This window comes from Sprattus sprattus, assembly GCF_963457725.1.
Source record: "Sprattus sprattus genome assembly, chromosome: 7".
Taxonomy (NCBI): Eukaryota; Metazoa; Chordata; class Actinopteri; order Clupeiformes; family Clupeidae; genus Sprattus; species Sprattus sprattus.
This window is the reverse complement of record NC_137926.1, coordinates 28867406-28939270: the sequence shown is the minus strand read 5'-3', so window position 1 is coordinate 28939270 and position 71865 is coordinate 28867406. Positions and strand designations below refer to the sequence as shown.

At 44.3% G+C, this 71865-nt stretch overlaps 4 protein-coding genes across 4 annotated transcripts; 2 read left to right on the top strand and 2 right to left on the bottom strand.

Moving 5' to 3' along the window:
- Positions 1-4881: 4881 nt before the first annotated feature.
- Positions 4882-6359, top strand: LOC308367797 (prolactin-like; the record flags this gene model as incomplete). The annotated part of the gene is made up of 5 exons (XM_080841786.1): positions 4882-4891; positions 5042-5220; positions 5486-5587; positions 5757-5936; positions 6168-6359. 5 exons carry the CDS (start codon positions 4882-4884, stop codon positions 6357-6359), a joined length of 663 nt encoding a protein of 220 aa, XP_080697912.1.
- A 12004-nt stretch (positions 6360-18363) lies between these two features.
- szl (sizzled) lies at positions 18364-19641 on the bottom strand (the record flags this gene model as incomplete). The annotated part of the gene is made up of 4 exons (XM_080842307.1): positions 18364-18674; positions 18806-18898; positions 19065-19237; positions 19352-19641. The coding sequence occupies 4 exons, from the start codon at positions 19639-19641 to the stop codon at positions 18364-18366; spliced, it is 867 nt and encodes a 288-aa protein (XP_080698433.1).
- A 1547-nt stretch (positions 19642-21188) lies between these two features.
- mov10l1 (Mov10 like RNA helicase 1) lies at positions 21189-35293 on the bottom strand (the record flags this gene model as incomplete). Its single annotated transcript, XM_080841785.1, has 25 exons — positions 21189-21275; positions 24809-24949; positions 25216-25323; positions 25663-25812; positions 26109-26282; positions 26380-26526; positions 26875-26974; positions 27262-27383; positions 27602-27748; positions 28494-28672; positions 28801-28885; positions 28980-29071; positions 29195-29253; positions 29488-29579; positions 29690-29760; positions 30087-30264; positions 30546-30660; positions 30750-30944; positions 32190-32645; positions 32784-32921; positions 33204-33374; positions 33775-34012; positions 34283-34379; positions 34639-34826; positions 35203-35293. The coding sequence occupies 25 exons, from the start codon at positions 35291-35293 to the stop codon at positions 21189-21191; spliced, it is 3621 nt and encodes a 1206-aa protein (XP_080697911.1).
- A 5146-nt stretch (positions 35294-40439) lies between these two features.
- On the top strand, positions 40440-61840 carry nuak1b (NUAK family, SNF1-like kinase, 1b). The gene is made up of 7 exons (XM_080842296.1): positions 40440-41638; positions 48036-48156; positions 52592-52743; positions 54651-54716; positions 55183-55302; positions 56499-56631; positions 56825-61840. Exons 1-7 carry the CDS (start codon positions 41357-41359, stop codon positions 57868-57870), a joined length of 1920 nt encoding a protein of 639 aa, XP_080698422.1. The 5' UTR covers positions 40440-41356; the 3' UTR covers positions 57871-61840.
- Positions 61841-71865: the final 10025 nt, after the last annotated feature.

Sequence of the window (71865 nt, the reverse complement as noted above, 5' to 3'; positions counted from 1 at the left end):
GGATGAACACCAGGAGACCACAGAACAGCAACTACCCCAGGACAGTGTGGCTCCCTTAAAGGCACAGAGTTATGACCCAGATATGAGACGTGAGGGGGGGGGGGGATGAGGAGGAGATGAATGAAGAGCAAGTTGAGAATACATCAACCTGTCTGGATGACACAGACTCACAGAAAGAGCTTCCAGATGCCACTGAGCATAATGAGACGGGGATGGAAGGTAAAGGTGAGAAGAAGGACAAGAGTATGAGGCGGAGGCTTTTTCGATGGGTTAATGATAAAGCAAAAAACTACTTTAATGACAAAATCGACAGGACAATTATGAGAGAAGAGGAGGAGGGGAAAATCGCTTACCATCCATGTAAGATATCTAACTTTTATACCACATTTCACACATGCCTGTTTAATGAATTGGTTTGGAAAGAAAAATCTAATGATTTCATTAATGACACTAATAACTTTATTTTGTTTGGTTAGGGTATAGTGCATTCCCAATGCCCCGAGCACAGAGAGAGCAGGAAAAGAGGAGGGCATTATTGAAGGCAGAGGACAAACGGCAAAGAATGGAAGAGTCCTGGAAGAAGCGGGAGGCCAAAAGGGCTGTGAAAAAGGAGAAGAGAAAGATTGAAAGGCAAGAATGGCTGATAGACTACCAGGCAGGGATGGCCTATTAATATGGTTTTCCTGGAGCAACAAAGTAATTTTATCTGTGAGCAGTTCAGAAAGATCTAGACTCAGCTCCCAAAAGATGGAAGGTCTTTGAATGAGACACCAGCCTTACCTTATCTGTTATTTCATTTAAACATTTATATCACGATTGTTGTTATTCATTATTATTCATTTTTACATAAATTATATATCAACATCACTGTGGTGTAATGTTTTTCTGTAACAATGCTATACACATATGTTTAACTTGGTTTATTGAAAGTGGTTGAGTTGTTTTTCTAATCTACGCACTCCTAACTAATTCCTAATGTACTAAAGTTATTTACTTTTCAGCTAAATCAATCTGTTAAAGTACAACCATAAATCAGCATTATTCAGCATCCAATTGATATGAGTTCCATAAAAAGAGTTAAGCTAATATGTGCATTACACTTCAGCCAAGCAGTACTGAAATGCTTATAAGGCTTAAAGTAAAAAGTATAGATGGAATGAGAAAAGCTGGTCATACTCTGAATGCTGGTCATACTGTTTGTATTGACGAGAATTTTAAAAGGGTGTCTAATGTCTTTGCTATGTTTGTTTAGCAATCAGAGTCTCAGAGCTTATTCACATATTTTTTGTGAGCTGTAAGCTCTCCTGTACTGCTTTAGGCGCTTGTGTGGTCACAACACCTGCTGTCACATTCCTATTAAATACTTTAAACACAAGTTTAACCAACCCATTCCTAACAACAGAAAACCTGCTCACATGTGAGTGTTCATTTGAACTATACAAACTGCATTTATTAATCATGAACTGGATACCAGGAGGCAATTATATTTGTTTTTAACATACGTTTCTTTCAATTTCAAAGTCAATTTAGTACTATGAGTCCCCCCTTTTTATTGTTGAACATCCAAAACATTATTCCCTCCAGGAATATGCAGCAGTAGAAGCTTTAGTAACCTACTCCTCTTCTACGCAGCATTTACAAGCCTCTATCAATTTACACAAAAAAGCTGCATATTATAAACTCAAATATATTTGAGAAAGAATTATTTTGCAAGCCTAAATTCTGGATCTATACTTGAATCTTTCAGTCTATGTTTAAATGTATGTTGTGTGTTTTAATTCAGATCGAGGACGCTTTTCGACTCATGGCACACATTTTGTTGGGTCAGTGTCAAGTTTTGAGCATGATACAAAAAGCGCTGACACAATGCACTCCACACTCACACGCTGACAAATAAAGCTGAGTTTCTGTTGCAGTCAAGTGAGTTATGAAGAGATGTGACTCCGCCACGCTCTGATAAGCACAGCCCTCAGATCAGGCTGTTTTTCTGACTTAGGAGTATCAGACATGCAAGCCTTTAGTGAGACACAATGTGTGGAGCTAAAACTGAGACTCACTGACATCAGAGACCCCCAGAAGCACTTTTATTGCCTGGAAGTAGGCCAGGATTTCCAGGAACTGCTTATGTATGCCTGACAAATGTCCCCAGATAAAAAATGTCCCCCTGTTGTCAGCTCAGATTAAGTCAAACATCTTGATAAAGGACTCGATGATGATTTATAGTTCATCGCGTGCTGATCTTTGAGATTTGTCATGCATTGCCAAAATGGGGACATCTGCGGATCTGGTTTCTTTGGCACTGATTAGGGTTCTTTGTTTATCAATGGTATGTTGTGTAAGGATTACTCAACTGGAACAACTCACTTGAACTACAAAAATATATATTTATCAAAATGGTATAATCTTGTTTTACACATTGACAGTCTACTTCCATCAATCCATGGTCTATATTTGGATGACAACCGATTCAGCTCAGTAGAAACAACCATTTTAGGTTATCTGTCATCATGCAGCAGCACTTCTACAATAGTTTACTCAGTGAACCACCTGATCATGTCTAAGCATGATTAAAACTGCAACATTTTGATGCAGTCCATGTTATCACATACCATTTGGCGTGGAAGAGGTATCCCCAAGGTCTGGACTACAAATATGCATCTGTAATGGCACTTACCATATAGTGTTTTATTGGTAGCAGCCATTAGCTTGTGTAATATCTTTACCATTACCATGGCCTTTACTGTGCCCTCCAGAATGATTGCCTCTCCTGCTAAACATGATTTTACTTCACTATCCGTTGGTAACCCTAATATTATAGCTAAAATAGAAAGAAATCTTTGAGCTAAGTTTAGCCTGAAAGTAAAGAAACCATTATAGTTGTTGTTTTTTCTTTTCAACAAAATCACATAAGTCACAATTCTGAATTCAGGAAATGTTAATGAATTATGATTTAATGCATTTATAACTCATTTTAAGTTTTATACCAGTTAAGAAATTTTAATCAGTCAACAAAGAGGTGACACCGGCAGTGGTCCACATTTTTTTAGTCATCCATTAACATGGGAGAGATCCAAGAGCATGCCATTGCAAGATGGCAAAAGTGTATTGACTTGCACAAGTCAAGAAATAGATACAAGAAAAAAGCTGTTCAACCTAAATGTCATTATTAAAAAAAATCATAACTATCATGCACCAGCCTGGAAGAGGACACAAGGTCATAAATCTCCAAAGGCCACAGTGTCAGAATTACAGTTTGATAGCCTCTTGTGGTCACCATGTCACGAATCCACCATAAGATGACACCTATATGCCAACCAATTGTTTGAAAGGTATGCCAGTAAGAAGCCTTTCCTGTCTTTTCATCACAAGCAAAAGCACTTGTGCTCTGTCAAGATGAAAGAAAAATTGAGCTCTTCGACTCCAAACGCTCACGTTGGCCTAGAAGACTTCAGGTGTTGGTGGTATAGCCAGACACAGCCCTCTAAGCAGACAACCTGGGTTTGATGGATGATGATAGATGCCTATGTAAGTCACTTTGGACAAAAGCGTCTGCTAAACACCAGACATTACTACTACCTTCCTGTATTAAATAGAAATTAGTACAGAGAAAAGCAGCAAAAGACAGGAGCTCTTGCAAAAGCGTTTCATACAAAGGGTAAATAGACATGTTCAGTATGAGAAATCTGTGAAAAAATTGGCTCATTGAATAATGGAAATCTATTCAAGTAGACACCAAAAATAAAAGACAGGAGCTCTAACAAAGTGTTTCAGACAGTGGGTAAATAGGGATGCTCATCTGGGCTGAAAAAGAGCATAAGAGGTCATATAAATATGACATATTCATATCAAATCTGGCTGCCTCTTCCAAGAAGCTTAAACACGGTAGTGGTTGGATCTTCCAACAGGATACCGATCCAAAGCACACATCAAAATCCACTCAAAAATGGTTAAATGAACACAAAATGAAGCTTTTACCATGGCCACCCCAGCCCCTTGACCTAAATCCAATGGAAAACCTGTGGGTCTAGAAGAGAGGGCACAAGAGGAGACCCAGGACTATAGGTCTGGAGAGATTCTGCATTGAGGAATCCCTTCTTCTTTCAAGACATTGCAAGAAAAGACTCAGTGCTGTTCTGTTGGCAAAATGGGGTGGGTGGGTGCCAATAAATATGACACAATTGTTTTTCTTTTTTAAGAAAAGTTTATTTTGTGATCACCTGTGACTTTTTTCTTTTGGGAATGGGCATTTCTTTGTTTAATTGATTTATTTTCCTTATTTGCAGGGTAAAGACTCCATTTGATAAACAATAAGGGATACTTTGATCTGCCTTTATAACGATCATGAACTAAGGGTGCTGATAAATCTGGAGGGCACTGTCTGGTGTAAGGGTAACCCTTAATTTCTACTGACATTTCTCTTGCATGTGTTCCTGTTGCATTTGACAAATAATCTGTCATTTTATCTTGGCAGGAAATTAATATATTTCCATGCGTCTCCTTGTTAGGGACAAAGTGCCATCATAAAATAAGTTCAAATCCATAGACAGTCTATCAGTCAGAATCTTTACGACTTGGATCTTGTTAGTTGCTTCCAAGCAAATCCTTAATCAGAGATGTGCTGTTTTTCGGTTTTCTAAAATGCCCCCGTCTATTATGTTTGCCCCCTGGCACAACATAATGGTCTTCTGCCTGAGCTCCTAATGCCCGCTCTAGGTCGTGATAGGGCAGTGGCTGAGGGACGAAGAAAATGACGAATGCAGACGCACATGTATTCTGCACATTTATTTAATGATGCCAATCGTCACAGTGTCATTGAGAGAAGTTGTTGCCTGCAAATTGATCTCAGTAGCCAGAACTGAAGGGATCCACCAGACAGTGAAGATGATGCAAGGTATGCCTTCTTGGGACCTGCCACAGGAAGATTAATTTGGAATTAACCTGAAATTCTTCTGAATTCTTCTGGAAGGAGCTGAAGGGAAAATAATGGTATTCTAGAATGAAAACTGTCTTCCAGTCTGTTTTAAATGTGTTTCCCCTCCAGGACCAGTGCTGTGCTTTGTCTTCCTCTCCCTGGGACTGGAGGAGCAGGTGGGAGCTGCACCTATCTGTGCCCATGGACAAGCTGGCTGTCACAGCCTCTCCCTGCCAGAACTGTTTGACAGGGTGATCCAGCATTCAGCCAGGTTCCATGGACTTTCCAGTGACCTACACACAGAGTTTGTGAGTTCTCCATCTCTCTCTCTCTCTCTCTCTCTCTTTCTCTCTCTGTTTTCCTTTTCCTTTTGTTTGTGTCCAAAGACAATGGTAATGAGGTCATAAACCAATATTTTCCCCTTAGAATTTTTTTTTTTGAGAGCTGGTTTGATTTGGATGCTGTTGCTGTTGCTGTTGCTGTTGATGTTGATGTTGATGTAAATATAGTTACTAGACCTCACAAACATGTGCAAACATTTGAATTTTAACAGGACTTTTGACTTTTTAACAGGAACAATACTTATCTTCTAGTAGAAATCAGATTGGAGAAAGAAAATGCCACACTTCGAGCATACAGACCCCAAATGGCAAGGATATTGCACAGAGCCTTACAGTGAGTATGCATGTGTCTTTATGTTCATTCATGTTTGCAGGTATTCTTGTTTGCAAAGCGTGTGGGTGTGTTTTAAGACTGTGTTATACTAGTTTGACTCACCTGATTACATTGCATACTTTGCACACTATTTGTTATTATTTGTGAGGGTTTTGGACTGTTCTTGCAGAGAGAGGAGCTGACTGAGGTGATCCTGAAGCTCCTGGCAGCCTGGGGAGATCCTCTGTCTAACCTCCACAACATCATGGCCCACCAGCAGGACTTCAACACATACAGTGGGAGGAAAGCCCTGGAGATGAGTGACATGGTCCACCAGCTCAAGAACGGGGTTCAGAGAGTGGCTGAGAGGGTAAGAGCTCCATTCACATAGTTGTGTTACATCATGTGTGTTTGAGTAGATTATGTGAATGACCTTTTTTAGACCAAGTGAGACCACAAAATGTGGAATACTGCACCTAGTTATGAGTCTATGTATGCATGGTGAATGTGTATATATAAAGAAATGAAATAGTGAAAGTAATCTTTTCCATCTCTCTCTCTCTCCCTCTCTCTCTCTCGCCTCTCTTTTTCTCTCTCTCAGATGCAGCTCTTGGGCATGATCAGTAACTCTCTGAGCAGACTGTCCTCCACAGAGGTTCTGGAGCCGCCCTTCCCTGAGAGATTTAGTACCAGTGACCACGACCTGCTGTACTGCCTCCGCAGAGACACAGACAAGGTCCAGAGCTACCTGAAGATCCTCAAGTGCACCATCCTTCCTGAACAAACCTGCTAGGTCTCAAATGTAGCATTCAGATATTCTCACAGATATCAATCTATTTATTCAATATGATAATGATGATGATGTTAATGAGGAGGAGGATGATGATGATGTTTTATGTAGACCAGAAACAACGAAACAACATATTAAGATGGCATGCATGTATTTTTTATTATTCACACTTGAACTTTAATATATGAAACTTCTATTTATTATTTGCAAAACATATTGAGAAAGTTTTATGGGCAGCCATCTCACAAAAGGAACTTGATTCAGCAAACAATCCAAGGCTGTGTCATATTATATGTACAATGTTCTTTTAGAATAAAACCCCATATTGTTCATTAGTCATTCCATGATTTCCTTTATTCCTTGTGTTTGTATTGTTTGTTTCATTGTATTCATTTAAATGTATGTACTAGCTTACTTATTTATAATATCAGTTGATGCTTACCTTACTTCCATTAGTGTAATGATTGAAATTAAAAAATGTGTTAGGATTACATTTCTTCCCGCTCCAGTTATTGATACTAGTATGAGGGTATTACTGGAACTAAATAATGCAACTCCAACAATACACAAACTTACTCTACAGGATGTAACTCTGCAGTCAAGAACTCACATGTGAAGCACTCACATGTCAGCACCAATAGTACAGCACATACAGCACAAGTGGTACGCAGATTCTTTCAAAGCTATTTCTGATTGACTAGACACAGCAGGGACTGGTATGGAGATGAGCGATTCAGACGATGAGTCAGACGATGAGTCAGACAGGGAAAATTTGCCTCCATTCAATTCCTGGTATTTCTTCATTGATGCATATAGGCCCTTAGTCAGCTGACTCAATGTCGTGTGTGTGTGTGTGTGTGTGTGTGTGTGTGTGTGTGCGTGCGTGCGTGCGTGCGTGCGTGCGTGCGTGCATGCGTGCGTGCGTGCGTGCGTGCGTGCGTGCGTGCGTGCGTGCGTGCGTGCGTGCGTGCGTGCGTGCGTGCGTGCGTGGATGGGTTTGTGTGTGTGTATGTGTGTGTGTGTGTGTGTGTGTGTGTGTGGTGAGGTGTGCTAGTGGATGGGAAAATGTGGCTGCGACCTCAGGTCCCCGTGGCCCTCTCATCTATTCTCTCTGTGAGCACTCTGTGTGGAGGTAAGCTGGTCAGGTTCTCTGGACTGTGTGGAGGGGGTGTCTGCTGCTGCTTGTCTGTGGTATTGGTGCGGGTAGACAGGAGCTTTGGGAGGGCTGCAGAAGTCCTCCCCCTGCCGAGACTCCTTCTCTGGCTCCTGCAGTCCCTCCTCTGGCTCCTCAGTGCCCCTGAACAAAAGTTCCTCCATGGAAGACCGCACATAAAGACTCTCCTTCTCTTTGGAATTCCTCCATTTCATCCGACGGTTCTGGAACCAGATCTTCACCTAAGTACATAGTAAAGTTTAATATCATATCAATATGCCTCATCTTTACGAGTAGTTTCATGCAAGATTCAGCCTTATTAAGATGATCGATTTAGGCATGAATGTGTGTGGGGGTTTTTCTGTTAGTTACAAAAACATTTTATAACAAGAGGCCGATCACTCAACACAATGTTTTTTAATCAAAAACATATTGATTGCTAATGTTGCTTGTTTACAAATTATTTGTATACAATTATGCAATCCCAAATGCCGCTGTGGAGAAGGCTACAGCACTGTTTTCAGAGTGTGCATTTTAGTATGTTTGTGCATGTGTGTGTTTTCATCCACATTGCTGCTTAAAAGTATGTGGACCCCTTGAGCAGTTTAGAGTTTTCTGTTTTATGTTGATATGATGATTTTTCTATTTTATCATCACCAATTTTCCATCTATGAAATGTGAGGTTTATGTTTATAAATTGCATGTACTTGTTTAGAGGGAATTGTGTGAGTAGCCAAAAAACTACATGGAATAAGTGTATGTGCAAAAGTAAGTGAACCCCCAACTGCATTGGTATGTGTGTGTGTTTTTGTCTGTTTGTCTGTGTGTCTGTGTCTGTGTGTGTGCGTCTGCATCTGTGAGTCTGTGTTCCTGTGTGTGTGTGTGTGTGTGTGTGTGTGTGTGTGTGTGTGTGTGTGTGTGTGTGTGTGTGTCTGATCATGCATATCTGTCTACCTGAGTCTCCTTGAGGCAGAGGTCAGCTGCCAGTCGATGTCTGTCAGTTTTACTGATGTACTTCTGTCTCCGGAAGGTTCTCTCCAGCTCCTTCCTCTGCTCCTCAGAGAACACGGCCCTCCGTAAGATCCCTCTCCGGGACTTGGGGTGGCTTTCCAGGCCCCAGAGTGGAACTCTTGCGCCCTCTGCACAGAAAAAGGCCAAGTGAGGGTCAAACAAAGTCCGCTGTGCATGACATAAAACCAATTTAATAACATGGCAAAATAATTTTGTTCATTTCATAACATGAACAAGATCCTAAGCACAAACATGGGTGGGTTAGCACAATGCTGGAGTGTGTCCGCACGCAGAAGTGGGAGTTCCATGTATAAATGAGTTCCTTCAAACTAATACCATTTCTGTGCAACTTCTGGAAAGCACAGGCAACCAACACTCATTTAAAGTCAACCTCTGTTATGGTCTAGATATTAAAAAGCACGACAAGTGCATACAGTGTATACACATGCAGTTGTATATTTTATAATGGGTCAGTAAATTCCTAATTATTTATTCCTATATTATTCCTTAATATTCCTAATAAGCATTGCTCTGACTTTCAAGTCCTATTGGAATAACCTCACCATAAATTACATTCAATCAATAGACAAATAGTCTCTCCTGCCTTAACAAATCATGGCCTCATGATATGTGAATAACTATTGGTTATCGGAACAGTGACTACGACTTGCGCAGCGACGTGCCTAAAGGCACCGGTATGTTTGGCGGACTGGTCATTGTGAGCGTCAGCGGTGACGCCAACACATGCCAAAACCTTTCATGCTTGCGCTTAGTAAACCAGTGACTCACTGCAGTCGTCTCCTAAACAATAGGTGGGGCTGCTGAGGAAAACACCATCTACACCACCGGAATGTGCCCCAAATGACAGCACTGTGAACTAAACATTATTCTGTATCACCAGTATGTGGAGTAACTGCTGGAAGCAGCAAAAAAAGTTAAATAATCTAGGCTATATGGCATGACATGTAAACTGGATCACCTAAATTAATTTCTTGATTAAACTGGATGGGTCCTTAAAGTTTCTGGTTATTGTTGTGTTTTTAGTGCTAGTCCACAGTAAAGCTATTACTTGAAATTAATTAAATTAAAAATGCGGTTCAGATTGGGCAGGTCAGGTGACACATTACAATACAGCCCCTCAGGAAGTCAGTGCTTTCTTGTGGCATGTTGTGTTTTACACAATATTGGCATGGATCGTGGATGGCAAAACATTTCACACACATTACACATTAGAGCACTGCGCAGGGAGGCCTAACTGCATGTACCAGCAGTGGGAGAGGACAACTGGGCAGACCATTAAACCACACATTAATGGAGGGTAACTATATTTTGATCAAGTGTTTATTCCTTTTACTAAGGTTAATAAAACACAAACCACACATTTAATATACAGATTCATATTTAAATTAATTTCCTCTGGCAATCCCAATAAATTATTTCATGCCTGGCATGGACCTTATATCATTGTGATAAGGTGATAAAGAATGACTTGCCGGATACACCCACCAATTACTCAACCCATCTATGCTTGATTGTGCCCTGGCCTGTGTCAATTAACTTATTATCCCGCCTTTTCTCACTGTGTGGTTACTGTTGCGCAAAGCCTGTTTGCAGTGCTCGTTATGCTATGAAATTAGGGCCCTAGGATTCAATCAACTTGGACCTCTAACATCTGAATCACAATGATACTGATGAAAGTAACTAATGAAAGTACGATGTCTGACGCAAGGACTCAGTCATTCTAAGTCATTCTCAGACACAACCCTTCAGGTCTACTTCCTCACAGAGAGAAGCCAAATTACACGCTCTGAGGACTGTGCTCTCATGACAGACAACAGATCACGCAAGAGCTACCCCTTCAGCATCTCACATCTCGGCTACATTTTTAATTTTCATCTGTTCTTACATATTGACCTCAGAGTTTCATGAAGGGAGAAAATTCTAAAAAAAGCTTTTAGAAAAAAAATAATTACTTTGACCATCAACACAGATAATTGAAAGCGTATTTTTTATAGAAAAAGCCTCAACTAGCTTCTGGGGGAAAGATAAATTGTTGTTCAGTTCTTTAAAGTGGCCTTATAATAGTCCATAATGCATTCATTTAAGACCATGAATGAATGTGTGTGTGTTTGTAAATCAATGGGATACTAATTATGTCTTTCAGACTCTTCTAAGGACATTTCTTTTTCCCTCTCTATGTCTTTTTATTTGAACCCTCTTACCCAACTCATTCACTCACTCACATAATATCCAATTGGTTAGTGACAATCTCTGTGCGATTGTTTAAACGCTGTGGGGGAATTGGAATGGCTGAATGAAAAGTGAGAATGGCAGCCCCATTCCGAGCAGAGAGAGAATGGGAGGCAGGAGCCTTTCAGCCACAATCCCACGGTGCTTCACTCACAGGTGCGAGCACAACAAAAGTCAAGTAGAACAATTTCCCCTGCTCCTTCCAGCGATGCCTTTTTAATCTGTCCGACAAATCTGCGCACAGACCACCTTGAAGGAGCGCGTAAGGTTGTTAGTCACGCTCCCCACTCCACCACCCAACCTCAATGGATTCCACTTAAATGGTCGATTAACAGGTCACTCATGGACTGGGCTTGTTTCTGCAACCCCCCCCCCCCCACACACACACACACACACACACACACACAAAACTGCCTCCACCCCAACCCCTTCACTAGTTTTCTAGCTCCACAGAACAGATGAGGTCTTCAAAGAATCTCTCACTATATATTCCTAACTCAGCTCTTCCCTGCATCACCATTGGAGAGTTCTTTTCCATTGGAAAGTATGGAGTGAACTGCACAGGAAGATGAGCTGTGATAAGTCTATAAAAGTCATCCTCATTGAATGCTCTTGCATCAATGGGCCATTTACAAGGACACCGGAGTGAGGGACGGAAGAATGGGAGCAAGGCAAGAGACCCCTCTGCTTTGGGGGTCGGCCACAAAAGGGGGTCCCGAGGGGGCCTATCTTGGCACGGCCCAGCTCCCCTTCCCCTCCTGCTGAGGAATGTGGGTTTTGTGGAGTTCATTGCTGTGGTGAAAAATTGCAGCGGGGTCGCGTGTGGACGGCCCCTCTGAAAGAGCCGATTGGTCACGGGGCAGCCAGCCATTGTCTCAGCCCGGAGCTCTGTGGGAAAGTGTCAGCCTACTAAAGAGTGCTCTGGGGGGTGCTAGTTGCCAGCCAGTTATCCACACTTGTCCGCCATACTGAGGAGCTGACAGATGGCACCCAAAGTTAAACTAGACACAAATCTCACTTTTCGTAGTAGCCATCTTGGATAAGCCAACTCTTTTTCCGGATCAGTTTAACAATGGACATCTGTTGAGCTGTAGACCACATCGCCACATATAAAATGTATAAATCATGTAGCACCGGCTTTCAAGAATAGATCAAAAGACACTATGATGGTCAAATAAATGTTGATCAGTAAATGGCACATGGACTATTCAAGATATTCAACATATGATTGTTTGCCACTGGCTAGTAGAACATCGGGTAATCAGGATAAAATATATACATGCATGTGTGTGTGTGTGTGTGTGTGTGTTTGTGTGTGTGTGTGTGTGTGTGTGTGTGTGTGTGTGTGTGCACGTGTGTGTGTGTGTGTGTGTGTGTGTGTGTGTGTGTGTGTGTGTGTGTGTGTGCACGTGTGTGTGTGTGTGTGTGTGTGTGTGTGTGTGTGTGTGTGTGTGTGTGTGCGTGTGTGTGTGCGTGTGTGTGTGTGTGTGTGTGTGTGTGTGTGTGTGTGTGTGTGTGTGTGTGTGTCTGTGTTAGGATGGTGCACTATAGCCTTAAAGGTTTCATCCCCCTCCCCCCTTTCCCACTCTAATTGAGCATGAAAACTCATGAATAGCTCCACAGTGGATTTAGCGGAGAATTAGCTCTTTGGTATTGCATCTGTAATTAGCCACTGGGAGCACATAGAAGCTTCCACCTTCAGAGGAACTGAAGCATTGCTGATGAAGCATAAAAAAACCTACTGGAGAAAACAGGCGTGGAGGCCAGTGGGGGGCTAGACCCACCGCAGCACGTCCGGAGAAGCTGCTGAGGACCCCTCAGGAAAACACTGTTTACAACAGCTGGGCAGAAAGAGAGAGGGGGGAGGGGGGATGGGGGGTGGAGGGAGAGAAATTATAACTTTTTACACAAAATTTTGATTATGTGTTGTTGGGTTTGTGTGGTAGGGGTAGGGGACTGTGATGGCATTTTAATTTAGGAGCCTGGCTATGTTTTCTTTTTTTTAACTGTTTTACAAAATTCAGTCATCAGCATTCTACAAAAAACTACTATACATATTTCAGCAACTATAATGTGATCAGTGAACTGGTAATTCAACAAATATAGTAATGTTACATGTATTTCAGCAAAGCCCATGAAGGAGAAACCAAACGATAAAATACTGTTTTTAGAAGAATTTGAAACACATAGAAAACATGGCAAATGGCAATGCTTGGACAGTTTCTCTCATGTGGGAAAATTATATTCTATTAACATCACTGCAGTAAATAGCAGTACATTTATAATAGCACAGGTCTGAAAGTTCGAATTAGGTAATACTATATGCTGTATATTCTTTTTAAGAATTGATTTTGATATAAGTATTTTAAATCAATACATTTTGAATTTAGCAATATTTAAATATTTATAACTTTTTCCAACCTCTATGGTTTCCAGTCACTTTGTGGATGTTAATTCTGCTTTTGGGATGGATAGATCACATATTGACACCAAACAGTATTCATGTTGCCATTCCTACATATCCACAATTTGTTGCAATTAATGACTTGGTTGTAAGAATAATAATGTTGCAATAGGCAAAGCAGAGCTGACTTTACATACACGCATAACACAGAGTTTTATAGGTTCATTTTAAGCATGACTGACCTGTGTGTGTTTGGGAGACTCCTACGTCTTCTGCCTGTGCAAAGCTGTGGGTCTCAAGGGCCAAATGCCTAACAGTCCAAGGCCCACTCCGGAACCCACTGGTGGGCCTCTGAGGCAGGTGCTGTGGGCATTCCTTCGGAGCCGGACGCTCAGCTGTACGTGAGGCTGACGGAGAGCAGCCGGGCCTCAGGAGATTGTCGATGAGAAAACTCTTCCCTGTCGTTCCGAACCCCGGGTGCCTGGGTGGAGATTCAGCCATTTGCCACTTCTTCGCACAGCGAGACAGGATCATTCCATCCATTCAGCACCAGCCTCTCAGGCCTCCACCTTTCCTGTCACAGCAATGGACATCAACAGTTAAGATGAAGCGGGTAGACTTCATTAAAAGCCAAGAGGGAGGAAAAAACAACAAAAAAGCACTCGCTCTCTCTTTTTCCTTGTGTGTCTGTGGCCAGCCTGTGATTGGTCCATGGGCTCCAATGTGATCCTCAATTCAGATAAGAACAGGGCCATTCTGATGGGCAGAAGGTGGGTCCAGGCCATTCATTATGTCAGTTTGCCCATTAAATGATAGACACCAGAGACAAAAGACTGCAGACCAAAGTTTATCCTGCACACTAAACAGACTTCTCCAGCAGTAAATTCAGAGCCGTTTCTTTTGAGGGGCTATAGAGAGGCAAGGCCATAAAAAAGTTCATCCAGTAACTATCACAGTCACCAACATAATCATACTGCCATTGCTACTTTCTGAAAGTAAACATTGCTCTATTTTTCTGACCAGAGCCCAAATCTTTCCAGCTAGATAATGCCAATGAAATAATTAGCTTACAATATGTAACACAATTACATAAACACAACTTATGTTATAACATATAATTTTTGAGTGCAAGTCTATCATGCTTCAGTTAATGTTTCATTAATAGATTGGGCTTTTGAAAACTTTCTGTGCTTTTTTGAAGGTATTATAGAAATAACACTAAACTTTTTCTGAATTTCAACAAGTAGTTGTAAAATACCTTAAAGTTCTGATTTCCAAAATCTAATGTTTAATGTGGTGTTGATATTAAGTGAAGCCATGGCTTACATGCAAAGAAAGCTGATAATAAGACCTGACAAGACAACCCCCTCTGTCACGGAACTCGATTTTGTATGGCTAATTCAACTGTTGTTCACCCTGCATATAACAGTTAATTAAAAATAATGGGCTTCCGTCATGCTCTTAAGTTGTAAAGAAAATGTATTGGCTAGGAAACATTGATTGACTAGCTTTCTTATGGCATAAAATCTAGCAGTTGATTGAAGTGATTAAATGACATTCCCTTGTTCCGGTCAAAGAAGAACAAACTATAATGAACTTCTGGAGTTTTCAAACATAATGAATGACTCATGTTTCCAGCCCTTGCACAATGCCAGCATAACATAAACATGGTTGCAACCGCCACTCTCGATTTCCTCTCTGAGGCTAACACTGTTTCCTCTCGTTACTCATATTCCCTTGATGGCCCGGACCCATCACAGGCTTAAATCTCATCCTTGCATCCTGTTAGAGATGTTGGGGTGGGTTTAATCTAACAGTTTTAAAGATTTGGTTGCACAGACAACGCCAATGTGTTGTCCACATACATATTTTGGAGGGATAAAATTCCATAAGAATAGGACTCAGGGACCTATACTAAAAAGTCAATGTGGCTTTAAATTATTGGATGTAGTAAGTCTATTTCTTTCCTTTTAATTAGTTGAATTATTATACAGATTTATATATTACTACTATATAATACTACTATATAAATTATAAATAGTAGTATTAGGAGTCTGCCATTTCAAATTACTTATGTAGTAAATGTGGAAAGAATTCATAGATATGCATGATATACGTCCAAAGGCTGCAGCAAAGTCAGTAGGTAAGTACAAACATTTACCACTCTCTCTCTCTCTCTCTCTCTCTCTCTCTCTCTCTCTCTCTCTCTCTCTCTCTCTCTCTCTCTCTCTCTCTTTCTCTCTGTTTCTCACAAACACTCACACACACACACACACGCTGTGAACAGAATATCTGAGCATTCTTGTGTGTAACCTTGCACGGTTCTGAGTATTCTGGCCAAAGACACTTGTGATTCAGCGCTGGGGGAGCTGGGGGCTCATCCAGGAGTCTGAGGAGAAACAGCTTACACGAAAAAAAAGTAAACAAGCATGTCCAGGCTAAGGGGGTGCAGGTTTGTGGAGGAATACCACATGCTGGGCATGGAAATCGCCCCGGACAGCTCAGCCCATTGTCTGGGCGCCAGGGAGGCAAAGGTTGCTTGTAATCAAATTTGTGTTTTTATGCCTGCTGCTGGTGGAAAGGTTGCCGTGCTCATCACGTGTCTGGGTGAACAGTTCCCGTCCTCTCACACGGCTCGTGTTGAACTTGAGCACATTTGACAGTTGGATTGAGGTTGGGTAACCGGGCTTTTTTGACAGTGAAAAACATTTTGTGTTTAAGGGACATGGGGCTTAGTGAATTTTCCCTGTTCCTGTGTGTCTGCACAAGCCTTTACTAAGACTTTATCATCCATAAGAATATGTATTAACAATGAGGTGTGAATAAGATCAAATAATAACTTTAAACACTTTTCAAAGGTATTCCATTAGAGAAGGTATTTGATATTGAAGGTATTATTAACATTTGTGCAAAAGGTCCACCCTTTGGAGCCTCTATGCATACGACAGCTGCACACTCAGCCACAGCTAGCTTTGCTGTCATAGATCAAACAGAGATTTACAGCTTTGACTGACACTTAATACACAAAGAGAGAATAATTTTGCCATGGCACAAAAGTGACTTATATGCCAGTGAATAGAAGCAGGTCCAGTTCATATACTGTTCCCATAGGACTTCTAAGCCTTTTGTTCAAAGCCCACAGTGTCACAAGAATGACCTAATGGCTCTTAATCACTGCCAATTTGAATGGACATTGCCTTTAAAGAGGGGCTGGGATAATTAGCCTATTATGATCTTAGCTTTGGAAGGACTCCTCAGCGCAAGTTCATGTGAACTGATTTGATGTTCCCCTCATGCTCTTCAGCTCCTCTAAAAACCAGGCTCTATTGACAGCTCACAATTGTAGCTCTGAAATCCACCACTCAGCAGACCCACTGAATGAGCTCTCCTCCTTTTCTCTCCCCTACAGAAAAAAAACACACACATATAGAGCACCACCGCAACTCAATTGATATTCCCCCACTCACACTTAATATTGTGAATGGTGGGCCAGACTCCATGAATTAGGGGACAAAGCGTCCCACTTCGGGGGGCGAGCGGGCATTTAGCGGGGCTGTATGTGCCGCAGCGCGGAAGTTTCTAATGTGCACCTCACAATTGTGCGTCTATTGAGTTCTCATGAGGTGTTGTGAGGAGAATGAATTGCCCCCTCTCTATTCATGCCCGGTGCCAGAGATTGAGCCCTTACTCCCACTCACACAAAGCCAGTGGGGAGAATAGGGGACTTGCTGAGGACCACTGCAATTACCATAACAGTCAACAATGAAGAGGAGCAATTTAATAAGTAGCCAGAAGTAGCTGAGACTAATGAGTGACCAGAGATGGGATTACATATTTCAACCATAACAACCTTTATCTCAGCTGCTCTTTTCCCTTTGGTGCTATATTTAGTATGTTCATGGAAAGGCTCTAGAGAATGTATTTTGAAGCAGCAGTAAGGAGTTTTGGTGCTGCTACGTACTGAAAAGGCATGTACAACCTTGCAAATACCAACAATACAGTTGCCACTGATATACTGAAGACTTTAGACCATAAACTACACACTCTGAGATGGTTTAGACTAGCCATGCCTTACATTAAAGCATTAGTTACCTATGACAAGATTCCCCCCAGTGTGATGTCAAATCCAAAAAAAATTCAATAGCTGATCTACAAAGCTGCATTTAAATGACCCTCAAGTGTGGGTGATGTGATTAGGATTCTAAACCCTAATGGATCCAACAGGCAGGGACCCACAGCAGTAAGTCACTGCTTTCATTTGAAGCCTAAAGGAAGTACTGCTGTTTAAAAAGAACAAAGCGCATTAAAAGCAAGCTGAATACATGTTCATGCCATTCTCTTTCTATGTCTCAGTTGACTGAGACACAGCATTGCAACTTCCATCACACGCACCCAGCCCTAATACTACACCATTAGTTATGAGAGAATGTATCAGCATTTACGTAATTGGGTATAATCTGTTCCAGATTCTTCTCTCTCCAGCACAATCACGTAAACCCAGTAACAGTTCACTGGACTGGATGGGGACTGGACATGATCCAAAATCAGCTGTTACTAAGGAGAGCCTTCATCACTTTTCACTCACTGCAAACATGGCCAGATTGATTTTTTTGCTTTACATGAGCATCACTAGTTTCTTTAAAAACCAGATTAAACATAACAAGGATTATTATTTAATGCCTCTCATCATCACACTTTTTTTAAAGTAAGAATTTGTTTGACAGGGATATGATCATTTGCAGTTTTACATATTTAGTCTTGATTCACGAAATTCCATGAAATCATTTATTTGTATATGTATACAAGTTTAGATATATAATATTAAATGACTGGAATGGAATGCAGTACATTCTGAATTAATTATATATTTTATTAATCCCACAAAGACGCAATAAAGATAAATATACACACACATCTGAATACAAATATTAGTCTTTACAAATCATTTACCTTTTGTGTGTTTCTATATACAATATACAGAGTGCATTGGTTTCTCTTTTCACAGAGCTGTATTAAGTGAGCAACTGAATTGACCAGAGGGGGGCAATAGCGAGTCAGTTGGAGAAGCCAGCTCCGATGCGACGCTATTCCAGTCTCAGTGTTCGAAGACTCATTCTCCCCAAATAATAAGGAGTTCCTCCAGCTGAGGCATAGGTGTGACCTTCGCTGAAAGTTTACTTTCAGTCTTTTCAACATTTGTGATGCTTCCATTTTCGTGTCGCCACGGCAATGTTGATGTCTTTCTTGTGCCAGGGGAAGAGATGTTTGAACGCTATGGTACCCTCAGGTTTGACCGTCCCGGAGAGGATGTAGAGCTGGGCACGGCCGGGTCGCACTAGCGTGTGGGCACAGCGCAGGTTGATGAGCATCCACTGTTGCAGCAGGCTGTTGGTGTCGTAAGGCAGAAGGGGGCCTTGTTGGATGAACTCTACCCGGCCCTCCACTTCAAACTCCGGTTCACCAGACGGCAGACGGTGGCGAGACAGCTTAGCTCTGACAACTTTAAATGATGAAAAGAAGGTCAGTCTGTGTGATAATCACAAACACATTTTGCTACGCAAACGTGTAACAAATGTATTGACGCCCAGACGAAATTGACTTTCACTGTACACTTCAAGAACAGATACTCACCAAAATCACTCAGGCAAAACGAGTCAAGCAGTGTTTTCAGAGAAGGGAGTTCATGAACAGCAGGGCAGTCTTGACAGGCTGGCTGAGGCAAATCTATAAAGGGAGAGTCACCAGTTAGTTTCAAGACCAAGCCCATCACATTGATCCACACAGGTTGTTAAAATGGCATTTAAAAACACTTAGAGGTTGTTTCTTAAATGGACAAAAGCATAAGGAAGAGTATGGTGAGTGTTTGTGTGAAGGAGGAGGGATGCCTTACCTTTAAGCATGTATCCACCCATTGGTTTAATAAGAGTGGTCAGACACATGTCCTCCTGAGCAGGGAAGCGGTCACAGTCCAGCGCCTCTGGCCAGGCGTGCCCCTGACAGGCCAGAACGGGGGCACAGCTATCCCGCACGGCGACACACAGGCTACGGCATGGCTGAATAAACCTGTACAACACAAAAAGCCTTGGTCAGACAGTGGTCAAAATGCTTATAAGCAAATGCAGAGACAGAATGCAGAAAAGAAGTGAAATTTTAGCATGGAAAGTCAAGTGTACTTACGTGTCCAAGCACACAGGAGCGATGAGGGAGCAGAGGAAGGCCTTAGCCTGGGGGTGGCATCCGGTCTGCAGCAGTGGACGCCAGTCCTCCGAGCGTGGCACCACCTCGCCCTCCAGGCTGCTGTGCCCGAGGAAGTTGGGCAGTCTCATCTCTGAGTAGCCCACATCCTGGCACATGCTCATCTGACGAGGTATGGACACACAGCGAGTAGACTGGCCCAAGTCGAAGGCCCAGCACTGGGCAAGCAGAGACAGGGAGGCCAGGGTGCTGAGCGTTGCAAAGAGAGCCATGGTTCCAGCAGAGAAGGTCAATTGACAGGGTCTAGTGGAGAATGGAAGTCCTGTATGGGTCGAAACCTGCTGAAGTGAAGTGTGACTGAGAGTCCTTGCCTTTATATACAGGTGGGCCACCCCAGTCTGGCCCAGTTATCAACAGCCTATCAAAGAGCAGCAGACGAGGTGTGAAGCAGGAGATAACGGGCTGCAGACGAGAGGGAGGGAGGGAGGGGAGGGGGACATTAGACAAACAATCAAAGTCTCAGACTCACAGCCTAGGATACTCATCTGAGTTTCTCTGGTTCTCCAGGATAGCATGAACTAATGAATTCATCTACAAATATACAGCAAATGTATGTGTAATGTCACTCCACATAATGCATAATGCAAGTTAAATTGTATGGATGGACACGTTTATTAATAAGGGGAAGGTGGATAAATATCTTCAGGCAGAGGCAGATAGTTGTTATTAATGTTGGTGAGGAATCATTGTTACATCCACTTCCATCAACTATTTATAGGTTTGTACTGTAATCAGACATTTTTCTTCTTCTGACTGGTTCAACAAAATGTTTTCTTTTCTGTTGTGTAGATGTTCAGAAAATGTGGTGCCAGTTCCAGTGACCTGGACTGCAGTGTCTCTGTGTTGTCTGAGAAGAACAGTGTATGGTCAGACTGGCAGACTCCTGTGTGCTGTCAGCTCCTCTCGTGTCTCCTCTATGTTAATTTGGGCCCCTCCACGGTCAGACTCCTCTGCCTCGCTCACCTCTCATTAGGGGCAGCCTGTCTGCTGCCTCAGCCACCCCTCAAATGCCTTTGATGTACCTCTGTGCTGTTTTCATATTGAAATGCTAAATGCTACCATTTAGCTGCTGTTCTAACGGTCGTCTGCCTTACAGACTAAACAGGCCTAATTTAGACTGCTGTTACAACTGTATGATAACATCTGATGTTAGGATCAATTGGCAATTAACCATACTATGTGTAAGCCAACCATATGAATTGTCTTCCAATTCTTGATTTGTAAGACTAAATTGAATGTAGTTTCACATTGTTAAACTGTTGAAAATTTGTATATAAATATATACATCCATTTTGATGTTTTCCCAGTTCCTTGAAGGGTAATTATGTCAAAATCATGCAGTTTCTATTCTTTAGCTTGCAAGAGGAATTGGGAACCTCTTGTATGTGTGTAGCTGAATACGTACAGCAGCGATCTTGTACACATGACACACAACATTTCTAAATGTATCTATCTATCTATATATCTATCTATCTATCTATCTATCACTGTAAATCAATCTGTCTATCTGACCAGGGTGGTCTAAAGACTGATGATATAAATGAAGGTAAAAATGCCAAAAGGATGTCTCCGTCCACAGTTTCCCAGTGAGAGACTGAAGATTTATATTTATAAAACAAGGTTGTCTTTGGTAGCTTCAAGGCTAGATAAATGATGTGAAGGCCAGTAGCCTGCTGTTCTCAACAGAGCCGGAACGAGGCAAATGGTGCAAGGCTAGCAGCGTGCCAAGCCCACAGATATCTTACAGGTCTGCACAGACCTACTCGTGAGCCTCCATGTCTCCATTGCTGCCGTCCCGTCCCCAGTCCAAATGACTCCCTTCGCTGCCCCCCTGAATCAGCCACAGCTGCACCAGGCAAAGACGGGAGTTTGCAAGGGGGCCTAACTGGGCAATTACAGCCACAGACCAATTTGGGCGAACAATGGGGGGGCATTCGTTTGACTAACCTGCCTTTGTCTCACATGTAGTCATCCCCCCAGGAGCTTGTTTTGGTTTCTAATGGCCCTCCTGCCCATCTGTGAACTGTGTTTGTGTTGTTAATGTGCGGCTGGTGTCACCTAATGGGACCAGGGCACCCAGCCATACACAATATGCCCCAAAACATAAACAATATCAGTGAATCTGTCTGGCTCCCAGTCCAGGACATAAACATTGTCTGAATGAGGCACCATGTCATAGTGTTTTATTAGAAAAGTGTTCAAGGAGTCTATTATTCATTGATAAATAAGAAAGTGACCTTAAAGTATGTCAAGTGGCGTTTGAAGATTCCTTACAAAACTTTCACGTTTTAATTAGGTGCTTCAGAGGAACGTTCAGCAAGAGTACAGTCGACTTCAACAAGGCTGGCAAAGCTCAGCCAAGGACTCATCTAACCCAATCGGAACCCAAGTGTGACAGCAGGCTCTGGGTTAGAGCAGCGCCCAGGCACCTGAAGCCACATCAAAGACCTCCAGCTCGTCCCACTCCACTCACATAAAAGTCATCTCCTCCTGGCTCATTAGAGCTGTCATGTGGATCTCCCTAGTCTACCACCATCACCCCCCCTCCCCAGTCTCTTACCCAACTCTCCTAGTCATTACCCCTTTAGCAGGGGCTCCACCGGGGCTGTCACTGCAGACAGACTCACACTCAATTGTCGCATGAATGCAGTCTCAGGCAGGCTCAGTGGAGACGCTGCCGTGACACATAGACAGGAGACCTGACGGCAGCGCTCCCTTCCATCAGAGACGAGCACGTGCACACACACATACACATACACACTATGACATCAGTGCTCCTGTTGTCTTTTGAGTCTGAGTTTCAGTGAGAAGGTACATTTCGGTTGTTACTAAATACATAAGTTATGACAATGAGAAATGATAAAATCTCATTACTCAGTACTCTTCTGTACAACGGCTAATTGCAGCACGAAATCAAGAAGTCAAGCAGGCATCTGAGTCATAGGCCACACAGCATTCCTAGAACAGTGAGCCATACAGGAGGGTCTGGGAATGAACACCAGGTCGGGATCATGTTCCCCTCGTGTGTCTGCTGTGTTGAACGACTCATTTCAGAAGTTAAGCTGACACACACTTGAAATGTTGAACTCACTTTGCAAGGGTAATTCCATGATACATCTGCAATGCATGAGTAATGGCTTCTTTGACCACTGATGTCACTGGCCATTCATGGCTTTAATATGGGCCATTCACACATTGTGAGCAGAGTATCACATACTCTTTTGAAACAACACGGCTCAGTTCATTAGCTTAATACATTAGCCAATTAACCTAACCGCCAAGCACTCTAAGGTCTCGCTTTCCAAATCTGGTAAACAACAATCTATAGGGTTATGGATGGCTTACAGATGGCCCTGGACAAACAAGGCTTGCACAATATATTCAGTATAAGGACTTTAATACCATTACATTAACACGCCAAGTGCAGTAGCCTATACTTTCGGTAAACATCTGCCCATACTCACAACATTGCAAAAGCTCTACTCCTCAAACTTGTTCTGTCACTCCCCACTTTGACAAAGGTTTTTTGTCTAGCCCCACCTGTCCCTCATCACTCCAATAAAATGGTAGGCCAAGCTTAAAATTGTCAAATTTATTGAAATAACGAGAAGTTCTAAATCTTAATCAATAACAAATGTAATCATTTCACAAAAAGAGAAAATCAATAACAAATAACATCAGTTCAGAAATGGAGAAGTAAAAGTGCAATGGTGTCAATCCTTGACTTAAATGGGCTGAGTTCCAAAAATAAAGAAAAAGTGCCTACTATGTATTATCAATGGTAGGCCAAGCTCAAAATCTCCCGTGTACGGAATAAAAGCATCTGCTAAATGTAATGTAAAATTGACAAATTTAACGAAATGTTCACTTTGTATCTCGTGTAGGCTATCTATTACGTCAATATTATCCTATCGCCCACTACACTTTCATGCTCCGGTAAAAATAAAAAATAAATAAAAAAAATGTCCCGCTGCAAGTAATACGCCGACGTCAATCAACATGTTTGCACTATGGTTCCAGTTCACATTTCCATCCCGGTCCCCCATCTCATTTGAATACAGTGTTGTATAATGGTGCGGCTCCTATAATGTCTAATGTAGCAACACGTAGGCTACAGGGTGGGTGTGATAGAGCGAGAGCGAGTTAGATCAGATGTAACGACCGGAGCAAAGTTGTGTTGCTGTAACGTTGAAATCTGTGCAACCAGTGTTGAGAATAAATTCTCGGGCCAAGTCAAGTTACCATTAATTCCCTCATCAACCGCAGACCGAAGGGAAAGGGAGCTTATCATAGACATACATGTATACTATATGTCTATGGAGCTAGCCCTGCAGTTTAGAATATAGAACACTTCGGCACTGGTGAAGTATCAAAAGTCTCCCCTGTAATCTCCGACTACGACTAGCCGGAAAGGTTAACAACAGGCTAATTAATACAATACCTAATAGGCCAATTTATACCATATTTCTTTGATGGGGGTTTATGGTCCTTATTGTCTAAAAAGGAAGACATTGCAACGGGAAAATCTCCCGTTCATCGCGTCCATTCGCGACCCACCTGTCACGTCTCTGCGCCCTACCCGTGTGCGCGCCCCACACTTTGAGAAACGCTGGTTAATGCCCTTTGCTTTCATACGCAGTGGTTGCTGAAGTGCCAACTATACAGCAGTCAAAAATGAACATTCACATTTTCTCCAACCTCATATCGAATATTTTGGGGAGTAGGTAATAAATAAATGACTGCAATGTGGCATACAAACTTAAACTTTACAATGCCATTACATACAATAGACTAATGTCTGCAGATTTAAAAATCCTTTATGTGTACACACAATTTCCTCCACAAAAATAAAACACATTAGCTTGTCTTCAGGAATGAGTATTATTTATTTTATAAACAAAAAACTTTTGGAAAAGTGACAGAGTGCTTTCAGGGTAAGGCTCTCCTGTCAGGGTACAGCACAGCTTTCTTTCTCTGAGTTAGCCCTGAAGGGTGAGACAGAAACAAACAGCTATAAACAATCAGGTTTACAAATGAATGGATCTATTCCTATTTGCCAAACTGTATTTGTCAAGAGAAGGAAAAGACCACAAACTTCTTGGACGCAGAGAGAGAGACAGGGGGATCGGAACCGATGAAAGCTCCATTGTCAAATGCGTACTGTAGCAGGGCATTGAAACAAGGGTCCTACATAACACAGTGAAAAAAACATTTATCAATCAAAAAAACTTTGGATAAATACACATTTAATCCATAAAGGCTGGGCCTTTGTACTGCCCAATGAGTAGGGAAAAGAACACATCCAATAAGAAATATTTCTTCATGGCTGTTCCTGTGCAATCCTGAAGAGTGTACAGAGTGGACGGTTGCTTCAGCTACCTTAATGAGAATGTGGGGGTTGCCCACCACTATGAGCAGGGCTTTGGCTCTTGTGATGGCCACATTAAAGCGCTTGGGGTTGGACAGGAACCCCAGTACGCTCTGGAGGTCTTCCTCTAGCACAGTCTCATTGGATCGCACCTGAAGAAAACAGTCAAATCAAATCTGAGAGACTGATAGTGAATTGCCTCAAAATAACAACACAAGGTTACATCGCAGAACACAATTATGCATGTGATGAGTAGTTTTCAGATCCACTGGCTTTAATCTATCTACACAAACATTTTCGGTGATGGCCTGAACTGCTAACTGTTAATAATGGTTGTACCAGAAACACAACATGACTGGTTAAATTGTGACTGTGACTGTGTGACTGAGTGCCAGTGGTGTGTGGACATGCACTTCACCGTGGATAAGATGATGACGAGGAACTCTTGTCCTTGAAACTCCTCCACCGAGCCAACTTTGATGTCTCCCAGACCCACCCTGTGGAGCAGCACTCGGATCTTCTCCACCTGAATAAACACACAAGGCAGAGCAGCCACACACCATTGGAGAGGACGCAGTGAGCAGCCACGGAGAGGGCAGGGCAGGAGAGAGCCAGGCTCCTGACCACAGAAAGACGGCTGCTGGTCTGCCCAGGGGCCCTGTGGTTGTAACCTCAGAACAAAGCCGCCTTTAATCAGACGTGCTTGGCTTGTGTCTCAGTAGTCAGACAGCCATTAAAAATGCATGAAGCCCAGCTGAACCTTTATGTATATAAGATATTTTAAGGTGCAAGGCACATCACTTCTGTGTGAAGGCCAAGTGTAATGTGGTGCAGCTCCTGAATGAGACGTGTCTGTGTTGGCTACCTGTTTCCTGTAGGGGGCGATGATGCCGATGTTGGTGGGGGAGATGGGGTTATAGACTCTCTTGGCCAGCTGGCAGCAGTACAGCATGACCTGCACTGCCTCTCCAGGGTTAAACCACGAGGGGTTGTTTCCCTCCCGCATCTCAGTGGCCTGGAAGAGATGGGTTTGGCAGTTGTCAGGAAAAAAAATCACAGGGTAAATGTGTCTTATTATTACCCTTATGATACAAAGCACCTCAGTATGACTTACTGTGCACCTTACACTGTTTAAGTCTAAAACTTCAGGGGAACCATAAACATTCTTTCCCCTACTTAAAGAGATGTGCTGTCTAGCAAACGTCACATCAACAGTTGTCAAGCTCTCTCCCTCTGAACTGCACATCTAAAAAACAGACATCCCAGCCCCCAGAGCACAGGGTGGGGACCCTCTGAGGCGGCTCAACTCACCCGCACTCCGTGGAAGATGAAGGGGAAGCCCTTGGTGGGCAGCCGGCCCCAGTGGCACAGCGAGTCCACCACAGATCTCGGTGCCCGCATGCACAGGTCCCCAGCGTAGAAGAGCCGCGACGGCAGCGAGAGCAGAGCATCATGGGAACGGTAGTTATAGAGCAGCTTGGTCACCTGGGGAAACATGTGAATGTCATATAGAGCAGATCAAGAGACATTTTAAATTAAAGCAAGGTTCCACGTAGTAGTCATCCTGACACAAGGTGCTCACCACAGCAGCGTTGTAGCCGTTCTCATCACATGCATAGAGGGGATTGGCCATTAACCTCTCCAGAAGAGACACACCGAGCCCAAACACAGAGGCCAGTTTGGACTTCACCACTGGGCCAAGCTGACAGGGGTCGCCAGCTAAGACTATCTGCACATAAGGAGAGAAAGGTCTGCATTCTAGCAAAGTCCACCACCAGTGCCAATGAAATTAGGATTTACTTTCAATAGTGAACACAAGCTTCCAGATATTAAACATCACATAAAAGTTCTTATATCTAGAATCAAGAGCTATACACAGATATAATGGGCAAGTCCAATCAAACACACTAATTATAGTTCAAAAATAACTCTCTATGGCTGTTCAAAAAGTAAAATGACTCGCAAGTCACTAATTACACTAAATTAATCCACAAGCAAACTGCTTGTTGAACTTTGAACAGACTGCTGATCATAAGTCACAGATGATGGCCTGTTGCCATGCTGAGTGGAGTCTGACCTGGCCATCTTTCTCCGACAGCAGGCCAATGGGAATCAGGCACTCCGGCTCTGTGGCTTGGCCCGCCTCATCCAGGAACACATGGGTGAAATGGCCAACACTGAGGAGGCAAATTAAAGTTAACCGAAGTAAAACCAAAGATCTGATGCATTAAAAACACACAAATATCAGCCATAACACATGGTAACCTAATTAAATCCACCCCTGAAAAGCTTGTGCAAAAACACAAAACTTCAGGCTGAAAAAAATGATTGCTCAAGAAGGACGCAAAAAATAAAAAAATTGGTATTTGTTTTCACAGAAATCAGCCAGTTGGCAGTTAGAACCACCGGGCCTGGACACGGACTCCAGCACCTCACCCCCTCTGATCTCTTTAAGGACTCTCACCGCAGGCCGATCTGATAGAACATTCCAGCGCTGGAGCAGGTGCTGACCACGATCCTGTGGAAGGAGGCGTGGCGGATGTCCTCTCCCGCACGCGAGTACTGCCGCAACACCTCAGGGATGGACTGAGACAAGCAGAAACAGGCACAGTGTAAGCCCCAACCTCTACACATGGCCCTCTGCATAAAAACAAACTCTTCTGTTTCTGCCCAGACTGATCAAAAGTGAGAAATTTCAATTAACACTAAAACAAAAGTATGCTTTGGTCTCTGAATGGAGAGAGGGCAGTTGTGTGTTAAACGGATTGGATATAAACATAAGTTTGACACTGTAAATGCAGTACCTCTTCCTGTCTGCAGGAGGCATTGACGCGTGCCAGGCTGGCAGAGTGGAGGAAGCCGCTGTCGTGCAGCCGGATGCAGACGAGGTCGGCCGCGCTGTTGGAGGGCGTGCAGACCAGCAGGCGGCTGGAGGGGACGCGGTGGTACACCTACAGCAGGATAGACTCCACTGGTCAGTGACCTTTCACTGAGGAACTCCATTTCCTTATAACCACCCATTAAACTGTTCAGGTTTCACACCAACAAGTCAATTTCATACAGTCTGCTCTCAATCATACCATTATGACCAAATAGGTAGTTACATAGAAAATAGGTTGCATATGTAAGGGAAAATGTATAGAACGCAGGTCATAATCGGGAAAATAAGCCCCGACAAGGCGAACAGCATCCCCGACGCGAAGCGGAGGGGTATTGCTTCACCCTGAAGGGGCTTATTTTCCCGATCATGACCGGCGTTCTATACATTATCCCGCTTATTATACGGCTACTTGCCAAAACAAAAAAATTACTTAACACAGTGTGTCTTTTTACAATGTATTTGTTACTATACGTAGTGTTAAAAAGCAGAGAAATAGTTCGCCAAAGACATTGAACTTCAAAGACGTTGAACATTCTTTAGATAACAGCTGCTAAACCGTCCGCTGAAACTCTATTAATAAGTTACCGGACTACTTGCGGAGTGCTACGAAAGAGGTGAATCAGAGGCAAAAAGGCCACTTTCCTTGACAGCGGTCATTATTGCATAGCAACGGTCCGTTATCGGTTAATAACGGACTGCAGAACGTTGGGAAGCCCCATTCAAGTGAATGAAGCATTCTACAGCATTAAGAGCCGTGTAATAAGTGTCTGTACGGTCACACTGCTACATGTCTAGTGCTAAAGTTTCATTAGCACCTGTAGAATGGCCTCAATGAGAGTCACCGTCTTTCCAGTCCCTGGTGGCCCAAACAGGACGTAAGGGGTGGGGCGGCAATCTCCTGCCAATATGTGCTTCACCACCTCCTTCTGAGCTGGATTCAGACTGCGGTTGAAGAACTGTCCTGAACTAGGAACTTCCTTCTTCGGTTTTCTATCTGTAAGAGAGACAGAGAAAGGTGAAGTCTGAAGTTGCTGAAGTCAGTTATCGTTGCAACAGCTCAACTGTGTATATTCCCCACCCCCTAATTGGAACAAAACTTGTGTAAATGAATTGGCTGCTTACCCGTTTTTGTCTGTGTGGCAACAGAAACCATGTCTCCAGCCACACCGGAGTCCTCGAGATCATGCTCCTTTCCCACCTCTTGGTCCTGTAATGTTAAAAAGGGGGCCACAGGATGAGACATCCAACACCCGCTGACCCGTTAAACCAAATATTATTCTGTCCTGTTCCTCTCTCCTCACCGCGTCCTCCTCCACATCTCTGAGGGGCTCCTCTGGCCCCCACTCTCCCACCCACTGAGGGTCCTGAGCCCTTAGCACGCTGGGGAACAGCACTGGGCACCGCAATTAGAGGCAGAACAACAACAACAACAACGTCAGCATTGTGGGGGGGGGGGGGGGGGGGAGCACTAGATCCAATGGAGAGGAATGAAATGGAAGATATGGACAGTGCTCACCAGCCTCCCCAAAGTCCTTAGCCTGATTGATGGCCAGGTGGCATCGTCGCATCGTCAGCCTGGTATGATCATAGCATGCATGCATTATAGCACGATGGGGGGGGTGAGAGAGTGGGGAAGGAAGTGAGACATAAATAATGAATGAAAGAGAGGAAAACAGATAAAACTGGATGAAAATATTGATCAGTCACCCTCATTTAAGCATGACCTCAGTGCTAGAATCAATGAAACAAGTTCTCTCGTTCAGTGTTCACAGATTTTCTGATCACTGTATTTGGGATGGAGGGGATTACCTGTTGAAGCTGAATTCCACGTCTAAAGGCTCTCCAAGGTAGGCTTTATGGAAATCATAATTCACTCTCAGACTCACATCCTCCTCATTGATCTGTGGGTGTCAGACACAGGCAGCAAACGGTCAAACCGTGGAAAACATTCTTGCCATCCATCTATAATCTGCCAATGAGCTCTTCAGTCACAACAGACTCATGAGGTTACCTCTGTAACGTAGCCGATATACTCCACCACTACACCCCCAGTCAGAGGCTTCTTGAGATGCACCTTATCGCCTGTACACAAGATCATACGACAATCCAACTAAAACAGAGAGCACACTGCAAGCAAGGGGGAAAAAAAACTAAAAGGAACATTTCCTTTGCAACTGATCAGGAGGTTGACAACTGAACATGAGCACACATCTACCTAGAGGTACTGTGAGAGCTAGCAGTTTAGACAAATATATTCTGCAGAGACCTAGCCAAAGTAACTAACAGTATAGGCAAGGGGCATATTCATTTTTTAACCAGTATGTGAATACTCCCAGCAAATAAACCTATGACCTGACTTTTGTCAAGGCCATTTTCTAGCACAAGAGCCCAACAGAGAGGTTCCTCACCAATGAAGAGGTTGGGTCGGCCCTCAGCCAGACCGGGCACCTCTAGGTGTAGGTGGATGGCCCCCTTGCGGAGGAGCGCGCCACTGATGCTGAACTCCCTGAGCTCATTCTCGGCATGGAGTTCGTCCAGCCACAGCAGCGTGGAGAAGCGCCTCTGCATGTTGGTCATAGACAGCGGCTGGGGAGAGAGGAGAGGAGAGGGGAGAAGAGAGGAGAGGAGAAGGGAGATGCAAAAGATTCACTAATCCACTTACGTCCGTCCGTCTCAGCTCACACACCTGGCTTCTTGTATTTCAGGTTACCAAGCATATTTTTATCTTCAAAATGCCATCTGCTGTGTTTTTTCTATGTTCATACAGAACTTCCTTTATATCACTTAGTAATTATATTAAGTACATGTGACATAAGATTTATGGGGATTGGACCACTTGTGGATGTTTAGGCCCTGCACAGGCTCACCTCTCCCAACTGGGGTTGAACAACCAGCACGTCATTCTTCAACTCCAGACAGTCACGCAGGGTCTGTGGCACTGGGTAGCTCCCCAAGAAGTTGGGCAAGTGCCTTTTTGACGTCCTGACAACACAAACCAAATGTCTTTAGTCACAACATGTGAAAAGGTCACTGTACAGGGTACTGGTGTAGGTGGAGAAGGAGTCACTGACCGGACAGGTGGAGGGCCCATGACGGTGCGCACCGTGGTGGGTTGCTGCTGGGTGGGCTGCCGGAGAGCAGGGCTGTAGGGAGCACTGGGCATCAGCAGCGTCTCCTCCCTGCTGCTCACCGCGACCACCAGGCGCCGCCCGATGGTGAAGGAGGGGAAGTGCAGCAATAGTAGCTCAGCACAGCGACCAAGGCTCCTGTTGGAATCATTTGTCAATCATTTAAACGATTAATCACGATTAAGTGGGTTTTTTCCCCCTTTAAAGACAGAAGCTTGTAATAATGGCTATTTAAATGTAAAAATCACATAATTAATGTGGAATCAACACAGAGGAATTATATTTAAATTAGTGCTGTCAGTTTAACGCGTTATTAACGGCGTTAACGCAAGCCCATTTTAACGCCGTTAAATTCTTTTCAGTTTGCTCTCCCAAACTGTGTAGTAGGCTAACGTTACGTTTGAGTGAATGGTATGCGTGATACGGCGAAATGGATGATAAAAAGCTTCTGAATAGAAAGTTTACCTTTAAAAGTTGTGTTGTGCAAAAAAAGCGAGCTTCACTGTTGTCTGAAAATGTCAACAGGCAGCTGGCTGAAAGCACAGAAGTAGTAGGCTTACCTTTTATTGGTTACCTAACTCTTACGGTTCATTGTTTTTGAAATAAGAGGCCTGACTTCTATGTTCACAGCAAACTTGAAAAAAAGAAAATATTAAGCCAAGGTTTAACTGCACTATAGGTGCAGGAGTCCTTGTTTATCTGAAATGTGCATTTTATAATTTTATTTTGTACCGCCCTGTTTGGCAATGTTGTTTTTCAATCAAATAAAACATTGCATAAAGCAAGCCAATCCACTTTTCCATGTTGATAAGAGCATTTCAAAAAAAAAAATGATTGAAGGGACATAGATACAAATTTGTGATTAATACATTTTGAGTTAACTATGACAAAAATGTGATTAATCGCGATTAAATATTTTAATCGTTTGACAGCACTAATTTAAATTAAAATACTATACTTTACTTTAATAGCAACTTTAAACCCAGATTCTCTACAGAAATAAACACTAGTGCACTAGAATACAAAAAGATTCATGGCCTTGTACACCAAACAGCAGAGAATTAGAATCAGCTCATTAAACACTAGATTACAATAAGTCTGTCACCCTGATTGCAACCCATTTTTCAAAACCATGTCAATTCTCATCCTTTCCAATTTAACCTGAGAGAAAACACTTCATTGTTACAAGTTAGGTAGTGAGATATCCAATTGATAACATCTTGCTTCATCTGCAAAACCTCTTGATTAAGAATGATGATAAATTGCTTATGGTAAGTGACTCAGTAAGGACTACCTAGCATTATGAGTCCATTAGTCATTTCAATCCATTCTTATTCTCATCCAGTACATTTCAATTTCACCGCCAACACCACTGCCACTTACTTTCCACGGCAGCCAACCGTGACGGAGACCCTCTTTCCTGGCGCTATCTCCAGGCCTTTCTCTAAGGTGCGTGTGGCACTCTTCTGCCCTGCGGCCTGCCGCAGCTCCTCATACACGGCGTCTGTGCCCGCCTCATCGTCTCCATCCACCTCATCTCTCCGCAGCTGCTCCGCATCGACCACCTCCACCGGGCCAGTGAGGAAGGGCAGAGGGCAGAGCCCGTACCCACCGATGCCGCCCAGCACAGAACCCCGTGCACGCGTGTAGGCTGTGTAGGGGTTGGTTGGCACCGGGGCCCCCCCGTTAATCAGCCACGTTTTGCCAGGCTGCAGGAGGGGCGATTTGCCATTTATGGGGCTAGTAGTGCTCAGGCCCAGGATGAAGGTGAACTGCTCCTGTGAATCCCAACCGGCAAAATCACAGCACTTCAACAGATGGGGCTCTGAGCCCTTGTTCCTGAGACAAGGCATGGAATAAGGGAGAGAACATTCACAACAAGTCGTTGGTTTTCAAACTCACTCTTAAAAACATTTCAATGAGCTGTCTTGATCAATAATATGCAGTCAATAAACTATTAAATATTGAAAAACGTACTCTATCCATATCGGAAGCTCTCTGCTCTCTCCCAAAAACAGTGCTCCAAAGTCAGTGTTTGCACTGACCACCAGGCCTTCTTTGTTCTCCAACAGAGACTCCAGCTCTGCTCCCGGCATGGGCAACACAGGTCCTGCACTATCACACCCAAAAGAGCAGGAGGCAAAGGTAGAACAAGGTCAGTTATATGTATGAAAAACATGCATCTGCATTTTTTTAAATTTAATTTCAATGAGCAGGTTGTACTTTACCATTAAATGAATCAAATTTTACATTCAATTATCAAATTCCATTATCAGGGGTATATACAATCACATGCATTTCCTGAGTTTTGCATCCATGACCTTGGCACCTTGCTCTTCCAGCTGAGCTCCAGCTATGGGAGCTAGCTTGGGTGCTAGGACACTAACCCACTCTTACCTGTGAGATAGGGCCATGCACAGGGCCCTCCAGCAGTAGAAGGACTGACTGCTCTCTACCACCACCACGCTGACCAGGTCCCCAGGGCTGGGCCTATACTGAGCAGGCAGCAGCAGGGAGTCCAGGCTGAAGAAGACGCTGTCCTCCACCACGCCGCTGCTCCCAAACACACTGGACACACGCACCTAAGTAGACACACCCAAGACACAAAGAGGAGGACTTGCTATTCATTCACTGGGACAGACATTGGTATTGGTATTACCGCTATCCTGCACATAACTGGATGACATACTAAGGCTGAAGTTCACAATAGTCAGCGTCATTCTCTGAAGCTACAGCTATACCAACAGCAATGTTAAGCAGAGTTAAACATGCCAGTCTCACATTTGATCATTCTCCAAATTAACATCAAATCTAATAATATGTTATAGATATCTACATTATGACCATATATGTTCATCTTAATACTGTGACATTATCAACATCAACAAACAACAGTGAACTTTCTATTTGGCAAGTGGTGTCCACCAAATCAATAAGGGTCTTTTAACAGCGACCTGAAACACAGTACAACAGGTCTGGAGCTGGGTCTAAGAGCTGCTGGGTCTGAGAGCTGCTGGGTCTGAGAGCTGCTGGGTCTAAGAGCTGCTGGGTCTGAGAGCTGCTGGGTCTGAGAGCTGCTGGGTCTGAGAGCTGCTGGGTCTGAGAGCTGCTGGGTCTGAGAGCTGCTGGGTCTAAGAGCTGCTGGGTCTGAGAGCTGCTGGGTCTGAGAGCTGCTGGGTCTGAGAGCTGCTGGGTCTGAGAGCTACCTGGTTGAGACGGCGATAGCGCAGCGGGGAGACAGAACGAGCCTGACTGGACCAGTGGGTGGCGCTGATGACATACTGCGCTTGGACCCAGTCTCCTTTCATTGGCTCATAACCTGCAAACAGAACCATAGACAACAAATGGGACCAATGGAAACCAATGCCAGATATTCAACATCATCTTTACAATGGAGAATTAAGGGCAGCGACCTTCACACAGGGCAGAGCGCGGAAAAAAGGTTGTCTGATTAATGAACCCTCCATCACGGTCACATGATGTCACTGTGCCAACCAGAGGTCTGAGCTTTTCAAAGTCATTCTCCAGTGACGCTTCACCCATGTCCTCCCACGTATTAGTCTGTCGCTCCACCTACATTTGAAGGGCAACAGAGATGAAAGATCAGCACCACATCATGAAAAAGCAGAGGCAGACGAGAAGAGAAGAGCATATAAAACGGCAAACTAGCAGTCATGGGTGAAGACCCAGAGATGACCATACGCTCATCAGTAACCCAACTTAACCTCAACTATACTTCATTATATTACATTTGACACAGGTAATAAACTAAGACAACAACCAGCCCATCACGTCTGCCAGTGAGTGACCCAAACATGCCCACTAGACTCACCCTGATGGCCCTCCAGCCACCCTGAACTCCATCACGGACAGCTATAGCGTTGACGGCATCCCCTTCACGCAGTGGCACCCCACCCAGGACCTCTCCCGAAGTGAAGTAGATGGTGTCATTGATCAGCCCATAGTCCAGACACAGGCGAGTCACCACACCTCCACGTATCTGCTGGATCTCCTCAGTAGCTATAGAATCAAATTAGTATTGTTTTAATGATAGTGATAGAAATAGTAATGACTTATTCCACATGTCAGATTAAATCATTTTAGACAATAGCAGCACACCTGTGGCTGCCAATCTGCAATCTACCAAAAATGTGAAGAAGACCTTAAATTGCAGGTATTATGCACAACTTGTCTTAGAGTAAGGCCGCTGAAAGGGTAAAGGGTATAACGCATACAATTAGCTTACTTAAACTTAATTATTAGTTAAGCAACTTTTAAGGCTTTGATGTGTCCCCTTTAGCTGCCAGCTATGTAGTTAAAGATGGAATGGCTCTTAACGCTTCTGTTTTTAGGACATGTCAAAAATGCGCCATTGCATAGTTGAGTAGAAACAAACCTGCACCAAACTTCTCATCATCGTCGTTCTCAGCTTTTCTCCACAAGGGCCACAGCAGTTTAGACACCACAAAATGCACTGCTGTTGCCATGCTTAAGAAATGCCTATGAAGAGTAAAAGAAAAAAGTTACCATCAAATCAATGACGAAAAACCTAGCTAAACCTCAGCATGGATGGAATATGGCCACAGGTAATTCCCCCTAACGTATTAGCCCCCAGCAAGTTAGTTGGTGAGCTAACGTTAAGCTAATGAGTGGGCAAAGTAGAAGACAATTCCTCCGACAAACGACAATACCTTCTAACCAAACCCTATCGATGCAAATCCAAATGATACTTAAATAATGACATTTGAAAGAGACAGACACTTATTCCAGCTAAAAACAATGCCATTCGCCAACTTACACTAGCACGCTGGTAAGACCCTTTTCTCACGTGCTGAGTGGCCTAGCGTGCTTGCTTTCTGTGGGCCAAACTTTCAGGGAAAGTCCAGGCAAGTGACACAATTTTAGTTGATGTGAAGTCCGCGATAATGCAAATAGGTAAACAGAATTCAGGTCAAGTTGGAATTCATTTATGGACAAACATTTAATTGGAGACGCTCCACTCAGGTTCACGTTGGGAAATAATCTACAGCACAGAGAAGACGGACGCGCTGAGAAATCGAATTCACCGCTAGATTTTTCAACATTAATGTTAACCAATGTCGACCTTAGCATCTGCTGACGAATGACGTCAGTTCAATCAGGGGAGTCACTTGACTGGTCTGTGTCCTTTTTGAGGCTAGATGACTAGAAAATATAGGCCTAATGTCCGAATATCACCAGCAGAGGGCGCAAGTGTATAACTAGAAAATGCATTTCCTGAAGGAAATACCAGTGCATGAAATGCAAAAGTTAGGAAAGGAAGAAGAAAAGAAAGAAGAGTGAAAGAAGGAAAGAAGAAAGGAAAGAAGAGTGGAAGAAGGAAAGAAGAAAGTATAGAAGAGTGAAGAAAGGAGAGAAGAGAGGATGAAGGAAAGAAGAGTGAAAGAAGGAAAGAAGAAAAGAAAGAAGAGTGAAGAAAGGAAAGAAGAGTGGAAGAAGAAAAGAAAGAAGAGTGAAGAAAGGAAAGAAGAGTGAAAGAAGGAAATAATAGTTGAAGAAGGAAATAAGAGTGAAAGAAGGAAAGAAGAAAGGAGAGTGAAGAAAGGAAAGAAAAGTGAAAGTGAATAAGAAGAAGAAGAAGAAAATGCCTAGGAATAACAATACAGGGCATTTCATGCACTGTAATAATAGTTACAGTGCATGAAATGCCCTGTATTGTTATTCCTAGGCTTCTTCTTCTTCTTCTTCTTCTTCTTGTTACCTTTTTCTGCGATTAATTCAGCCCGAACCGCTTAACGTAGAAACTTCATTCAAACTTTGACGCGTAGGTCTTGTAAACGACACTTATGCTATGTATTTTTCACTTTTCTAAACTTTATACTTTTTAAGATATTAAAGAAAAACAAATATAAATTTCTCCCATTGACTTACATTGGGCCATTATGACATCATAATAGGGTCTTTAAACTGGCTTGCACCTGTGCTTCACTGACAGCTGCACCAAATCAAAGGAACCTCTACTCTCTCTGTCCCTCTCAATTTAACTGTAACTAGGAACATTAAGACACCATCCATTCTCTACTTTTTTTTCTCTCCATCTCTCCATCTTTCTCTCTCAGTCAACTTTCTCTCACACTCAATCTCTCTTCTTCACTCCATTTTTATCTCCTTTTTTCAATATTTTCACTCTCTCTTTATCTCTTCATCCAGAGCCACTCTTGTTCACTCTTCTTTCCTTCTTCCACTCTTCTTTCCTTTCTTATTTTCTTCTTTCACTCTTCTTTCCTTTGTTCTTTCCTTCTTTCCTTCTTTCACTCTTCTTTCTTTTCTTATTTCCTTCTTCCACTCTTCTTTCCTTCCTTCACTCTTCTTTCCTTTCTTCTTTCATTATTTCACTCTTCTTTCTTTTCTTCTTTCCTTCTTCCACTCTTCTTTCCTTTCTTCACTCTTCTTTCTTTTCTTCTTTCCTTCTTTCACTCTTCTTTCCTTCTTCCGCTCTTCTCTCCTTTCTTCACTCTTCTTTCCTTTTGTCTTTCCTTCTTCCACTCTTCTTTCCTTTCTTCTTTCCTTCTTTCTTTTCTTCTTCCTTTCTTAACCTTTGCATTTCATGCACTGGTATTTCCTTCAGGAAATGCATTTTCTAGTTTTCTATATTAATTAGACCAAAAACCCACTGATCGTCTAGATTTCTCATTTAAGATACAATAACATGATAAAATACAAAAACATACCCTACCTACATGATATAACATGGCATAGCCACTGCAATGGTGAAAGAGCCTCACTTACAACATTTTACCTGTTTAGGCCTGCAATTGGCATCAAATGCTGTTTTCCATGTCACTGGTAATTCAAGATGATGCTCCTGTGACACGGCGTGCATGGATATTTTTATGATGAGGCTCAGCCCCTGTAAGTCCATGTAAACACAAACCCTGGCCAGCTTTGTGCCATGCATCAGAATCAGAATCCATCTTTAGGCACATTCAGCAAAAAGCTCTACCTGTTTATCTTTGTCTTTGTACTTTGTATTTGACCTTAAACAGCCATGTTTAATTTGTAAGGGTTCCTTGGGGCAGAAGAGCTGCTGCCAGCTCCTCTGTATTTGATACAATCTATCTTTTTGTTTTATTTTGAAAATATTTTCTTCATCTGTGGAGCAAATCTGCATTAAGGTTTCAATGTTGCCCAGATCTTGAAATACTTGTAGAATAGACGCAGCCAGATATCTCTAGGCAACTGAATACCTGAGTTTTCCACAAAATCATAGCTCAAAGCTAAGGAGTTATGTTTATCTATCAATTTTATGACACAGCTATGCACACAGACAATTATTCATGTTTTTTGTTCCATAACAGTTTCATAACCTTCGTTTCAGACTATTTTGAAGAACAAATGAAAGATGTTCTGTCTTGCACAGGAGGCTAGATTTAGCTCTGCATCGGGTTTATGGAAATACAATTATTTGGGCTGGTAGCTCATTGCCGGCTCAGTGTACCAGAGTGAAAAGAAAACTGACAGGATCTTTAACATGTTCAAAATATTTATTCAAACTCTTTTTTTTGCAGAAGATTAAGACAAACTATATCAAGATAAAGGAATATTATTGATTTATATTGCGCTATGGCTCCCATTAATACAACTACAGCTGCTTGGCAACAAGCAAAGTGATGCTGACCAAAACAGGCCTAACATCCAATTTGTTTCTTCTGGGGACAGATGAGTCCAGGCAAAGTGACATCACTGCCGTCCGTGTAATCCATCGCGTTTCTTTCCAGGTGCTTCCCAAAGTCCCCCTGTTACAACCTTTTGGCCTCTTTTGCTACTGGACAGGCTGAGGTCCACCCAGACAAGAATAGGAATGGAAGCAATACATTCACTAACATGGGGGTCTGGTTTAAAAGGTGGTAATCATCTTGGCAGTACATTTCGAATACAGAAAGTTGCAGTGAGTGCCAAATTTAGCGCTGCATAGTCATTAGGTCACAGAGTCCTTGGGTTAGATCAAAAGATGCAAGCTCATAAAACATTAATAGAATGTTCATAGCAAACACAGAATACATCGCCCACAGCAACCACTGTAACTGCACTATTATCATCAGGGCTTGAACATGTTAAAGCTCATGTTATGCACTATTTATGGATAAATATTACAACCATCCGTAAACAGTATGTTTATCAGTCTGCTGCGGTTACACATATTACATGCAGTTTCACTGAAAGCCCTGAAAATAAGGCACTAGTGATATGTGGAAAAATCTCACCACCACTTTTCAAATGAAATGCATGATTGTTTACCACATTCAAGAACATCAGTATTCTCCACTACCTGTCTCTACAACAAGGCATCTCTGCCAGACATAATCTCGAATCATCAGATTTCATGCAGTGCATGCAACACTTGAAAGAAACGTTTACTTCAACTGGATAAAAAATGCATTGCTAAAGTCCTTGGATGATCTAGCCCATGGGTCTCAAACTCAGGCCTGCGGGCCAATTCCGGCCCCCCAAGGGATTTTATCTGGCCCGCAAAGTGCCATTGATTTAAATGGGCCGCCTCAACGTTTACCGTAAAAATCTGGCCCCCCAATGACCAGACTGGACGCTCATCAGCCCCCAGGTAATTTGAGTTTGAGACCCCTGATTTAGCCAGTCTCCTGCAGGGAGTTTGGCAATGAACTACTCAGGGTCCTGTACATGCCACTAGGAGGCAGTAGATAACATAGGATTTTTGTTTCCTTGCCAGGGTGCAAATAAGGCCAAGCATAGTCTCAGATGCAAATCTTTGGGATAGTCTGTTACTATTTCAGTGTGCATGATTCTCTGACCTATTGAATACAAAAACATAAAATGCACTGCATTCCTACAACTAAGATCAAACAGGGCTGGTTTGCACTAATCGGATTCCGTTTTGACATAAGCTTCCTATTTCCGATCATAGGATCAATTACTCTACCAAAACAAAACAGGAGCAAACAAAGGAAAACAAAAACTGACTCAGACACGTCTCCAGGTCATGTTTTTTTTTCATAATGTCTGGAAGCACTTGAGAATCACCATGGGAAGTTTTTTTCTGAGCCTAGTGTACAGAGTTATTAAATCCAGTAGTCAGGGAAACAAAATATTCTACTTTTCCTGCTGTTGGTTTGAGTTCATGAGCAAGGCATCATTTCGCTCTTGGCCTGTCTGTAATGATGTTGCGTTGTATCTAAGACTGTATAACACACTATTAGCAATACACACAAATAATATACGTATTTATCGGATGGGGTGACTGGAGGACAACTAAAAATGGATTAGTTTAAAAAACAAGAGGATACACGCAGCTCTTTGCACACAATAGTTTCCAGCGTAAGAGGCGTGTGCGCGGGCTCCACTAAAACAAGCTAGCCTACTGGATGTTGTGACATACACAATGGATGTCGAAGGAAGTCGTGGGACTACACGAGTGGCTTTGTCAGTTTATTTTCTTTCACACTGACTGTTTCGACTTGCCTTTGTTACCTCTGTCCTGTTATCTCGAGCCGCAGTCCCAGATGCAGCGTGCAAGACAGGGAGTACAAAGGGGGAGAGAGCGAGAGAGAGAAGGATTTAACTCCGCCTCCGACTCGACCATCTCGCATTCTTCATACTCTCCTTTCCAGATTACAGAAGGCTAGAGAAAAGAGAGACGAACAGGGCACGCGAGAAGGGGAGTAGGATGAACATGGCAATACCCAGAACGTCTGAGCGCTTTCAATCCGATCACAACACGCGTCTGACATCGATTTGGGCATGGATCACTCGCAGCAGAGACAGAGTCCAGATGACTGACGTTACACCTGGGCTTTGGACAAAATGAGGGTCATCTACATCCAGAACGCCGGCTTCGTCGCTGCTTTCTCGGGAGGCAATGACGGTTGAGGTTTTTAGCTGTGACTTTGAGATATTGGCTGTATTTCACGGTACATTATTATAGGCTATGCAACGCCCTTATTAACAAAGAAAAACTGGTAGATCATGCCAGTTTACGCAAAACGAAAGAGAAAGATAGCTCAATATCGTATGTATTGAGAACTGGTGTATCGTTTCGAATGACAATAGTGAGCGGTGCTGTTAAGTGGCATAGGCTACCTACCTGAGGGATTTGTTTAACATCGAACGTAGGCTAGATGGTGCCACTGGCAACATCAAGTCGCATGTTTGATATTTATCATTGCTAGCTACTTACGATTAGACACTTATAATATGACATGTAAATTATATATGACCCGTCAGTTTATAGCCAACTCATAAAAGATCCGATCATTTTATAATGGTATAGCCTATTTAATTCATTAATTAGTCAAGTATTTTTTTTTTTTTTAAATGTGATAACCGACTATGTAGATTAGACTCATTGTCTAATAGATATAACAAATGCGAGTGATCCATAGACAGTCTTAGATCTTAGATGTTAATTATAATTAATCATTTACTTCGTTATTTATTTATTTATTAAGACTATTACTAGGGCTCTTAGTATTATATTATCAATATTTGCCTATTAGAAACATAACGTTGGGGAAGAATTAGTATTAGCTTTCCTGAAAATGGAATCAGGTTGTGCATCACCTCAAAGCGTCTCTCGTACTGAGGCTGAACCCGTTCGGTCCTCAATGGGGAAATCCGGAGGGGGCGAGACGCCTGCGACATCACCTGCCGGCCACCCTGTGCCAGAATCACCCACAACGGGTGACGGCAGGAGAAGTTTGGGCGTTAAGAAACACCACCACAAACACAACCTGAAACATCGTTACGAGTTGCTGGAGACTCTGGGAAGAGGGACGTATGGCAAAGTTAAAAAAGCCATTGAAAGACACTCCGGTCGAGAGGTAAGCTTATTGCGCAGACTCAAATGGTTTTTATTTATTTAAGCAGCTCAATGTCTCTCTTTAAGGGCATTTAATTTCCAGTAATCAATATTGCACCATATCAGACTGAGTGATCATGAGTGCTGTACTGAAAAACTTGCTCCTGTTTTTGGGATTCCCTGCTATGTTTGGTGCTCCCCAGGGCCACTGTAATGCCGACAACATGCGCACTCTATCCCCGGGGGCTTCGTGCGTTAGAAAAGCCGAAGGGCAGATACTCCAAGCCAAAACTCATGGCGCTATTGATACCTCTTTATGACCCCCCCATGACATGCACGACTGAAAAAGGTCAACGAGTCTCCAAGGTGAACTACAAATAGAGCCATGAATTTGCAAATGCCAATTCCACATGTCTGTCACCTTTTGAGATGGTGATGATTTACAGCTGTGTGTAACCTTATAAAGCAGCACACCATGTAGGCTTCAGCTCTATACCAGTCTGAGTGTGTCATGCCATAGAAATATGAGTTTAGGATATGCTCTCAATGGCCAGTCGTGGATCTGTCAATGAATGGATTGTGAGATATCTGCATTATGGTAAAGTCCCACTTCACACAGCACCTGTTGGGTCAATATGTGTTTCAGAGAAAACGTGCCTGGGTCCAACTTTGTTATTTTTTTTACCTTCCTCTGCAGCTGTGTAATTGGTCCAGACAGCCGACCACTCTACCTTTAGCTGCAGCGAAAGTATTCCCACGTGCAGCAGAAATTGACCCCTGCACCCAGTCTGGCAGTATGAGGAGAACTTTCCATGTGTGACACATGCCAAGGGGAAAGCTCAGTTGACTGCTGACGTCCTCTGTGGTGTTTTCGAAAAATGTTTGGTTGAGCGAATGCTCCCATGACCTCTCAGGACCTGATGAACTGGTGCGCTTCACATTTTTGGCATTCTATAGAATGTGTCCACCTGGTCTTGTTGCAAAGAGGTAAACAAACAGATATTTCATTATTGACACGGCAAAGCCCTGGAAGGCTAGAGCACTAGGTCATTCCATCTTTATCATACATGTCACTGTATGACATGAGGAAACATACCCCTGTAGGGTTAGATCAGCATTAGTAACATTTGATTGTCATACCCCCCCCCCCCTTCATTGTTCTGTCCCTGATTTATTTATACTCCTTTACCACAAGCAGACGAACACATATACAAAGTGAAGTACATACACAACATTTCTGTTTCTTTATATTTCGAGCGCCCCTTCACTATAAATAAACACGCACTCTAGTACACATACAATATTAATGGTACAAGTCTCACTCTCTGCCGCTGTTGTGGTTATGGGACCATGTACGATAAGCGAGATGATTCGATTGCCAAACATAAATGTTTTATGGTCCGTGTTATGATCCGATCACTAGTGAACATCCACTGGGAGGCTCCTGAGGGCCCTGCTTTGTTTGGGTACAGAGTTAATGTCAGTTTAAATGAGTGTGTTTCCAGAGAGCAGATACCACTGCTGGTGGTGCGCGCTAAGTGGCCCCCCTCTCCTTTTGCTTATGTGTACGACGTCAGACTGTTTTGTGTTTCTGGGCGCGGGGCCAGAGTCACACTCATATCCATCTTTTTAGCAGCTGGCTGTCGGGGAGTGTGACCATTGGATAAGCCATCTAAAAATACCCAGGGTTGAGTTAGCAGGGGAGGTGTGCAGTAATGGAACTTTTTCGTTTGTGGTCTTTTTGGCTATTCAGAGGTGTAGTGCAAGCTCTAACGTTTTGGAAGAGCTTTGTGTTGTCGAGAGAGGACCTCTGGCTAGCCACTTTTTTCTGCCATATATTATGGGCCGCTGAGGGCGATGGTGGTGTTGTTGTTGGCTCATGTGGCCCTCTGATAACTGTTTGAAAACTTTCCATGGCCTCTCCTTCCAGGGTTAGGGTTAGTTCAGCAGAAATGACACGCTAATCCCGCTGCATTCCACCGCTATCTTGGAGACAGAGCTTGCCTTGAAGTGTCCTACCACAGCGGCAGAGGTAGCCAGCAATCTACTACTACCAGGGAGGGGGGGGGGGGGGATTGGAGGGGGTTAGCCAGGGGAGTTTTCATCTCTGACCACTGGTCTAAAACAGGACCATCTTTCCATAGCACACCTCTGAGGCACAACAACAACAACAAGAAACTAAATCTCCTCTCTCCTGCTTGTAAACATTTCACAATTAGCATTTCACTTTGAGGGCTTTAGCACAACTTGCTTAGGCTGAAGAACTTGAGTGGAGCCAGTGAAAGCTGTGGCTCTGTAAAAGATGTCCAGAGCTGGAGCAGTGAGGCTTAAACAGATGATAAATGTTGCATGTGCTGATCCATCCAGTGAACAGGGAGCATGTAATGGCCTTCCATCTCCCCTTACACCAAAGGCTCTAACAGCCAAACAGCCCTGAGCCACAGACCCCCCCCTTGCCCCGCGGTTGGTGCCATGTGCCTGGCCTTCAGTGGTACACAGTGTTCATGACCTCTGACCCAATGGGATCAGCAGAGACATGGCCATGGAAGCGATGGCAGACGAGTGAGACTGTTATATAATGTCCCTACCTGTATTGCTTTCCGGGACCGGCCAGCTTCCTTCCAGACAGTAGATGAGATGTGCAGACGGAAGGTGGCTGGCTGGTGGTGGTGCTTAGGGAGGCTGTGGAGAGGATTAGTGTGTGTGTGTGGGTGTGTGTTTGTGTGTGGATTGCTATGTGTTTGTGTATGTGTGTGTCTGTTTGCTGGTTGTGTACGTGCACGTACACGTACACGAAAAGTTTAGAATGCATCCATCTGGAACCAGAGAGGGCCGTTTCCACAGGCTGCTATTTATGTCTGAGAAAGCTTTCTCCTGCTGTGCATGTAGTTGTGCCTTTAGCGTGTAAGCGTAAGCGGACCATGCAGCATACGCGCTAGCTGACCCGTGTGCATAAGTGCTCTGTGCTGGTAGGCACAGGGATGCTTCGGGGAGAGGCATGTGTGAAGACTCCAGGTTTGAAAAGGTTATGGTGACAGCAAAGCTAAAAAGGGGATAGTGGCACACGAAAGGGCATCTTCAGCAAGAAATGAAAGCTGCACAGAAAGTTAATATCCTGTGAGGGGGTCTGGGAGAGCAGAAGAAGCGAGAACTAGCTTGACACTCACCGGAGATAGGCTGATTAGTATGTTCTCAATGTGAGTTGGCAAAATAACCTCACCTCGAGTCACACGCAGACATGAGTCAGGTTGACGTGTGTGCCATTATTGCTGTCAGGTTTATTGTTCTAGCTTGAGTGTGCCCCGTCGGCGTGATTGACTGGTGTCATTGTGTGCTGAGGATTCAACCTGCCTGTGCTCTTCAGAGATTTAAAGCTGTTACCCCCTTAGGCTGGGATGGAGAAATGAATAATGCATTCTTGCTTACACAAGCACACACTCATACACACTCATACACTCAATTACCACAAATATTCATTCAGACCCAGCCACAGAGAGAGAGCATGCCCACATGTACGCACACATCCATTTTTCATGTACGTATGAATAAACCATGGGGAAGAGCAGCCCTCTTGTGCCTGTCAGTGGTCCTTGTCCGTTTTAATGAGCTGGAAAAAAAAATCCTGGCTCTTGTGGGCCTTCAGCGAAACGAGGAGAAGACCTTCACTTCACAACAGCCTCCCACACCTGCCAACAAGGTTTTTTTTTGGTTTTGGGGAGGGGGTAGAGATGCCATATGCTATTTAGGTCCAGAAGATGCACCCCCCCACACACACACAAACCCACACCCACACCCACACACACACACACACACTGAAAGAACCTACTGTAGGTGAGGCTGAGGCAGCTGGGGAGCACACAATGCTGTCATGCTCAGTGAACCAACCTCACAGACAAGTGGAACAAAGGGACAGAGACAGGATGAGGGTCTTTGTCAACTTTTGCATTGATGGAGTTCTCGCTTTTGTCATGAAATGAACACAGGCATCATTAAGGCCTTTAGACAGACAAAGGCTATCTTGCAATAAGCACCTGTACCCACATTGGTGATCTTATTCCATCATACTGGTGTATTTTGAGTTAGAAATAGTAAGTGAAACGCAAAGGCAGTATTTCCATGGTTAGTTTTCAATCACCGGAGTGGGGGACTGTGGATTCTTGTGCACCGTGGTTGATTTGGCAGGGGGTGAATACCTTTGCTGTTTGTAACTTCATGAGGTAATGGAAAACAGCGCAGGTCAGCCTCAGCAGTAACGAGCAACTTAGCAGGACCTTGGACTCAGTCTGGAAAACAAGGTCCCATTTCTGCTCGTATTTATATCCTCTTTTTATTCCAGGTAATCATGGTTTGGGTGATTGTGGTTTGGCGTTTTAGTATGGATGTGCACCATAATTTCATTGGCACTGTTGCAAGTTGTCGCTGTTTTCGTGTTTTGGATACAACACAGTCTCCTTCACTATGGCACAAGGAGAGAGCAGTTGCCAAAGGAAGAATGAAGGCAGATCCACACTTAGCTGCAGTGTTGATGGGTTGAACTTGTGGCATTCTGGTGGTTAGGAGAGGTACTAATGCCCATAGGGCGTTTGTAAGCATGTCGTCTTTGCAATAAACCCTTACCCCCTGATGTGCCAAGTTTATTAAGGCAATATGTCAAGTTGCGCACAGCAGCAGCGGCAAAGGAAGAAATATTTCTGAGTCCATGGGTCTCTGTGTGTGTGTGTGTGTGTGTGTGAGTAAAAGGCCTCACTGTAACCAGAATCATACAGGGCTCCCCCCCACCCACCCCTGGCTGCAGAAGTATTTCATCCCACCTCACCATGTCAGAAAGGCTCCACATGACAGGGTGATTGCGTACTGAGAGAACAGGAAGCAGTTGTCTCTGAACCCCCCCCCCCCCCCCGCACCACCATCACTTCCTCTTCCCTCAGAGTTAACGAATCACTCAGCAGACTAACCTCACAGGCCAATTACATTGGCAATTCCCATTGGTTCTGTCTCTCACCAGGGGGTTCTGAGTCAAGGTAGAGCTCTGTTATGTAATTATCATGCATTTGGGGGAACACATGGAACCACTGTGCCTCAGTCCGATATCATTTACACGCAGCTCTTTGAGTTCTATTAAGATATATGTCACACCGGTCACAATTATTTAAGGGCTCTGAACTTTGGGGGCTCAGGCACTCAACAGGAAAATTACTGGTCTGCCTCACAGAAATGGGTTTTCTTTTTCTCCCCACATAGGCAGCAATGTACCAGTGTATCATCTGGAATGTTTTTTTTTTTATGTGCTCAGGTAATGACCAGAGCTGCGCTATTGGTTTTAGTGCCAGCATTGGCCTTGGTGCCAGGCTGCTATTAAGATGATGAATGGCAGAGCCCTAGAACAGCATACGCCTTACACATATTGCATTTTTTTTTTATTGTGACTTTCATTATTGACTGTGATGAGGACTCTCTGTTTCCAGATATGGAAAACTACACTTTGTGTGTTTTTTCTCAAAGCTGCCTTTTGCTGGCAAGGGCTCTGGAGAGAGGGGCTTATGTTTTTAAACCACTTTAGCGCAACACTTGCCATTGCCAAGGAGCCACAGTGGCACTCGGGATGAATAATAGACCATGTGACTTAACTATGAGAGAGGAGTCACGCCGCGAAGCCATGAAATCCCGGTGACAAAGAGGAGAGCAATCCTCACCACCCCGTAGCACCCGAAGAAGAGCACAAAGAGGCCTGCCATTAAGGCACCACGTGCTGCGTTGTTTTCCAAGCTAGCACCTTCATTTTCTCCAAAAGTGTCTCTTGAAATTACACCCTCGTGGAAGCAAATGACTCCTTTGCGAAGGCTTTTGGCTCCCAGACCTCTTAATGTCTGTGTTTAGCGGATAACAGCTGTGCAGTGGTCAAAGTACAGTCCTGTGTGGTTGGGGTTGGAACAAGGTTAGCTGAGGTGGCACAACCTTTAGGAGGTGGAAGGGACAAAGGGACACTAAACAGAACACACAACACAAGAGCAGAGCTCAAGTGGAGGGGTTGTGTTTGGAAATGATTTACCATTTTTCATTAAACTTTGATTGAAACACAGTGGAGATTTAGTGTGTCCATCCACCATGACACAAAAATAACTACAGTCATTTTACAGTCTACAGCCATATTCATTTCCAAAAAATCTTTTGATGTAGACTTAAAAGGCTTCATTTGTTTCAAGAAAATATGCTTTGTTTTTATTAAATGGTTCGTTTTGAGTTATATTATTATTTTGTCGAGGGAGAAAAGATTCTTTGAAGCAGATGCCATTGACTCAGCTGTTTTTAACCTGATGAACAGATACTGACCACTAGTGTCCTTGATGAACAGCTACTGACCACCAGTGTCCTTGATGAACAGCTGCTGACCACTAGTGTCCTTGTTCCCCTCTCATCAGGTGGCCATCAAGTCAATAAAGAAGGAGAAGATCAAGGATGAGCAGGACATGGTGCACATTCGCCGCGAGATCGAGATCATGTCGTGCCTCCGTCATCCACACATAATCTCTATCTATGAAGGTTAGTCTCTTCCATCCATCTCTGTATCCTTACCTCCCTCCCTCCCTCCCTCCTCCACCCTCCTCTATGTCTCTTTAGACGTGCGCCGTGCTGAAAAGCCTCTCAAAAGAAGATGTCACTGTGGGATCTCTTCCACAGCCTGAACGTGTTACGCCGGGTGTTCCTCATCTTGCCTAAGTGTCTGTGTGTGCGTTCGGGGGTGTGCATAGGGGGGTGTTTGAGGTTCGCCGTTCCCCACATCTTAGGGGTCTCTTTCTCCTCTACTCTTTCTGTCTTTGCTTTCTTCTTCTTCTTCTCTTCCTTCCCCTTGCCCGTCCATCCTCTTGATCTTGCTGCCAGACATCTGCTGGTGTTTACAGTGCTGCAGCTGCTAGCCAGACCTGGCCTTGAGACAGTGGGCTAGTCTGGGCCGTCTGACTCCATACTTCTGGGCTCCTCCATAGCCCTCCACAAGAGCTCACTCCTGCAGCAACAAAGGCTCATAGCCAAAACGCAGACTAGCAACGAGAAATACACATCCAGCAAACAAAAAATTGCTCACTTGATGTAGTAAGCATATTTGAAATGGCATGTTTGTGTTGTGCCTGCATACATGCAAGTGTCTGAGTGTGTATGACATGTTTGTAATGCTTAATCAGCAATACAAAAGAACCCAAATCATTTTGAATATTCATCTGAAACTGAAACATGGTCTGACACCATACAGGGGAGGCCTCCGATTTGCACATAGAATCGAAGTAAAACTCAACCTTACAGGGGAAAGATCTGAAATGGGAGCCTATAATCAGGGCTCTCTGGCTGGAAGACTGCCCCAGCTGCTCCGCTCTCCCTCCGGCTACACCCTGTGGAACACTTTTTCCTTTTTGTGCCACGTCAGGGCTGGCATCCTGCAAATTAGCTGACGGCGCTTTCGCTCGCTCAGTCATTCTCAAGAAAAAGTCGGCCTCCGTTTTTATTAAACCCTGAGTGTTTCTGAAGAGCGGCCATATTCACCACTGCCGAGTGTCATAAGTCAGCATTTGTTGTGGTTGGCCCGGTTTGTGAGTCTGAGAGAATGATTAGGAGAACAACCCCCTCTAAATGAGGCCTTGGAGTCAGTCTGCTAGTCCTATAGGAACAAGTTCGCTGTCTGCCTTCCATGCCAGTGCCACAGGTTTTTTTCACTCTTTCTCTCTCTCTCTCTCTCTCTCTCTCTCGCTCTCTCTCAGAGACTGCCTGGTTTCTGGAGTTTCTGTTAAAAAGTGTTTACTGTTGTGGGCTGGCACGCCCCCAGAATAACATTGGAAACGTATAGACACAGAAATGTGTATCCGGCAACACCCGTGTCAACATTTAACTACTTGTGTGAGACAAAGTCGAACCAGATGTGAGCAAGGATTGATTTCGTCCAGCACGTTCTGCATCCATCAGCATGTTGTAGGCATTTCAGCTCATTTGCCTTGTCGCCAGCAGGATAATTCATAACCCTGTAACCTCATTTTGAGATTCATTTGCGGAGCAGTTTACACCCCAAACTCTTAAAGCTGCGGACAAAGAGAAAAAAACTTGCATTTTTTCCACTGACTTAAAAAGTATCACCCAGACTATAAATCCTGTCCAAGTTTACATCCTATTTAGGCCACCTGAGCAATCTTAGTGTAAGGTTGATATGCTTTATTCATAATTGTCATAATAATTAGGGTAATTCAGGGCTTTGAACCAGAATTTTTTCCCAATTGGTTCGTTCCGAAAACAGTAACAGTATTTTAACGTTTCCGGTTTTCGTTCCAACCCTAAAATTGACGTTCCTGAACCGGTTAGAACAAAAAAATAAAGTTCCTGAACCGGTTAATAGTGTTCCATGTCAGCTGCGGGACATACAAATAAGTAGGCTGATCATTAGGACTTTAAAATATTCTTATATGTCTCTATCTTGTCATTAAACATTAAAAAAGCACTATAGGCTACATTATGTAAGCGGCAACTGTAATTCTGACATTTTGTAAGTATTATACATGAGTTAAGACAAGGAAAATGTATGCCATGTTGTTTATTGGGCAAACAAAACATAACAGCATTTGGCCAAACCTCGTCAGGGCCCAATCAGTGCATTTTTGTCAACAGAGACAATACAAATATTACAAAACTACAATGGTATCTACATACATCCATCAATGTTGTATTTGGATTTGTTAGTCGCGGGGTCAAATGAATAATGCTGCCGCATAGGATTCTCGCAATGTCTTCCCATCTGAAAACAAAAAAGTTAAAATTCCAAATATGAGAACTACCGTATTAGCCTACGTTTTAAATAAAGACTTAACAAACTAGGGTAGGTTATGCTGGGCAATAGCCAGGTAGTCTACTGCCAATGCTAACTGTATAACTTAGCTATAATTTCCTTAACTTGACCCTGCAGATTTTTACAACAATGCATTAGAAATTCGTAGCCTATCTTATAGAATTCCTATTTAAAAACAAACATGTGTGAGATACTTGGTACAATATTTACCTCTTCTTAAGATTGAGTTTGAGAGACTGGTGGCTATAGTTTTGATCCGATAAGGCTACTAGCTGGCGGCGCGCGGCAAGGTTCTCTAAGTGAACGACCGGAAGAGAACATCACCAATCATATTGCATTTAGGAATCTTGTGAAAGAGCGAAAAAATAACGTTATTAACCGGTTACCATTATTTTAGGGAAACGATTCTGATCCGGAACATAATTTTTTTTAAAGTTTCTGGTTTCGTTTCTGTTCCTAGCAAAACATCAAAAGTTTCTGGTTTTCGTTTTCGTTCCGTGAACCGGTTCAAAGCCTTGGGGTAATTATGGATTACCGGATCAGCAGTCATGTTGTATTGATTCACAACAGAGTAATTACAATATGGATTAAACGGAATGTAAATATAAGTAAGAGCAAGGGCATTGTAATCTGAAGTGTGGTTGAAAAGCCCCCTCAGAAAGCAACACATGGGCGCAGTGCAGTGAGTGGCATCCGAACAATGGGTGCTAATTACCAGGCCCCTAAGAAAAGCCCCCAGAACAAAGAGGGAGGAGGAGGGGAGCAGGGCGATCAGTGCCCAGCCGGCTGTGTCTAATGGCGGTTATGTAAGCCAGGTAATTATCCCATGAAGCGAGCCGAGTGGGCCACGGGGGTCAGCACTAATGAGTGGCAATCGGACCCTCTCCTCTCCGGCGGTCGCCTGGGGTCACAGTGGCACCAAATCAGCCTCGCTGTACAAGCGCATTCCTGCCCGAATCCGCGGCTCAGAATGGAGGTCAGAGATGATGATCGTAAGTGTGGGTTGTGTGGTGTGAGCACAGCACTAGCCAGTGAGGCTGAGACCAGTGGCCCCTTCCTGGTGGGAGAGAGGAGCGGACGCACAGTGACACACTCCTTGGCAAAACTCCACAATCCACACTCCCTGGACAACACCCCCCTACCCACCCCACCCCTTCTGCTCACAAGACTCCTTGGCTCTTGGTTACCACGGTAACAGGTTCTGCCCCTGCTCCACTGGGTAAACAACCAGAGGCGGGAGAACCATCCAGACCCATATCACCACATGAAGAAAGGGTACTAACATGACTTAGAGATCTCAGGTGCTGGCCAAGACACACAGAAAGCTAAATATAAAGTTAGTTATTAAATAACTAATGGAAAACAGATGGCCAAAACCTGGTAAAGAAGGTATCCAAAAAGTCAGGGAGAGAGCACACACTGTGCTGTACTGTTTGTGGCTGACTTTGGTTCCAGCTACACCGCAGCCAACACCCCACCCCCCCCCCCCCCCCCCTCCACCTCACGAGGCCATGTGAAAAGGTGCTTAGCGCCGAGGTCAGGAATGTGAGAGATGGCTGCCGTGTACTCTGACACGATGAGCAGCCGGTGATTTACTGTCCTGGGAAACAGACGTGCTCCTCGGCCAGACCCCCACCTAAAACCCCCACCCACCCCACTCGCTCTACTCCCCTCCTGGGCAAGAAGGCCCAAAACAAGGCCCAAACCTCCCAGCAGTGTTGTCAGAGCCCCATGCCAAACACGTGAGGTGGGCCGCTGATGTCATGGCCAGAGGAGCATGGAGATGTGTTTAGCCTGCTGGAAGGCTGAAGTGGCTCACTCTTCCAGCGAGCAGGGTGGGGCACTCTTTAAACTCCAACCAGTTTATATTGGCGTGCTGAGCTGATTTGCCTGGAATTTAAATTGTATGGCTGTGATATGAAACTATCCGAATTAAGGTGTTTTTGTGAAAGGTATAGGCCTACTTGGCAGTGTTGTTATACTACAGAACGGGCTCCAATGACCACCAACAGAGTGTAATAGAAACGTGGATGTTTGAGTTTCACATTAATCGTGGAGCAATTGTACATTGTACATTGTCACCAACTAACTTTTCCTCTTGTTGCCTCCTAAAGTAGTAACCTGTACTTATACTTTTGTCTTTTCTCCCTGCAGTGTTTGAGAACAAGGACAAGATCGTGATTGTTATGGAGTACGCCAGCAAAGGCGAGCTGTACGACTACATCAGTGAGCGACGCAAGCTGAGCGAGCGTGAGACTCGACACTTCTTTCGACAGATAGTCTCTGCCGTGCACTACTGTCACAAGGTACGCCTGGCCTCAAATCTTCTACTGCCTGTGTTCAAGCAAACCCAAAAAATGGGACTTTTTCCAAGCTTTCACTATACAGGGGAGAGAAAGAATCCTGACCTTAAAAAAGACCTTACACTAAGCAATCCATTATGGAAGCCAGAGCTTATTAAAAAGGTAGGGGGAGGGGGACATCAAAAGCCTTTTTACCCATGTTTATGACAGACCATCAACCATTTCTGTCTCAGTGGGTCCACCCAAGGGTTCACCCCAGGCCCTGTGGGTCTGTCTTCATGGCAAAATGTGCAGTTATTTAATAAAGCCTAGCGAAGACGTCAGCTCTGTAAGTATGTTATTCTTGGCCCCTTCCTGATTTGGGAGGAATCTCCATGTGACAGCGTGATGAATAACAGTCCTGCGCTGTCGATAGCCCATCGGCTGTTCACCATTGCGGTCCGTCATGTAGTAAAGCTTAGCACAGGGCCAGCCAAAAAAACAGGCAAACTAGAGTGAGTGTTCCTTCTCAGAGCCATTGATTTCTTTCCTCCCCACTCCACCCTGTGTGATTGGCTAGCACTGTTCATCTTTTCTTGGCTCCATCCTGTCTTGCCACCCCCCACCCACTGCGTACCTTCACTAGCTCTGGCAGGAACCCTTCCCACAGCTCCCTCCCACGGGGACAGGCTCTTGGTGGGCTTGCCCATTGTCATCTTCCCTACAGCTGGGGCAGAGGGTGATGTCATCCCCCTGGCTGGGAGAGCTCCAGACAACATGGTGTACAGAGGGATGAGTCACCGTACGCAACAGCGCTGGTGGTGCGCTGTGTGTGCGTGTGTGTGCCTGTGTGGGTGTGTGGGAGTGAGTGTGCCTGTGTGGGTGTGTGGGAGTGAGTGTGCCTGTGTGGGTGTGTGGGAGTGAGTGTGCCTGTGAGGGTGTGTGTGCGTGTGTGTGCCTGTGTGGGTGTGTGGGAGTGAGTGTGCCTGTGTGGGTGTGTGTGCGTGTGTGTGCCTGTGTGGGTGTGTGGGAGTGAGTGTGCCTGTGAGGGTGTGTGTGCGTGTGTGTGCCTGTGTGGGTGTGTGGGAGTGAGTGTGCCTGTGAGGGTGTGTGTGCGTGTGTGTGCCTGTGTGGGTGTGTGGGAGTGAGTGTGCCTGTGTGGGTGTGTGGGAGTGAGTGTGCCTGTGAGGGTGTGTGTGCGTGTGTGTGCCTGTGTGGGTGTGTGGGAGTGAGTGTGCCTGTGTGGGTGTGTGGGAGTGAGTGTGCCTGTGAGGGTGTGTGTGCGTGTGTGTGCCTGTGTGGGTGTGTGGGAGTGAGTGTGCCTGTGTGGGTGTGTGGGAGTGAGTGTGCCTGTGAGGGTGTTGGTGTGTGAAGTGAGAGAGAGAGAGAGAGAGGCATTGTGGGTGGGGGCTGTAGTCACAAGGTGGGGTACGTATGACTGCCATAGGAAAGAGGAGCAAAAGCTAAGGGTGTCAGTTCACAGTCCATCTGCTCCAGTGAACTGCATGCGAACATGTGTTCTCTCTCACGGCCAGCCAGTTTGAAGCGCATTGTGCGTAGCCACAGCCATATTGAGCTCTCTCTATTCCCCTGGTGAAATGACAACATTTTCCGTCATTGCGCCCCACATGTTAATGGCTTCAAACAACAAAAACTATTTTCTTAATCCAGAGCTGTTGTGAGAACATCCTTTACACTGGTGCATAATTATAGGGTCCCTTTCAGAATGCAGATGTTGGGTTGCACAGAGATACCACTCTCAACATTACAAAGAGATACATATGAAATGTCATGGTTTCTCAACTTGTATGCCAATTATAAACTGATTTGTTGGTTTGTGTGTTTCTGGTGATTTGACATCAAGTATGTGAAACAAATCGTATGGTCATGTCCACTGATGTCACATTATTATTTCCTTATGTCTTTTTCAGAATGGCGTGGTGCACAGGGATCTGAAACTGGAAAACGTGCTACTAGATGAAAACTGTAACATTAAAGTAAGCATGACTCAACCCCTTTTCTTCTTCGCCACAGTTCAGTGCTGACTTCATTTGCTTGCTCAGTGGCGGTCTAGACGGACAATGCCACCTGACCTTCAACCTCTCCTCCCCCGTCACAGTGTTTGGTCTGGGAGGAGTTCCTCTATCTGACAGTAGAGGAGGATAAGGGCAGGGGTGGGGTGCTGAAGGCTCAGAATGTCAGGAACTGATGGTGTCAGTGGGTCACTCACCCTTCATGATTCATAAACTGGGAGGACAACCATGAGACAATATCTTTGATTACTTAGCCATCTTAGCAAGAATGTGCGGAGCCAATGTAGCTCAAGTGCTGTATGGAAGAATCTGCCTCATTTGTGGGAGACTGTTAGATTGTGTAACATGATGTGTGTGGAAGACCAGTAAATGTAGTTGATTACTAAACTTTACTAATGTGCTTTATGTTGTGTTTGTGTCATCTGAACAGATTGCTGATTTTGGCCTTTCCAACTTGTATCACAAGGACAAGCTCCTGCAGACATTCTGTGGGAGTCCGCTGTACGCTTCGCCAGAGATAGTCAACGGGAGGCCCTATCGTGGCCCTGAGGTTAGACATCCCCCTGACCCAGAATTCAGGAGTGTAGCTGTGTTTCTCCCCATGCCACAAGGAAGAAGAGAGAGGGAGAGAGAGAGAAGTTCTAATCTCCAGGACCTTCCCCCTTAGGGGTTCGTCAGTGATGAAACAGAAAGTTACTGAAGCGTCAGCACTGAGGCCTCTGAAGGGATTATCCCTCCGCAGACCCCCAGAATCAGACCAAAAACAGCCCCAGATTCTCAACCGGCGCACAGATGGTGCCCTTTGAAGACTTTATGGTTGTTGTGCTTTGGACGTGTGTCCTTACAAACGCGTCTAAATGAGTTACACAGCCATACAGACTTTAAAGCCAGAGCCTGTGGTCCTCCTGAAAGTTCCATTGGTTAGGCCAGGCCCTAAAAAGAAACTAGCTTTATACAAGTCCTCCGCTGATTAAAAAGCAATCTCAAGGCGTTGTCAAAATTATAGCAATTGTATACTTTAAAACAAGTGTAATTCCTATTTTAGACCCAAGCCGAACCTTTAAATTTCTATAATTTGCTGTAATTTACTTCTGGGTACAAAAAAACAGCAAAGAGATCAAAATCACAATGTCAAAAAATCCAGTGGGGAAAAGCCGCAAATTACAGCCAACTCTGGAAATAAAAACAGAGTACAATGGAGCTCCCTCCATCGCTCCAAATTGACGGGAAGGCAGAAAGTGCAACAATCCAAAAGGAAGTCTAATCACTCCGGTCCGTGCTATCTGATTCCTGAGTCCTAACACCCACCAGACCAGGGCAGAATTCCCAAGAGCAGGCTACTCTAACTCTAATCAGTAACTGTCAAGATGTCCAGGCATTTCTTGATGGCAGAGCCTCTGCCCTCAGTGCTGGCAAGTTCGCTGGAATCAGTAAGACTATAAAGGTGCTTAGAGAAATCTGTTGCATAATGTCTGGATAAGGAACAGAAAGTCTTATTGTAAAATATTAGTTTATCAGCCCAAAAATGTAAAACAGCTGCAATTAGCAGATCTAGATTCTGTTTTTCAGCGAATAACTAGGACACAATGGGCAACTTAACACTGTCGAGTTAAACAATGACTATCATAGTGTTTGTAGAGGACAGTTCAGATTATGATATCCTATGGTCAGTTAAGCTCAGATCCTATAAATGATGTTACTGTTTCAGCACAGATAAAGATAGCTAATGTCCACTCCTCTCCTCAGGTGGATAGCTGGGCGCTGGGTGTGCTGCTGTACACTCTGGTCTACGGGACCATGCCGTTTGATGGAGGAGATCACAAAAACTTAATTCGACAAATCAGCAACGGGGAGTACAGGGAGCCTACTCAGTCTTCAGGTGAGAAATGCTTTAACTAATAACACACCATGAAAGGGTCTTTAGGGGAGGTAATGGTTTCAGTATATACTTCTTTTTGTATATATTTGTAAAATTGACCTGATCAATGTGAGAAATCTTCTCTTCATTTTGTAAATATATTGTGTTATATTATGTGACAGCAACTCACTTTTGTTTTGTTTTTCTCTGACAGACGCCCGCGGTCTGATCCGCTGGATGTTGATGGTGAACCCCGAGCGGCGGGCCACGGTGGAGGACATCGCCAACCACTGGTGGGTCAACTGGGGCTGGAAGAACAGCGTGTGTGACTGCGAGGCCCAGCGGGACGCTGGCTCCCCCATGCTGGCTCGTTTCATCGACTGGCAGAACCGCGCAGATCCCCGGCCCACCAAAGCCACCCGCCCCGAACCACTGCTGCTCGTCCGCCAGCGGCCCAAGAAGTCCAAGAAGGAGAATGACGCAGGGGCGCCCCACTGTGGTGGGGAGGACAACCTGGAGCTGAAGCGACCCAAGGGGATTCTGAAGACCAGGCCGTCAGACGAGCAACGCTCCCCCAGTCCGGAGGAGATACATTTAGGTCCTGCTGCCGAAGTTCCAAAAAGGGACTTGATAACTGGTGCTAAAGAAGAGGAAGAGGGGCCTCTGCTGACAGACAACTCACCCACCAAAACGGTGCCCAGTCTACCCAAGAAGGGCATCCTGAAGAATAACCAACAACGGGAATCAGGGTACTACTCCTCACCAGAGCGCAGTGAGTCCTCCGAGTTGCTAGGGGGCAGCATCACGCCTCTCGTGGCCAGCTCGCCACCGAAGAGGGCTGTGGGCAGAAAGGGAATCTTGAAACGCAATGGCAAATACTCCACCTACAGCGCCATGCCATCTATGAGCGTACTGGGCGAGCCGCAGTCCGCCGACGTCGGCTTGTCCCGCAGCCAGAGTCGCCCATCCAGCATCGTGGGCGAAGACAGCGTTGCCCTTGCCAACAACTCGTTCAGCGGAGCGGAGTGGCCCCCCTCTACCCCAAGGCCCAACATCCGAGGCTGTGCGTCCGCCGAGAATCTGCTTCAACTGGCCAACTTCAAGGGCCTCCAGACCGCGCCACCTCTCCCCGGGGCCAAGTTTGGACGTGGGCCACGGGGCTCCCCTGGGGACAACAGCAGCTTCTCCCTGCTGGGTGACCTGGATGATATGACTCAGGTATACCAACAAGCCCTAGACATCAGCAGCAACCTGAACTAGAGGTGGAGACGAGAGAAAGAAAGAAAGAAGGTGAAAGAGAGGTAGAAAAGAAGAAGGGAGGGACAGATGAAGAGAGAGGGAGGAGGGCTGGCCGGTGGTGCCATCCGACTGGTTGTGGGAGGGTATGTAAATGTCTTTGAGTGCTTTATAATGACGACCAGTGTGGTGCTGGGATATGCTGAAGGGGAGAATAGCTGTCCACTGTGGGATCAAATCATGCAGGAAGCTATACTCACAAACACATACACACACACACTGTAAGTCTCAAGGATGAAAAAAAAGAGTAAGGGAAAGTAAGATGTGATATTATTATGAGAGTGGCCCACCCGGTCCGTCTCCCTTGCTCAAGTGCTGCAGCCAAATGTTTACATGTTCATTTAAAACCAAGAGGTAGAATCACAAACACAAGACACCATACAGTGGTTGGCTCTCAGGAACAGGAGGGTAAAACTGCTCATTGAGCAACGAGAGTTAAACTGAGTTTACAAAGGCACCTTGAAACTCACCAAGAGCACATGTTTTTGTGATCTTTACTTCCTGTAAAAGAGTAAAAAAAAAAAAATCAAACCAGGGTCTTGCTCCAAAAGAACTATCATTGTTAATTATTTATTAATATTTAGCCTAGATGTAGTGATACAAAACTGGTGTGGTCTGGCTGTACTGGAAGAGCGAATAAGCTCAATGTCTCCAATCCCTTTGTATGGAATTGACATATATGATTATTGTGTTATTCAATTAACTGACCTGGCATATTCGATATAACTCGAAGACCGCTTATGTTAAACAAAAGGTCACATATATCACAACACATATATGTCCTATATATAAATATATATATATATATATATATATATATATATAAATATATATATATATATATTACAAAAAAAAAAATGTATGATATGTATGGGAATATGTAGGAAGTGCCTTTTTTCAAATCATATGAAATTATGTATGTCATTTCCTAAAAGTGGAGAGAGAGATGCCAGGTTAAGCCATCACCAGATGTGCTCTTTGAGTTGTACTGAATGTGGAAAAGACCCAGGACCTCGAGGCACGGAGCCTCTCTTAGGGATGTCAAAGGTTACAGTGCCAAACAGGATCAGTAGATACATCTGCAACCCCAGTCTGTACACAAGCCATGTTGTCTTCACTACTTATATTTCAGTCTCACGCCATTTTTAACGGTTTCATTCACACAAGACTCAGACAGCGACATGAATATAAAGAGAACTCGCTCTCTCTCTCGTGTCTTATTTGTTTCCCCTTGGATTCCCGTTCCGGGCGGTCTCTTGATTGGACTCAATTGCTGGTAAAACACTCTGGACACACTCACCTTAACCAAGGTTTACAAAGGTAGAAGTCTCAGACACACTCTCAGTTCCTAGGAATGTTCTTTTGGGGGAGAATCATAATTTGCTTTTCCACTTTGTTTTGTCTGGAGGGCTCTGAAGGAGACCTTCTGGTTTACATTTCTCCCCCCCTTTTGTCTTCGGAGGCGCCATTTCCATACCGATTGATTAGTAGCCAGAAGAGTGAGCAGGGGTGATTATGCTCCAGGAATTTAATTTTTGCGTGATGTTCAGTTTGTTATCACAACATGTCACAAGTGAACTTTGAAACTCCAGACCTGTTTCAGGAAAAAAAAAGTCAAGTTAACAGATTTGCTGGAAGGGAGTGATGAGATGACAAATTCCACAGCCCTCAGACATGTTGGCACAAGAGATCTTATCAGTGCTAGACTTTGTGGCCTCTTCGGTGTTTGTCACCATCCCTTATTCAGTGTGGCAAGACATTTAGTGAAATGTGCAGTAGATTTCAGAAAGAAGAAGTCTTCTTTTTTTTCTTTAGTTATTTTTCTTTAATCTTTGGAAGAGAAATAGAAGGTCTGAGTGATGTAGAAGTCAGAGGTGTAGAGAGAGAAGTTGTTAGAGTATCACAGTAAGTTGGTGTAAACAGTAGAAGGAAAGAGATGGTATGGATAGGTCCTAACTCGAAATAGTTTGTTGTTGCCTTCGTTAGGCCTCATAGGAAAGAAAGAGAAACGGAAGTGTTGATGTAATGAGTAGCAAAAGAAAGTAGCAATATGAGAGACAAGGGGAAAGTTTACTTTGACGCCAAAGAGAAATGAAAGTTTTAAGTTAACTAGTTCATTTAGAAGTGTGCAAATGTACAGCATGTTAGCGATAGTACTTCAGTTGAGTAAAAGAAAGATTTTTGTTTTGAGGAGCCTTATGTTTTGCCTTTCTGGGGTGTGGATAAGATTTGAGTTTGGTGAGCCACAGTTTGGGTGGTCAGCAGGAATGGGGATCAGGGATGTCTCCAGTTGGATTGATATCTGCACCCTGTCACTCTTGGTGTAAACCTCCTTGAGACAGATAACCCTCTCTGCACACCAGACCAAACCAAAGCAAAAGAGTCGGAGCCCGAGCCCATTAACGAACGACTATCCCTCAATAGCCATTACTGCAGACGCAACACAGGTCATAAACACACTTCCCATGAGTGTGGTCTTAAGGTTTAGGGAGGGTGAGCTTCATGCCACAATGCAGTCTGTTGTAAATAGTGGGGTGCAGAGAACTACAGTACCTGAAATTGTGAAATACTGAGTAACGTGATAGGAAGCTCATATTGAAGAGTCTTGACCACCAGTATATGCAGACCCTGAGAAGTGAAAACTCACTGTGTACATCCAAAGGCTCAAGTGTGCGACAGAGGTCCTGGGTATTGTTCAAAAAGACACACCCATTGTGTATCATATTCTATTGCATTTTTTTTGTATTGCATCGTATTGTCAACTGGATTTACAGTGATAAAATTATACTATGTTAGTATTTTAAAAATACTTCTCTGTTTTTGATTCTCCAAAATATAGAATCTTTATATTGCTTTATGTTATGGCAGAACCCAGTATGTGTTCGTTCGAGTCTAGTTATAATCAGAGGCCCCACCTCATCCACACATTAGTCCGTGGCTTTTGAGGGAGTAGTGGGTTAGACCATGTGGTTTGTCAGTGTGTGCACATCATGTGCAAAGTGAATGAGCAGCTGTTCTGAGAAAAAGTCCCGGCGACCTGGTTAAAACCAGGGTTAAGGGGCAGTAAGCCATTCTTTTCTGCCCTTGTTATCATTCATTCTACTGACCTATTGACGTTGGACGGGGCCTCTTTAAAGCTCACCTCTGTTTTGAAATAATTATGATCATTGTCCATACAAGGGATATGAACGATGCTTGTCTTGTTAGCAGAGTCTTGGCACTGTTTTTAAAATGAACGCCACACTGACGTGCCATGTCCAAGACTACGCAAAACCACACTTAGCATGAGATACTGTATGTCTTCACTCAAACAGAGTAACTTTAGAGCAACATCAGGTCACAAAAGTGAGTAGACAGATTCATAGACCATGCTTTCTGCCAAACTGGAAATAACTGGTGCATACTCATTAGTTAGCAGAGGGCCTAATCATAGGAAAACTTGACTGGATATTGTTATGACAATAATAATAATAGTATTATGTTATTTAAGTATTATTTTGTTACGGTTCATTACTATTGTTGGCTGAAGCCACGATTATCTTTTTCTTTTTTTTTAAGTTTATTTTTTTCTCTTCTTGAAAACCTGGACTGCCAAGGTGATTTGTGTTCAGTGCCTTTGCTATATTTTATGATCATGATCATACATTTTTTGATAAAGAAAAAATAAATACCATTGTGTTTTTATACGCCTATTTATTGGTAGGGAAGCCATGTTTGACTTAATGCTACTTACTCCATGCCCAACTCAAGCCTGTATTCAGACATTTGTATATGACATAAATTGTGGTGACGGTAGAGAGCATGTTTTTACTGTGCGTTTAGGGAATTGATGGTGGTAGTTTGTAGGTGAATGGGAGATGGTAAAAGATGTGTCCTCCATTTATGTTCATTCAATCAAAACCACTGTAACACCAACTTCAATAAAATGGAACATTTCAAGGATTTTTTGTGTCTTTGTGTGATTTGTCTGATTGTGTGTCAGTTTACAGGACAGGACGTCCACATCATGATGTTGTGATGAATGTAAAACAGAACAGGCATGTATTAGACAATAATCCACAATCTCATACACCCGTAAAACAGATTCTTGTACATCTGCAAACTAAATTAAAAGGAGATCAAAAGAGAGGAATCTATTGGAGTGGAGAGAGATAAATAACAGAGAGTAAAAAGAGTAATGGACGTGGGGGTGGGGACGAGTTGCATGGCGCTATGGGGAGGAGTTAGCTGAAGCTGTAAAGGGAGATGACTGCCTGCACAGGCTTAATTCGATCCACATTTGAAGGAGTGGGCGGCAGTCTGGCTGAGACTGACTGGCTGGCTGGATGGAGTCTGATGGGCTCCGAGGCCCCAAACGGGGAGGAGCAGGGGAGCACTGCTGGCTCGTGCTGCACGAGTAGAGAGGCTTCCCAGAGACATGCACACACAAGTCCATCCGGCTGGGTTCCAGGTTACGGGCCCGGCAGAACCCAAACTCCCACGGCGCTAATACAGCAGCAGCAGCAGCAGCGTTCCATCCTCACTCACTCAGCACAAACAGCTATCACTGTGCTGGAAGGCCGTGGCCAAGTGGCAATGTGTACTTCTGCGACGGCATGATCCAGAACATTCCAGTACAGTACAACCCCTCAAGGTTTGGTGAGATTGGTGCCTCTGAGCGCCTGAAGGAATCCCAGGTGCACCATGATGCATTTGTGTTGGCACAGATGTCGGGGTTTGTTCTCCACAGAGAGAGAGACAGAGAGAGATAAAGAAAGAAAGAGAGAGAGAGAGAGGGAGAGTGTGCTGAGGGGGTATGAATGAAGGGAAACAGAGAATGAAAGTGAGTCAGTGTGCGAATGAACCACAGAGAATTCACCGGGCCTCCCTTCTTTATAATCCTGAAACTCTGATATGCACGGCCTTCGTCTGAATCATATCTGCACTACCAACACAAACATGAATCAGAATAGAAACAGTCATTCTCAGTCTTGATACAGCAGATTCAACAAGTTTGACCTGGTTTTCACCACATTTTTTTTCCAAGGCCAAAATCGGGCTTCCTCTCGACCTTCAAATAAAATGCAGCTGGTGGACCTTTTCACCTCTTCATACCCCCCTCTCCACAAAGCCCCTCTTTCTTCAAAAGAGTCTGTAAAGCAAGGTCTAGATGGAGTCAGGAGCTGAGGTTGGACTCTATAACTGGCTTCCAGACCCCTTGTTTGAAACCCACAGAACTGGAAGTTGACACTCAATACATCAGCAGCTATATCCCACAGCCTTGCAAACCACTTCAATGCCGTCTGGCGTATCTCGATAGCCTTCATCGCCACCCCTGACCACTGGGCAGATACCGGGGACACAAAGATTAAAGCAACGCTCATGAGCGCCCCAGGGCTCAATACAACTCCTCGTTGACAGCAGCAGCTTTCACACGGCAGCTCGAAGCTCTAAGGAGTGAGCAGATGAGGGCCACATTTCTGCCAGTGGAGCAGAAACTGGGGGAGGAGAAGCAGAAAATGGGCGCAGTCAGTGCTTTTTGGCTTTGGGGTGCATTTGGCTGCAGAAGCGAGCAGGATATTCCAGACCTTTGGTTTTAATGGCGGAGGCTGGAAAACCAAGCTGCCACCGCTCATCACAGGAAAAACAAACAGGCAAATGAACGAACGAGAAGTAGAGTAGGAACAGTTCGTTGAAAGAGCTTTTTGGAGACGTCTCAACTGGGATCGCTTTCAAAGGGCCCGCGCAGCTTGCGTGGGTCACAGATTCATCCCCCTCCTTAGCTCTATCATTTGGAACGGGGATGAAGTAAAGTCCTCCCTATCCAACACACACTGCTCGTCTCCTTTCTTTCTCCTCTGTTTTCGGGCTCCTCACTTTCTTTCCCAATCCAAGCCTCCTGTCCACGTCGCTATTTTTAGCCACCGTGCTGCTATTCTGGAATTCGGTGCTGACTGGCTGCCACTGGATGTCTGGGCGGAGATCCTCTCAGGAATGTCTGGCCCACTCTCAAACCACTACAGAGGCTGAGCCCAGGACTGCCGGGTCCTGCCAGAGCACTAGAGTTAGCATGGGCCCCCAGCTCGGAGAGGGCCGGTGGGGGTCTGGGGGGTGTAGTTGTGGATGGGTGGGTTGGAGAAAAAGTGCAGATGGATCTGCTTTTTCTTAAATATGTCTGCTGTGTATGAGCGTGTCTCTGTGTGCGTGCGTGCGTGCGTGCGTGTGTGTGTGTGTGTGAAAAAGACAACAAAAGCAAAGACAGTGTGAGTGAGAGAGAGGGACACTTGGGAGGGGAATAAGTCATGATTGCCTTTGTGGGAATTTGTCTGTGTAAGATGGAGCTGGTCTTTTGGATGCATTTTTGTGTGTGCAAACATAATTAATAAATACATGCACTCATAATGTGTCAGCTTCATTGTTGTATTTAACAAAAAATAGCCTCTATAAGCAAGTGGTCAAGGACCTCTCTTGTGTATGTATGCATTTTTGCAAACACATTTTTGCAAACACATTTATGAACGCAGAAATCCATTTTGTATTTAGAGGTGTTTTTTAAGGAACACATACTTGGTTGCAACAACAACAACAACAAAACAAAACACTGATAAGCCTAGTCTAATAACATCCAGCCCACCTGTTGCTTCTGATAGTTGAGCTCTATTCATCTGAGTACGATGCCTTTGAAATGGAGGCTCCAAAAACACACATCATTGAGGTAGGTCTGCGCTGACTGGGAGTTCCAGAGGCTCCTACTGTGCCAAGTTTGTGGAGACTTCATAATACAAGCTAGAGATATTTATAATTAATCAATTTAGATTTACAGTGAGAGGAAGCAGAGCAGTCCTTTTCTCTCCTCCTTTTCTCTTCCCCTCCCAGGCCCAACGCACATATGTGAAGAATCAAATATTGAAATAAAGAGAAAAAAAGTTTGAAATTAAGGGGAAGGAAACCACTGGATGATAAAAACAATAATTTTTCAAAACCAAGTCATTTACGAGATATGTGGACAAGAATGAGCAGATTGCTTCTCACATAAGTTGACCCCTCAAACCTGTCCCGAAATGAAAAACTGTTTGAAAGGAAGTAGGCCAAATTGTTGAGGTTGCGTTGGGCTATTGGGTGTTGTGGTTAGCCTACTTTCTCTATTCTTCCCCATGCTGTGTATTTTGGACTGCTCGTCTGGTCGTGTGAGCATGTGTTCTTCGGTGCTCAAGTCCTCTCCAATTGCCAGCAGGCGGATTTCAGTGCATGCAAAACCCCCTTCTCTCCGGAACAACCTCTGACAGCGGTTTGCATTTCTTTAGGTGTTTTTCATTCGTCATGGCCTCGTTTACCGTGACTGAAACCTCTTGGCAGGACAGACCGGCTCTGAATGAGATTTACCTGTGACCTGTGTCTCTTCAGCAGCTAAATAAATACATTCGTTCTGAAAAGGCAAAAAAAAGAAGGAACGGCACAGAAATGTCTTTTTCAATACAGTATTGACTTTCGAGAGCATGCTCGAGAGTTGTCATTTTTCTCTCTCTTTCTTTCTTTCTTTAACTCGCCACAGCCTCTGCTTCTGGATGATTATGTGCCTGTGATGGATGAATGTGCTTTAACACACCAGGAGCGTGAAACATGGCCAAGCACCATTTCCACTGAAGAGTTTCAACTAAAGTTGCCTTACACTACATGCAATTTGGCAACATTGTGACAATTTGTAGGCTAGTAACCATATTTCAAAATAGTTTGATAAACAGTTCATCAAGTCTCGATAAACAGTTTATCAAGTCTCAATAAACATTCGGTGCCGCAACAGAAGCACGGCAGATCTGCAGTCTTGCATTTGGATAGAATAAGACAATGAAAGGATGCTACTGAAGTAAACACTGCTGCCCTCCCCACTTGAACCAGAGGGGTACAAGAGCCGAGCAGAAGATGCTTGAACAGACCTTTACCAGCCAGTCTGCTGGAAGAGTACAGGGCCTGTGCTGTAATTGGCTGGAACCTACTACCAGGAGCTGAACCTCCTTTTTTCTTTTGAATTTTTCTTTTATACCCCCCCCCCCACTTTCACTCTCATCCTGTCCCCGTCTCCTCCCTCCGTTTAAGTACAAATGCAGCAGAATGGGCTCAATGCATCTCCCAGCTGAGGTACATTCCTTTTGGTTTCCACTTGTGTCTGCCTCTCCTTTTTTTCTGGGTCAGTGTTTCTGTGATTAAATATATAGTTTATTCTTTTCTCTCTCTCTCTCTCTCTCTCTCTCTTTCTTTTTCTTTCCTATGCTTTTCTTTTCCATTTGTTTTTCCTCTCTGACTTTCCTTTTCTGAAATAAAGTTAAATGTCACCCGTATAAAAGGGGCGGGGGTGGCATTTATGAAGGGGCCATTTCGCAGAGGGCTGATGAGAGATATTCTCCATCTTTTAGTACATGGGAAAGGAGGAGAGTGGAAAACCTCTGCAGGAGATGTCGGCACCGCTGTGATGTTGCGCGCATTGCTGTGGTGCCAGCGAGTTCAAGCTCAAGCTGCGTGAATGGTTTTCCTCCGATGTAAGAACGCTGGAATAAACATCTTTTCACCAAAGGAGCTCTCAAAGCTGTGAACACCCTTCTATCTCCTATTCTTCCTATCTCTTCCTTTCTCCAGTTTCAATAAACACTGCTTTCATTCCTGCTTACCTGCTAACAGTGAGCTGGCCTCTCTGGCCCCTGCCTTTAGTGTATGAGGTGACAGGGGATTGATGCCCGGAACAGGAACCAGCTGTGAAGGCCTCTCCAAACCGTCGATCAATGCCAATCCCAACGTATCATTTCCTGCCCCCCCCCCATAACCGTGACCCTGTTGATTCACCATCCTCCATCACCTGCGAACGATAGCACTGGGAGGACCGGCTCCACCCTCTGTCTGATGGACGCAGACAGATGCCTGCTGATGGATGTGAGGTGGGAGGTAGCGCGAGCTGACAGGACAGATAAGCCTTCAAGGGGGTAGGGGGTGTCCTTTTCCTGGGGGGGATGAGATTGAGTGTTTGGTAGCCATGGGTTAGCTGAGACATTAACATTTCATCCCCACCCCGAACCTCTCCAAACTCACTGTTTCTGACTTGAGGTGGTCCACAACTGTCACCGTTAAAAGCCAGAGAGGCCATTACGTGTAGCCTGATGTCTACTGTGCACCGTGGCTGGGGTTGTAGCTCATGTGAAGCCATGTCAAGTACCAAGGTAATGAAGTGTTAACCACTGAGGTAATCAAGCATAGGGTGACAGCCCTCAGCCACTCTTGACCCCCCCAGCTCCTCTCTTCTTTCCCATGAACCTTACAGCTGCACCTCCACAGTGAAGGCAAACATGACATCACCCCCCACAACATGAGTATATCACACAACCCAATCATGATTTTATGGGGAAGGTTTCTTTGGGGGGTTGGTCGGGGGGCGGCCAGAAAATGGTGGATTAGATCTCATTTGAGGGAGATAATGTGAGGTGGTTTCGCGTTTGATTTAGGAACACGCTCGCAGATGTGGATACTCCACTGCCCGGCGGGACGGCCGAGGAGGTGTTTTTACAGCAGGGTAGAGTTTCAAACCAAAGTAAGCATCAGTGGACTTGAGAGGATCTCTGAGTGAAGTTCACTCAGGACTGACAACTATAATGGAAGAGCTCGTGTCTGGCACAGATAATATCTTCACGATCCTCATTGTGTCTTACTCTCTCTCGCGCGCACGCCCGCTCAGTTCGCTGCTGACGAGTCAGGGAGTTGCCTGAAAGAGATGTGCACTCATGAGTGATGGTCACCTGGACCGTTTCCACTCTTCTTTTTTTTCTGCAGTCTTTTTAAAAAGTGGTGAAAGGAGGGAAAACAAATGAAAAGACAGATTCCTTTGAAAGGAGATCCCTCCTTCCCTCTCCCTCCCAGCAGCCATCCCATCTCGACCCCTCCTCCACCCCACTCCCATCCCAAACCCCCTCCTTTCACTTGTGCAGGCTTGATGAAAGACTATACTTCTCTCCCTCGCACGCAATACTCCAAACCTGTCTGAAGTTGTGTGTGTGCTAGACAGGGGGTAAAAAAAAGAGAGAGAAAAAAAAAAAAAGTTCAGTAAGGAGGAGAGAAGTGGGAAAATGGAGGAAAATGAGGTGGGGTGTCACAAGAAAGCCAAAGTCAAAAGATAAGTCAATGGGAGGTGCTGAAAGAGAGAGAGAGAGGAAAAGAGAATGCAGAGGATGAAGAGAAGGGGGTGGATAGGGGTTGTGGAGAGGAGAGAAGGTGAGAGTGGGGTTAAGGCGGAAGCTAGAGATTAAGCAAGATGTCCAGAGATCAAGATGAGAAGAGAAAGAGTGTGACCACTGAGGAAGAGGAATTCCGTGATACCTTGACTCAGATGTGGCTCTGGATGTGGTCCATGGTGAAGAAGTCTTGCATGGCGTAGTCAGGAAAAACCCAAACAAAATGTTACCACGCAAAGTTGGAAAGCAGATGTTTTGGGATAAATCTGGGGTGCAGAGAGATTAGCATTCAAAGAAGACAGAATGAGGATGGTATGCATCCATTTAGCTCTTGGCAGTTGGCCACGGTGACCTGCTCTCTTCTGTGGCAGCTTGGAAATATGTGGAGAAGGGGGACGTCTCTTTGATTCTCTCTCAGCGCAATGAGAGAACACCTGTGCCCTTTGCTGAGGAGCCGCTCTCGGTAGCTTTTGAATAGTTAATGTCAAAGCATTTTAGTCAACCGAGCATCAAAGACAGAGATGAGCACCTCCCTGCTCTCCAAACAGACATCCATCATACAGTAATGATACCCTTGCCACGTATGTGAAATGGGGCAGATTAGTACACAGCCTTACATTCCTCAGCACTGAGTTCACTCAGCTTAGCCACATGGTACAACTGCCCTGGCGGACCGTCGGATGAACTCCAGTCCCCCGCGTTGGGACAGTGGTGGTCTTACTGCCCCATGGAGAGTTGGGGCGGTGGGGGTTGCGATAACATCCGAGAGTCTGAGAGGAGAAAAATCCCCCCCCCCCCCCCCCCCCCCCTTTGCCGACGGAGAACTCTGGAGGTGTGAGCTCTGACCCTTGACGGCCGCCTGCCCCCTCGAACACCACAGTAGTTTGAGAGGCCTGCACTACAAAAGGCATTCCATACCTCTCGGCCCTCCTCTCAGCAGGGTCAAGTTGGGCGGCCACAGAGAGAGGGCTACCTCCCCCGACAGACTGGGAATCAGTCAGCCATTCAGCCAGCTGGCTAGTTCAGCAGCAGGACATGGGAGAGTGGACGAAGGAGTGACCGGACTGTCTAAGCCCGCTTGCTCACAGTTTTTAATTCCTACCTTCCGGGCTGTAATCCTTCTCTTCCTGGCTTGCCCAAGTGGCCAGTTGAACTCGCCACTCAAAGGAGGGGTGGCGCTGCTTCATGCTGATGCTCCAGGTGAATGTGTTGAAAGTGTTTGAGAACGTCCACCTAGATTTATAATCCTCTGAAACATCAAATAAAAACACAAGCTCTGTTGAGGCTGTGCAGGCTTTGGCTGTAATGTGGGAACTGACTGACCTACTTGAAATTGACTTCAACAGTAATTTTGTGATAAGAAGTAGTTAATAACAAAAATATTTTAAAGACCAACTACTCATTTTCCTAAATAAGCGAATCAATAATTGTTGATGTTCATTAAAACAAGCTCAGCAACTAGAATACTACATCCCTTGTCTCAAGCCATTCAAATTTCTTCTGTATAATGGATTAATCACTTTAAAATGCAAGTGATGATAAGTGGGTGCTGAATATCTGACTTGCAAAGTTTGGAGCTAATCAGTTTCTGAGATACAACCACAAATGGTGAATATTGTTCAACAAGTAATTCTGAGCAAGGCCCACAAGTGTCTTATTTAAATTTTGTGTTAAAAGAGCGAAGCGAAAATGTTTACATACAGATGTTCGCCTCAAACATGTGTTCCCCAACATTGTATAATTATAGTGGTACAATCGTGGGGGGAGGGGGGTCTTATTCTCTGTCTGTTATGCAGTTGTATTTGGAGCATCTTCAGTCTGAAACAGCTGAGCAAACAGGAAGTCAAATCAGTGTGCACGTGATATGTCCTAGGATACATTAAGCCAGTATTGGTCACAGTCAAAATCTTCACTTCCTATTAAGCAAGTAGTTTAAGCGAATAAAGCATATTCATTATGCATCTTCAGACGCATAAAATTTTTTACAATTGAATGTATGTACTTGATCTCATAGATCATTAGTGTCATTCAAGTTGGCCTCAACTTTGTTGAACACAAATAGATTTTTACTGGAAGAATCATGCTTGTTTGGCTTACTTACCCGCGCGCACTCCCATTGAGCTGTGAGAATTGGTTATTTCCTGCAGTTCAGTGCAGAGAGAGAGAGAGAGAGAGAGAGCGAGCGAGCCTGAGCAGAGCCCACTGACCCACATAAACAGGCCCTCATTCATTTGGGCTGGCATACTCCCTCATTACTGAGCACTGACTCATACAACTGTGTTCAAACATGGACGAGATGACCCCCCCCCCCCCCCTTCACTCCATCCCTTTACCCCCCCCCTCCCCCAACACACACACACACACTTTACTCCATCCCCCCCCCCACACACTTCACTCCATCCCCCCCCCCCAATGGCAAGCTATCAGTCACGTCCAGCTTACCCCACACCATCCAGCCCCTCAGCCTCCCACTTGTAAAAGCAAGCTCGTATCACTGGCCCGAGCACGAGAAGTCAACATAACTCTTGGCACAAGAATGCGGCAAAAGTTTATATTGCCATTTGGATGGGGTGGGGGTGGTGGAGAGGCATCTTGGGTGAGTTCAGATGAGCAATTATCCTTTTCGCCACAAAAGAACAGGGCCTATTCTGGGAAACCTGCCTCCCGCCGGTCTCTCTCCAAACAGCCAAGGGAGTACAGCAACATTTGGACGAAAAAGGGTAAACGCCGATCCATCAGCATGTCATGGCGAAAGAATGCTCTATTAGTTCTCAAACTATTTTTACCTTACAAGTTATTTTTGTTGCAAGAATGGTATTTGCTAAGGAAGCAGTGAGTACTTTTTTAGCAAGTGGTCCCAACTGTAAAGTTGATGGATGTTTCATTGTTATTCAACTCAGGAATGGCCTTTAAAAATAATTTGGGCCCCATTCAAGACCAAATTACCACTTCTATAGTGCTTTACTGACAACTTACTGAAAATACACGTAATCGGTTGTCTTTGAGAGTGAGGCCTTTGTCTTGACATATCAAGAGAGAGAAAATAAGTTAACCGCTAATTGTTTCATGATGTGCTGTGACAGGGTCCTTCAGAATGTAATCTATGGAGAGAAAAGTGTGCCTATTTGTAAATGCACACACCATGAACAACAAAGTTTCAAGGATTTACAAATGTGCTTTTTTTATCCACTTACACAGAACTCCTTACTTGTGATTTATAAGTTCTTATCTTATTGAATGAAATAAACATACTATGATTTGTACTAATTAATGTCTATATGTAAATACTTACTTACATCACACTTTGCATGTGCATTTATCTTGACAAGTCATTCGTAAATCTGTTATTCTGCGTGTTGAATCTGCATTTGTGGATCATCCCACACACACATTCATACCAGCCTCCAGTGACGTCATTTTGAGACAGTGGTTGTGTTGAGTTCAACTAAGGCTGACTTCACCTGAACTCAACGAGAATTGCTGGTCTCAGTTGGAGAAGAGCTCTAGTCAAGCCTGGGCAATTTCTCTTTCCTGTTGTAGTTTGCAGCTGATGTGACTAATGGGAGATCTTGCGTAAATGTGTTCCTTATTGTGTTTTGTGTTTGAGGATAGAGTTGAAATTCCCCTTTACTTTTCATTTAAAACATGAACATGATCAACATGATTGACTAAATGAATTATAGTGTTCGTTCAATAAATCATTGTTGACATACATTCAAATGGTCAGCATTGCAGATCACATAAATTCCATAAAGAGAGCGCACAACAA

What these genes read in the sequence shown, in the direction of transcription:
- nuak1b (XM_080842296.1), top strand. Translation starts at nt 41,357, where the DNA reads ATGGAATCAGGTTGTGCATCACCTCAAAGCGTCTCTCGTACTGAGGCT. An exon ending in GGCCCTATCGTGGCCCTGAG is followed by an intron (nt 55,303 to 56,498) that starts GTTAGACATCCC and finishes TCCTCTCCTCAG; the next exon opens with GTGGATAGCTGGGCGCTGGG. An exon ending in GGAGCCTACTCAGTCTTCAG is followed by an intron (nt 56,632 to 56,824) that starts GTGAGAAATGCT and finishes TTTCTCTGACAG; the next exon opens with ACGCCCGCGGTCTGATCCGC.